The following is a 65,883-nucleotide window of genomic DNA, read 5'->3' as shown; positions in this document are numbered from 1 at the left end:
AAACAGTACCTCATAGACCCTCTCTCTCATCTAGATAGAAGGGCTTCTAAGAAACGTAAGGACCTTGTCCCATAGCAAAGTGTGGTCGAAGCAAGTCACAAGCCAGCTTTATGAGAGTTCTGTCTCAGAAAGAAGTATGGATGTGGTTTGTGGGGCATGGAATGAATCCCAGTAAAACTCATAAACACCCACAAAGTTTTTAAAAGGAGCATTTCAGCAAAAGCAAAACCTTAGACTATAAGGGGCAATGACAATTTGAAATGAAAAAATCTCTGGTCCCCAACTTGCTATGGGCAGAGAGGAGCTGAAAAGTCTACTCAGCTGCAAAAATGGACCATTTCTTATGGAAAAGGAAAATTTCTCAGGGAGCAAAGCCACACACCCAGAGAGCAGAAGCAAACACATTTGAAAAATGCATAATGAAATCATTCCCAGAGAACAGAACAATCAAAGAACTTGCCCTGTCCTTAGAGTAGGAGAATCTAACAACAGTTGCTGGGGTTGTGAATTACTATGAATCAATGACTGTTATGTGCTTTCTGTTCCTCCTCCTTTTGAACAGGAGTGTCCGCTGGAGTCATTATATCTCTGTATCATCAGATGTATAGAGTGTGAGGGGCGGGGAGTAGGCGGAACTCCCCTAGCTGGTCTTTTTAGTTCACAGGTCTCTGTGAAACTTGATTGAAAAACTACACCAGAGGAGTTTCATCCTCATAGGCCTAATTTATATGGGAGATTGTTGGAGGATGGAGGGAACAAAAAGTGCCCACCAAACTGAGAAGGTATCTTGAGTTATTTTCCTCAAATAAAGTTATGGATGATAAAATGTTTGAATCCCTGTGTATTAAAGACTAAATTTCTATAACAAAGAAACCCCAAAATGCAATAGCTCAGATAAAACTGAAGTTTATCCTCTCATGTCACAGGTCAAGGCATGTGTTCCAGGTCATTAGCAGCTGCGCTTCCACACAATCATTTATGGACAGAACATTCTCCCAACTTGTTTCTCCATCACTGAATCTGGGTAGAGGCACATCTTGCTGAGAGCATGGAGTAGGCACATATGGGTCTTAAGTTGCTGGGCTCAGGAATGGCATTTAAACATTCTGAGCACATTCTGTTAGAGACAGCTTTGTCCACATGGCCATGTATAGCTGCACTGAGGGTGGAGGGAGGGAATAGTGTCATGTCCAGGCTACAGTTATAATCCCACAGAAAAGGGGACTGAATTTTATTGGAAGGTTAGCAATCTCCACCACACTTTGTATAGTATTTCCAGAAATGTCATCAGTTGGCCCTGATGAATGATTCCTTGACTGTGTATAACATTCTTGGATTTTAGTTTCTGTCATAGTAATGCAGATGAGAAGTCCAAAGCTTGTCTAATCTTTTCACTTTGTAATTAAATGTTCTTTTTCATGCCTGGACTTGTTTCATTTAGGGTTTTCCCCACTAACACATCCTGCACTATGCTCATGTACTGGAGAGTTGCCTGTCACTTCCAACTTTTTTTTTTTGAATTTATTTTTAAATTTATTTTATTTATTTATTTTTGACTGCATTGGGTCTTCGTTGCTGCACGCGGGCTTTCTCTAGTTGCAGCGAGTGGGGGCTACTCGTCGTTGTGGTGCGTGGGCTTCTCATTGCAGTGGCTTCTCTTGTTGCAGAGCATGGGCTCTAGGTGCACAGGCTTCAGTAGTTGTGGCACACGGGCTCAGTAGTTGTGGCTCGCGGGCTCTAGAGCGCAGGCTCAATAGTTGTGGCACACGGGCTTAGTTGCCCCGCATCATGTGGGATCTTCCTGGACCAAGGCTCGAACCCTTGTCCCCTGCATTGGCAGGCGGATTCTTAACCACTGAGCCACCAGGGAAGCCCCCCAACTTTTTTTTAAACATACTTTTACTTTATCAAAGCTGAAATGTAATCATTAGTACTGAAATTCACATATTTACTATTTATTATAAATTACTCTTTTCTTTCATTTTTATACCAGGAAATCCATTTGAAACGTGGGGTGTTGGGACTTCCCTGGTGGCGCAGTGGTTAAGAATCTGCCTGCCAATGCAGGGGACACGAGTTCGAGCCCTGGTCCAGGAAGATCCCACACGCCACGGAGCAACTAAGCCGGTGCACCACAGCTACTGAGCCTGTGCTCTAGAGCCCATGTGCCACAACTACTGAGCCCGCAGGCCTAGAGCCCATGCTCTGGAAAAAGAGAAGCCACCGCAACTAGAGAAAACCCAGGCACCGCAACGAAGACCCAATGCGGCCAAAAATAAATGAATAAATAAATAAATAAATAAATAAATAAATTTTTAAAAAAAGAAACCCGGGATGTTCTTTTTTTTCAGGTATAGTTGATGTGCAATATTATGTAAGTTTCAGGTGTACAACATAGTGATTCAGGTGTACAACATAGTGATTCACAATTTTTAAAGGTTATATTCCATTTATAGTTATAATAAAATATTGGCTATATTCCCTGAATATATCCTTGTAGCTTATTTATTTTACTAATTTTTTTTTTAATTTGGCAGCACCTCATAACCAAGTACGTTATTTCTTTTTCAGTGGAAGCTTAATGATGTCATAATAAATAGGGTAAATAAAAACTAAAAAGAGCTTCACATTAGTTTTGGTCAGATTTTGTTGTTAAAAGAGTTCAGACCAGGTAATTATGCCACCAACTGAATTGTGAAAAACTTTCAATTTTTGGAGCATTTTGGATTTCAGGATTGTAAGTGAGATATTGTGGACCTTTAGATTTAGGTTTAAACTTTTCCTACTTTCTTGTGAAGTTTTTGTTTATAATGGTAAGAATCAGGGACAAAGTTTTTGTTAATATGCCCTCTACATCACCCCTTTTCTAGAAATTTGGGAACACTGACTTGGGTCTACAAGTGGCTTAAACATAATGAGAGTTTATTTCTCTGTTATGTAGAAGTTCAGAGGATGTTGGCCTGACAGATTCATAGTCATCAGAAAAGTATACAAATCATGAGTTTATTATAATATATGTATAATATAAGTAATCATGAGTTATTATAAAGTGAACATAGCCTTGTAAACACCAACCAGATCTCGATGTAAGACATTACTAGTCCCCCAGTACCCCCACTTCTAGGGAAGTGAAATTTGGAATGCCCCCCTCTGTGAGCACTAATTTTTTTTAATATCTTATTGGAGTATAATTGCTTTACAATGTTGTGTTAGTTTCTGCTGTATAACAAAGTGAATCAGCTATATGTACACATATATCCCCACATCCCCTCCCTCTTGAACCTCTCTCCCATCCTCCCTATCCCACTCCTCTAGGTCATCACAGAGCATCGAGCTGATCTCCCTGTGCTATGCAGCAGCTTCCCACTAGCCATCCATTTTCCATTTGGTAGTGTATATATGTCAGTGCTACTCTCACTTCGTCCCAGCTTCCCCTTCCCCCCCGGAGCACTAAATTTTAAACTGGGAAGATAAGTTGTCCTTCTGTAGCCAGATGAGGGAGTGGACTTGAGGGAAAAATTGAGGGGAGGGGACAGTGGTGCCAAAACAGAAGTCACATGGTTTATAGCAAGAGACCAGACCCAGATAGGAGCCTGAAGATAGAGGTAAAGGAGCCAACCTTACCTGGACAACCTTACCATGACAAAACCAACTCCAACTCCAACACAAAGCTCTGGGTTCAGGACAGAAAAGCAGGTCACTACAAGGGCTGTATTCAGAGACATCTCAAGGGAGTAATACAGTAAATGTGTACCATCCCAGGAAGTTGGCCCCTTCCCTAATCAGAAGGGGAAGAATGCATCCCTGGGATTACATGGTCTGAAGCCCTGGTTGGGCCTTGACCAAATTCTGGTCCAGAATCTGAGAAAAACACTTGCTACACCTTCTGGGTAGCCACCCTCTGACCAGTCTTGGGTTTCCCTGGCCTCCAGCAGTGTCAGCCATGCTCAATCACTGTCCTCACCTACGAACACTCTGGTCTTGCACTAAGGCTGCAGGGCCAAGACTGGTTCAGGGTTTAATCCAGAAATTTCTGTACCCTGGAGACAACAGAGATAGTCTCACTCTCTCACTGCCTCTCAGGCTCAACCTTAGGTCTCCCCCCATGACCAGGGCTGGCCCAGGTCCTCAGCTGTGCACACACCTGCACACACCAGCCTTGCAGCCTCTCTGACTCTGCCTACTCTTGCCTGGATCCTCACCCTCACCTCCCGCTCTGTCCCCACTTGCTCTACAGGCCTCAGAGTGAGGTCTCTTTCATTTCTCCCCTTTGACTTTAGGCTTCAGAGCACTCTCCTTGCAGCTGCTTCTCTGCCCTTGGCATCTTCTTTTCTGCTCCCAGGAGGAGGAAATATTCCCTTTGGGTCCTAGAGACGCTTTGTGGCATTAAGTTGTCCTTATCTGAGTCAGAAACCACTAGACTGTTATCTGACCTCTAAGAACACAACTTCTTTTCTGTAAACTGCTGGCCAGAAAGGATGGCGTAAAACTCCTTCTGGGACTTCCTCTTCTTCTAGGATTCTCTGGACATTTTTCTGTCCTCTAGATTGGGCATATCCTGTAAGTGGCTCTCACAGAATGGGTTTCTTTTTAAAAAAATTTTAATAGCTTTATTAAGATATAATTCACATACCATACAATATACCCATTTAAAGTATACAATTCAGGACTTCCCTAGCGGTCCAGTGGTTAAGAATTTGCGCTCCCACTGCAGGGGGCACAAGTTCGATCCCTGGTCGGGGAAGTAAGATCCCACATGCCACACGGCACAGCTAAATAAATAAACAAATAAATAAAAATAAAATGTACAATTCAATGGATTTTGTGTATTCACAAAATTGTGCGACCATTACTACAATCAATATCAGAACATTTTCATCACCCCAAAAAGAAACCCTGTATCTATTAGCCATCACTCCTCATTTCCTCCCAACTCCTAGGCAACTACCAGTCTACTTTATTTCTCTATAGATTTGCCTATTCTAAACATTTTTTACAAATAGAATCATACAATATGTGGTCTTTTGTGACTGGTTTCTTTCACTTAGCATGTTCTCAAGGTTCATCCACATTACAGTATGTATCAGTATTTTATTCTTATTGCCAATTAATATGGATGGATTACCATATTTTATTTATCCATTTATCATTTAATGGACTTTTGATTATAATGAATAATGCTGCTATGTACAATCAGGTACAAGTTCTTATGTGGACATAGGTTTTTATTTCTCTTGGGTATATACCTAAGAATGACATTGCTAAGTTATATGGTAGGTCTGTGTTTAACCACTTGAGATTGTTTTCCAAAGTGGTGTCCCTTTTTTGCATTCCCTCTAGCAGTGTATGAGAGTTTCATTTTCTTCTCATCCCCTAAACATTTATTATTATCTCTCTTTTTGCTGATAGCTGTCTTAGTGGGTATAGAGTTGTATTTCATTGTGGTTTTAATTTGCATTTCCCTGATGACTAATGATGTTGAGCATATTTTCATGCGCTTATTGGCCAATTGTTGATCTTCTTTGGAGAAATGTCTATTCAGATCATTTGTCCGTTTACTGGCTTGTCTTTTTGTTATTGAGATATAAAAGTTCTGTATATATTCTTATTGCAGTGCCCCTAACAGATATGTGATTTGCAAAGATTTTATCCCATTCTGTGGATTGCATTTTTACTCTCTTGATGGAATCTTTAATTTTGCTGATGTCCAATTTATTTTCTTCTGTTGCTTGTGCTTTTCAGTGTCATATCTAAGAAACCATTGCCTAATCCAATGTCACAGAGATTTATGTCTATGTCTTCTTCAAGGATTTTATAGTTTTAGCTCTTACATTTAGATCTTGATCTATTTTGAGTTAATTTTGTATATAGTGTGAGGTAGGGGGTCCAACTTCATTCTTTTGTATGTGGATACCAGTTGTCCCATCCCCATTTATTACAAAGACTATTCTTTCCCCACTGAATTATGTTGGAATCCTTGTGGAAATGAATTGACGTGAAGGTTTATTTCTGGTCTCACAATTTTTTTCCATTGACCTATATGTCAATACTTATGTCAGTACCATGTTGTTTTGATGACTACAGATTTGTCATTAGCTTAAAATACATATATTTTTCCAGGTTTTTCAATACTAAAAGAGGCCCAATAGCAGCTCTAATATTTTTGCCCAACATTTACTCTTGTGTACACCCTTGAAACCTAAATTTGGTCTCTGGTGGTTTTTTCCCACCAAAAGAATCTGGAACTCATTGCAGAACAGATGATTCTATGGGGCAGGAGAAAAATCAGTATGGCTTTGGAACATTCTGTTGTGTCAAGAAAGAGCGTTTCAAGGATGTCAGGGGCAGAGCTAAAAGGCCAAAGCTTAAAGATGTGCTCATTGACCAACTTGCAATTATTTTATTTTATTTTAAATTATTTACTTTTCAGTTTGTGTCTCTTAATTCCCTACCCCTATCTTGTCTCTCCCCCATTCCCTCTCCCCACTGGTAGCCACTAGTTTGTTGTCTATATCTGAGTCTGTTTTTGTTTTCTTGTATTCATTTGTTTGTTTTATTTTTCAGATTCCACATGTGAGTGATAACACACAGTATTTGTCTGTCTTTCTTTGACTTATTTCACTAAGCATCATATCCTCTAGGTCTATCTATGTCATTACAAATGGTAGAATTCCATTCTTTTTTTCATCATCAGTGATGACATATGGTCCTAGGCTTTTCTTTGTTGAGGATTTTCTTATTATTACTGATTCAATTTCCCTACTGGTTAGGTTTTTTTGTTTTTGTTTTTGTTTTTGTTTTTGTTTTGCCATGCCACACAGCTTATGGGATCTTAGTCCCCCCACCAGTGATCGAACCTGAGCCCCAGCAGTGAAAGCGCTGAGTCCTAACCACGGACCACTAGGGAATTCCCAAGAATTTCATTCTTTTTTATGGCTGAGTAATAATCCATTGTATATATATACCACATTTTCTTTATCCATTCATCTGTTGATGGACACTTAGGTAGCCTCCATATCTTGGCAATTGTAAATAAAGCTGCTATAGACATTGAGGTGCATGTATGTTTTCGAATTAGTGTTTTCGTTTTCTTCATATATATAACCAAAGGATTGGAATTGCTGGATCATATAGTAGTTCCATTTTTAGTTGAGGAACCTCCACACTGTTTTCCATAGTGGGTGCACCAATTTACATTCCCACCAACAGTGTGCTAGGGTTCCCTGTTCTTCACATCCTCACCAATATCTTGTTATTTGTAGACTTTTTGATGATAGTCATTCTGACAGGTGTGAGGTAATATCTCATTGTAGTTTTGATTTGCATTTCTCTGACTGTTAGCAATGTTGAGTATCTTTTCATGTGCCTTTTGGCCATCTGATATATATTTTCCAGAAAAATGTCTATTCAGGTCTTCTGCCTATTTTTTAATCAGGTTGTTGATTTGTTTGTTTGGTTTTTTTTGATACTGAGTTGTATGAGCTGTTTGTATATTTTCAATATTAACCCCTATCGGTCATATAATTTGCAAATATTTTCTCGCATTCAGTATGTTGTCTTCTCACTGTTGATGGATTCCTTTGCTGTGCAAAAGTTTTTAAGTTTAATTTGGTCCCATTTGTTCATTTTTGCTCTTGTTTCTTTTGCCTTAGGAGACATCCAAAAAATATTGCTATGATTTATGCCTATGTTTTCTTCTGACCAACTTGTAATAATTTGATTGTAAAACATCATAATTTGGGTTAATTGGAATAAGTCAAATCTATAAAGGTTATGCATCCATACTAAGACTGAAAAGAGAAAAATAGCTTTAATACAATAAAAGGATGAATACAATATGATACATTTAATAATGAGTTATATGTGTATCTGCAAGTAGAGGTGTGAATGCACATGTATTTTTTCTTCTGTAAAGGGTATGTTGATTTAAATATATCTACATATAATTTACTTATGTTTATGTTCTATGTATGTATGTGTGTGTGTGTATATATATATATATGCAAGCAAGTAAAAATGAACCAAAAATTTATGAATAAGCCAAAGCACCTTTAAAAAGTACCAAGTAGGGGACATCCCTGGTGGCACAGTGGATAAAACTCCACGGTCCCAATGCAGGGGGCCCTGGTTCGATCCCTGGTCAGGGGGACATGCATGCTGCAACTAAGAGTTTGCATGCCACAACTAAGGAGCCCACCTGCTGCAACTAAGGAGCCAGCAAGCCACAACTAAGGAGCCCACCTGCCACAACTAAGACCCAGCGCAACCAAATAAATAAATTTTTTTTTTAATAAAAAAAATTAAAAGTACCAAGTATAGGAAGGAGCCATCAGCACTAGTGATTTCATAAAATTATCATGACCAGATAAAAGACAGTCCAGCAGTTACTCAGCACCAGATTAACAGTAAGCAAGTAAAAATAGAGTTCAACAGATATTCTAAAGGTGAGAAAAGTGAATCAAACTTTCAACTCTCAGGTGATAAAACAACTAAATGGCCCTACTACTTATAATAAAATACTGGTTAGAAATACCTAAGTTTTCAAGCAGAATGATGTTATGTAATGGCAGGATGATTGATTAGGGACTATTGATCACGCAAAACTTAGAGCTTACAAAATTTCCAGTATAGACACTAAGCTTCGAAAATTAAAAACCATAAGGATGACAGAGAGTTATGTCTTATGATATTTTTTAAAATTTTATTACTTAAAAAAAGGGTTTTAAATTAGTCTAAGTTACGTTGAACAGCAAAACTAGGTCTTAAATCCCAACTAAGAAAGAATTAGTTGATATCGCAGATCCCAGAACCTCAACTGGTCTAAAATTGCATTTATTTTTCTATTGAATTTGGTAATATTTCTGAAATCCCAGAAATATTTAAAATAATATTACTAAAACCTTAAGAAGATAACGAAGTATAGGTATAATATAGGTATAAACTTAAGAGGTATAAAAACAGTGCAAAAATAATGCAGTAATATTTAACCTACGGCACTGAATAGGTTAAATATAAGTGTAGTCAATTGTGTAATCTTTGCATTTGTACATGCTTTGCTGATTTTTAAGGCATATGAGATAGTCAAAAGTATCAGCCAGGGACTTCCCTGGTGGCGCAGTGGTTAAGAATCCGCCTGCCAATGCAGGGGACATGGGTTCGAGCCCTGGTCCGGGAAGATCCCACATGCCATGGAGCAACTAAGCCTGTGCACCACAACTACTGAGCCTGCACTCTAGAGCCCGCAAGTCACAACTACTGAGCCTGCGTGCCACAACTACTGAAGCCCGCATGCCTAGAGCCCATGCTCTGCAACAAGAGAAGCCACGGCAATGAGAAGCTCACGCACCACAACGAAGAGTAGCCCCCGGTCGCTGCAACTAGATAAAGACCGCGCGCAGCAAGAAAGACCCAACGCAGCCAAAAATTAATTAATTAATTAATTTTTTAAAAAAGTATCAGCCATATTAAATTTGTAACTGCAGTTTAAATTGTTTAAGGAAGTTAAAGTAATCAAACGTGTATTCCATGTTCAATGCTCAAGAAAAAAATGATTTCAACATATTGTTTATTAGAAATACGACTTTAGTAAATTGGGTGTTAAGCAACAAACAAGTAGCTGTGAGTATTCTTCCCCAGGCACAAAAGTCCCCTGGATGTAAAAGAATCCATCAAAAATACTGAATCATAAGTTACAAAGTAGATAATATGCTTTTACTACTCCTTAGGAAGAAGGGAATGTAATAAATAGGGGACTGGAATAAAGGGTTGGTTGAAAGAATCAGGGAAACTGTGGCACATACACTTTCTGAGAAGAAGGACAGACAACCAAACAGATAATTAGTCTACAGTGTGTTGAGTATTACAGAAGAGATACTCTGGGTGCACAAGGAAAGAGAAGTTAACTCAACCTGTGCACCCTTTACATACCAGACATAATAGAATATTATGCAATTGACCAGATGTTTGTAACCAAAATCATGGAAACCTCACATCCAATGGCCACAATCTGAATCCTTCGACCACCTAAATTTGCTCCACCTCTGAAATAATATATTAAGATATCCCACTTTCTGACTACAGCCTTCTATCTTTTCTATTTTCTCACTCAATTTCTCTCTCTAAAGCTATACTTCTATCTTATGAAGACATCTGGTTCCTTAATCAGTCTATTTTCATCCTATTAACCTTCCACTGTCTTCTCTTCCTTTTAGATTTTTGTACTAGTCACTTGCCAATATGCTCACCTTTCTCCTATGGCCCTTCTGTTGTACCTACCTGGAAAAAACAACCCTGAATCAACTTCTCCCTGCCTACACCTGGGCTGCTTACTACTGTTGGTAAAAAATCATACAGCCTACCAGGCTGGCACGAATATACATTCAAGTTCCTCAACCTCAGCTGTGCTAATGGTATTGTCCAGAAATCTTCCCATGCCTTTTTTGTCAGTTCTCTCTTTCATTCTTCAGAATGACTATTCAGAGTTTCTCCCTTCTCTTCAAATCTCTGACCCTTTCATCTCACTCATGGCAGATGACCTGACCTCTTAGTTCACAGAGAAAATACCATAGAAGCCATTAAATAAGAACTTCTTCAGTTCCTGGCACCAAACTCACAAGGTTTTCTGCAATTATACCAACCATTCTTTCTTTCCCCCAATTACAAAGCAGGGAGTGTCTTACCAGCTACCACTTTATCTTCTTTGTCATAACAACACACCTCTTGGAAGAGCTGATTATACTCACTGTTTTCATTTCTTCATATCACACCCACTCTTCAATCCACTGCTATGATACCATATTCACTGCTTTGTGATACCATATTCTCGTACGCCTTGGTCATTTCTTTTTAATCTCTTTCCTATGTTCCCATATCTGTACTAATTTTTAAATTATCAGTGCTCCTCAAGGTCTCTCTCTTTGGTCTTCTTTTCACCTCATTGTACCCACAATAAGTGTACGCTCATCACCCACTTCTGTGGCTATAATCATCAACTCTGTGATGACCCAATGCTATAACTCTTTCCCAGATATTTCTTCTGAACTGTTCCAGCTGCCTATTAAATATTTTCCTTTGGGTATTCCATAGGACCTGAAACTCAACAAATCTAAAATTGCACCCATTATTTGCCCCAGTGCCCCACCCCCTCAACTACTTCTCCTTCTCCTGTGTTCCCTATTCCATGGAATGATACCACCATCCACCAGGTTTTCTTTCCACCCCCCACCCACCGCCCCCCCGCAACTGGCAGTGGAAGTGCGAAGTCCTAACCACTGGACTGCCAGGGAATGCCCCACCAGGTTTTCTGATCATCATGCTTAACTCCTTCATCTCATACTAATCCACAGTGATTCTTCTCTTAAACATCTCTTTAATAGGTCCTTTTTTCTCCATCCTCACTTCTACTCCCAGGTCAGACCACCATCATCTCTGATTTGAATTACTACAGCAGTCTCTGAATTGGTCTTCAGAAGTGGTCTCTGTACCTACAGCTATTCTGCCCTTCCTACCCTTACCCCCAACAGCAGCAGCCAAAGCAATTTTTCTAAAGTGTAAATCTGATCAAGTAACTTCCTTGATTAAAATTCTTTTGTCTTCCCACTACCCTTCCCACTCCCTAACCTAGTTTATAAGGCCCAACATGATGTGACCCCCATCTACTTCCAGCCTCAATTCTAGCTACTCCTTCCACTTTGTATAATAGGCTTCAGTAATACTGAATTTATTTCAATTCCTCAAATGCTTCAAGCTCTTTCTTGCCTCAGCCTTTGAACAGGCTGTTCCTATAATATTCTTCCCCCTTCTCTTTGCCTGGCTAAGTCCTACTCAGACTTCTTATATCAACTTTTATGTTATTTTCTCCTGGAAGCCTTCCTTGACCTCCAAGCCTGAGCTAGACGGGAACTTTTATGGGCCTCCAGCATCCCACACTTCCACTCTCATAGGGTCATGTTGGTAATACCTATTTACATGTCAAAATCCCCCACTAGACCAGCTCCATGAAGTTAGGAATTTGTGTATCTTGGTGCTTTTTTTATTTTTATTTTTATTTTTTATTTTTTATTTTTTTGCAGATTACATTTCATTCATTATGCTTAATTGTTTACAGCAATCCTGGGTCAGGTACTTTTTTTTTTTTTTAATTTATTTTTGGCTGTGTTGGGTTTTCGTTTCTGTGCGAGGGCTTTCTCTAGTTGCGGCAAGCGGGGGCCACTCTTCATTGCGGTGCGCAGGCCTCTCACTATCGCGGCCTCTCTCGTTGCGGAGCACAGGCTCCAGACGCGCAGGCTCAGTAGTTGTGGCTCACAGGCCTAGTTGGTCCGCGGCATGTGGGATCTTCCCAGACCAGGGCTCGAACCTGTGTCCCCTGCATTGGCAGGCAGATTCTCAACCACTGCGCCACCAGGGAAGCCCTTGGTGCTTTTTTTAATCCCCACCATCTAGTATAGTGCCTGTCACATAAACAACACTCAACAGATATCTGTTAATTAATAATAATAATTACTGATATTTATTCAGCACTTACTTTTGGGCAGATATTATGCTTTACATACATTGTCCCATTTGACCTTCTCAGCAACCCCATAAAGTATTATTGCCATTTCCATTTTACACATGAGGAAACTGAGGCTCACACAGGTTAATGCCCAAGGTCATTCAACTAGTAGTGAGAGAGCCAGAATTTACACATGGGCTGTCTGACTCCAAAGATAGTATTGCTATATGCTGATCTTTAAAATGGGAAGATGAGCTAGCAGGAAAAGAATACTATTATTTCAGATATTACCAACTAGGTTGGCCCAGATTAAGTGACTCCAAGAGGTCCATGGAGGTCATGATGGAAACACTGGGGAACAGTGCCAAATGCCAGGCCCCTGTAAGATTTAATATCAGCTGAAAAAAAAATAAGCCAATTTCAAGGTGAATTTATATAGTATTTGGTCATTTGGATTCATAGGCCAGAGGCAGTGACAATGAGAAATAGAAACAAAGACATCCTGAGGCAGAAATGATACATTCACCGATCCATTCATTAAACAAACATTTATCGAGTGACTCCCTGTCCACTATTGTGTTAAGTGCTAGGAGATGAGATGTAAGAGGCAAAGACATCCAGTTTCAGAAACAGAGAAAGTGCATGTGAGGCAGAGATGCAGAGCAAGACTCACACAAAGAGTTTCGTCTGAGTTTGTTTGTGTGATAACCAGCAAATAAAATCCAAAATATATTTCAAATAATTGTCCTGAGACACATAATTAAGGTGCTTTAAAAAAATTTTTTTTTTAGCATAAAGAACTTTGAGGAGGGAGAACGGCTCTTCAAGGAGACAAACAGAATTGACACATTCTTACTCTCGCTGTGGCACATTGTTCCACTTATTGCCAGTTAGCTACGAACTCACAAGCTGGTGAAATCTCACACTACTGTTTTGCATCGTTCTTTGACTCTTGATTTTCTTTCCCAACAAATTTATGAGGATTTTTTTCCCCATTATAAAAGTGATACAAGGTTATGGTTGGGGTGGTGGGGGAGATAAATAAATAAATAAATATTTTAAGTTGTAAGGGAAAAAGAAATCTACCCTCAGTCTCATTGTCTCAAAGACAACAATTCTTTACATTTAGCATATTTTCCCTTATCTTCTTTCCGTGAGTTATTTTTGAAAATGTATTTGAAATCATGCTACTTATGCTGTCCTCCATTCCAACTGTCCTCACTGTGTGGTAGCCATGTGCTTCAAATAGGACTGATACTACCACTCAATTCCAAGGGTTGTCCCTGATTGGTATAATTCAGTAACAGTATCCTAGACTCCTTACCACACTAATTGGTTCAAAATCAGCACAAGATCCCAGATAGGCCAGCTGGTTGTGAATGAGAAAGTATACTCCATGGTAATGAGCTTGCTACCATGAAGGAGGCCAGCTTGAAAATAAAGTCAATCAAAGAGGGCAGAGCTATCAGCCTGGTGCTTTGTGACCACATAGAGGGGTGGGATAGGGAGGGTAGGAGGGAGACACAAGAGGGAGGGGATATGGGGATACATGTATATGTATAGTTGATTCACTTTGTTACACAGCAGAAACTAACACAACAATGTAAAGCAATTATACTTCAGTAAAGATGTTTAAAAATTTTTTTTAAAGGCAGATCTTCATTATGTAATACACCTGAAACTAACATACGTAACTGAACTATATTTCAACTAAAAAAAAAAAAGAGGGTAGAGCTGAGAGAATTACAGAAAAATACAACCTAGTCCAGACAAGTATTGAGTTTATCCTCTTTCTATACTGTTCAATTTTATAACTCAATGCATTCCCTTTATTGTTTAAACCTGTTAAAGTTGAGTTATATAATACTTGCAAACAAGCACGCTAAATGGATATACTACCCAAATGGGATAATCAAATGAAGCAATTTTAGCACTAGCCTTTAAAAGAATAAATGAAGCCTATTTTGGGGGGGGGCATAGAATACAAAGAATAAAGTTGTGGTATTAATTCCCATTCTTTCTGAACTCCTACTCTTGGGCCAAAAGCAGGATACTCTTAATATCTAGGTGTCTTCCTAAGGGTATGAATGTCATTGATTATGGATGAGATCCTGAGGGCTTTTCTTGGACTATGGCTTGACTCCTACTGGGCTTCTCTCTTTAGATACTTATTTAAAAGAGGTAAGTCAAGGAAACAAGTTGGGTTCCCATGCTTCATCCAAAAGTAACAGGTATGAATTTTAGGGCATATGCATGTATGGAGGAAATAACTTACTTATTTTCTCATAATCAGCTTAAATCTAAATCTGAGACCTCATGCTTCTACACTGGCAGAAAATTTAATCTCAGTCATTATTGGTGTTCCCAAGAAGAATGCCACCAGAGGTATGTATAGGTCCCATGGTGGGTCTTACTCGCCACCAAAGCACAATGGAATCTCTGCAGCTATTAGCTCAGTAGTCCAGACTGGTTACATCAGAGATGACCATTGCCCCAGTCTGCAGGTTCTCATCAGGACCAGTGGCTTGATCATGAGTATCTTCGGCAAGGATGTAACTCCTTATTCTCAGGGTCCAGCACTCTCCCCATAATGCAGTTGAAGAACATGTTGCAGGTCCCCTAAAATCACAGAACTATAGACCTTCATCCTCTTCCTGTACTTCTGAAATCTTTTCTTCCTTGGTTTCCTCTAAGGCACATCTCTGCCTCCTGTCTCCCCAAACAACTCTCTCTCTCTCTCTCTCTCCCTCCCTCCCTGGATACTTTCATACTCTTTTCAGTCAGATTGAATTTTTACAAAACACGAGACCAGCTCTTGACTTCCAACAGCTTCTGCTTTTGGTCCTCCTAAAATCCCTGAGATAATGATGCAAGGCAGGAAAAGTGTACAACAAATAACACAAATTAATATCTCAAAAATTAGATAACTGTCCCATGAACAAGCAGTTTGCACACCCGATGGAAGTCCTCACCCAGAACCAGGATTCAATTTTTTTTATAGTGTTTTTTTTTCTTTTTCCTCAGTCCTGTTATCAGAAGCAGGGGTATGCACTCACTGCTCCAGTTCTCTTAAAGTTGCTACACAAAAGGTAAGGCTTATCTCGTGGATATTTTTTACTCGTAAGAGTCATTCATTAGAAACAGGAGCCTATGCATCTTATAGCCTCAACTGCTTTATCTTGCTGAGTGAGACAAACTTTATGAACCTAGAAAGTAAAACACATTTATTGTTAGGAATTGCTCATGAGTACATTTATTAAAAGACAAGATTTTGTGGACTTCCCTGGTGGCACAGTGGTTAAGAATCTGCCTGCCAATGCAGGGGACAGGGGTCCCATCCCTGGTCTGGGAGGATCCCACATGCCACGGAACAACTAAGCCTGTGCACCACAACTACTGAGCCTGCGCTCTAGAGCCCGCAAGCCACGACTACTGAAGCCCGTACTCCATAACTACTGAAGCCTATGCGCCTAGAGCCCGTTCTTCGCAACAAGAGAAGCCACCACAACGAGAAGCCCGCAAGTAGCCCCTGCTCTCCGCAACTAGAGAAAGCCCATGCGCAGCAAAGAAGACCCAACGCAGCCAAAAATAAATAAATAAATAAATTTATTTTAAAAAATACAGGACTTTGTGCTGCAAGTGACAGAAAACCAAGTCAACATAGGTTAAGTACAAAAGAAAACCTAATGGCTCACATAATTTTAAAGTTCAAGAGTTGGACATCTGGGACATCCCTGGTGGCGCAGTGGTTAAGAATCCGCCTGCCAACGCAAGGGACAGGGGTTCGAGCCCTGGTCCGGAAGACCCCACATGCCTCGGAGCAACTTAGCCCGTGCGCACAACTACTGACCCTGCACTCTAGAGCCCCCCAAGCCACAACTACTGAAGCCCGTGCGCCCCAACAAAGAGAAGCCACCACAATGAGAAGCCTGCTCGCTGCAGCTAGAGATATACTGTGCGCAGCAACGAAGACGCAACACAGCCAAAAGCACAGTAAATTTAAAAATTTATTTTAAAAAATAAAAAAAGAAATGTCCAAATCTGGCTGCCACCTATAATAGATAGGGCTTCAGGGCTAAACTCCTAGTCCCTAGTCAGGGATCTAAACAGCCCCCTCACCCACCCCCAAGGTTGCCTTTTCCTATTGACGGAAAAGTGGCCCAGCGCCTGGGTGGGTGGGGCGGATGCACTGCGCATGCTCGGCCGCAGAGCACGACGGGGAAGGGGTGGGACCTGCGCGACCGTTTCCCGTTGAAGTTCTTTTGAGAAACGTAGCGCGGCGACCGTCGGTGAGAGAAATTAGTAAGCCTCCTTAAGCGCTTGTAGTGTCGGTCTTTATTTCTGTGCTTTACCAGAGACGGGCGGAGAGTTTGGCCAGTCGGAGGAAGGATGAAGTGTTTGGGAGGGTCGGGGTTCTAGGGACTCAGCCCTGCGTGCGGATGCCGCCATGTGGGGGCCGGGAATTCAGCGTCAGGCCCCTGGATAATGTTTGTCGTCTCCTTTAACCTAGTCCGCAGAGAGTCGGGGCGTTTCGCGCCCCCCCCTCCCCAGCTTCCTGCGTTTCTCGCCGCCAACTCTGCTCCTGCGCCGTAACTGCGTTCAGCCTTCGGTCTTTCTCCATGGCCTCCGTTTCTAAAACATTATTTTGATCACACCTGTGGCTCTCCCTCGTTAAGCAGTGATTTTTTTTCAAACTGAAAAAAAAATCATGGAACTCTTTTTGCAAATAGAGTTGTACATGGCATCTTAAATAAAAGATATTTTTTAATTATTATAAATGACTCGTCATGAAATGGGATTTGAAATTTTGATTAGATGAAGGTGCAATCTTTGTCATTTTATGTTAGTATTTAGCTTTTGTGTACAAGATTGAATTGAAAGTATCTTGGTTGCATGGACTAATGTTTACAAACGGTGACTTTTTTAACTTTCTCAGGTTGCAATCTCATACTTTTCAATTAAACTGACTGGAAAGTAGGTAAGTGGAGAATTTTCTCTTTAAGAGTTGAATCACTGATAATATCTGACCATAGCTTATATTCCTCATCACAAATATATAAGACAAGAAGCCCCCGAAATTTATAACAAGAACTACATTTAGTCCTAACACTTTGCGCATTTAACTCTTAGGTTGAGGCAAGAGTATTAGTTAAAGGAGTAGATGCCCTTGCTAAAACAGTAAATTCACTTCTAGGATTTTCTGTGAGTGGACATATACAGTTCAGAACCCAAAAAGTATAGGTTCAAAGCTGTAAACTTCCTCATCAATGACACAGCTACAAGGCATTGAATTATATTCACCCTGATGGCAGGAAAAGCTATTTTCTGAAGGTCTCTGTTAATCTAGCACAAATTAATGCTTTGGAGGTCACGACAATACTTCACATTTGGTATGTAACACACTTAAGTGTATCTCATAATTTTATTAGTTTTTTTAAGTAAATTTTTACTTAAAAGAAATATGAAGTGTTTGCTGAACCCCAAAAGCTACTGATGTACAAGACTTAAGTTCAAGGTCTTTGGTATTTAAGGACTTTCCGGATATGAACCACATCTGCTTTTCCAACTTCATTTCCTTCCACTAGCACTCTTGCATTTTATCTTCATCAATAACTCCACTTCTTATAGTTCCCATATGTTTGTGTTTTTCCACATACTGTCCCTATATCTGGAATATCCCCCGTCATTGCTTCATAGACACCTACTTGAAAACCTAGCTCAAATTTAACCTTCTAAGACTTCTTTGACCATCTTCTCTTACCTCATTTCTGCTTTGTACCTCATATATGCTTACATTGTGCTAGGCAGAGTGTTATGAGAGTCTGCACATGGTAATTATCTCTATAACCCCAGTACCTATACACTTCATCAGTAGTGGCTCCCCATTGCCTACAGAACTAAAAATGGACATTTTAGTTTGGTTTGAGAAGCATTTAGCCTTCTGCCTCCAGTCTTCCTATCATTCCAGTAAAAGAGCTTGCAGAACTCAACGAATAATACAAATCTTTGGAAAGTGTAATGCGTAAAGAAGTAGCTGTAATGCAAAGAAATAAAGAGTATACCTGCTTCTGGACTCCTACATTACTCATTTTATTTTTGCTTGTGTCCATACCATACCATCTTAACTACTGTAGCTTTTTAGTGAGTCCTCAAATTTTTTTCTTTTTTGAGATTGTAGTGCCTATTCGAGGTCGTGTATACATTTTATGTACATTATGATCATGCAGGTTCAACAAAAACTGCTGGGATTTTGATCTGTAGCTCAGTTTGGGGAAAACTGACTTAATATTGAGTCAGTTGCTGTCTGTCTCCATTTATTTAGATCTTACTGTATTTCTCTCAGCATTGTTTTGTTTTCAGTCTAGAGATCTTGACGTATTTCATTAGATTTATTCCAATATTTGATGTTTTATGACACTATAGAAAATAGTTATTCTAAATTTTTAAATTTCTAATTGTTCTACTACAAAGAAATATAATTGATTTTTTTTTAATATTGACCTTGCTAAATTTACTTAATAATTTCAATAGTTATTTGGAAATCCTTTTGGATTTTCTATGTACACAACATGTCATCTATAAGTAATGACGATTTTAGATTTTTTTTCTTATATTATTAACCTGGCTAGAAACTCTAGTACAATGGTGACGAGAAGTGATGAGAGAGGAAATTTTAAAATATTGACCTTGAATTAACCTATGATCCTGCTAAATTCACTTATTCTAGTAGTTTTTATTGGGGTTGGGGAGAGGAAGAGGAGATTCCTTAGAGATTACTGTATACACAATCATGCTGTCTACAAATAAAGACAATTTGTTTAGTTTTTCCTTTCCAGTCTTTATGCCTAATTTCCATTGAGTATTTCACTTGAGCTTAAAGAATTCCCTTTAGCATTTCTACAGTGTAGTTTTGCTAGTGATAAATTCTCACCGTTTTCATTTATCTGAAAATGCCCTTATTTCACTTTTATTTTTGAAGGATGTTTTTACTGACTATAGAATTTTAGATAGTTTTTTTTTTCCCCCCAGCATTTTAAAGTTATTCCATTGGCCTCTGGTCTTCATTGTTTCTGACAAGACAGCCTTCATTCTTATTTTTGTTACCCTGTATGTTAATGTCCTTTTTTTCTAGCTGCCTTTAAGATTTTCTTTTTATCTTTGGTTTTCACCAGTGTGACTATGATGTGCAGAGTTGTCTTTTCCTTGTGTTTATCTTGTTTTTATTCACAGAACTTCTTGAATTTGTGTGGTTTGAAATTTTTGTTCATTTTGGGGAAATTGTCCAGCCAGTATTTCTTTAAATGTTGCTCCTGTTTCATTGCCTGTTTTCTCTTATTCTCAGGCTCAGTTTACATGTGTGTCAGACCATTTTGCTATTTCCCACGTGTTGCTTACATTATTTGTATTTTTATCCTTTTATGTATCAGTCTGACTACTTTCTACTAACCTGTCTTCTAGTTCACTAATTTGATATTAAATTCATCTGTTGAATTCTTAATTTCCCTATTTTACTTTCCAATTCTCAAATTCCCATGATTTTTTTAAAAATTGAATTCCAGGATTCTGCTGAACTTTTCCATCTTTTTCTGTATTTTCTTAAACACATCAAAGTTCTTGCCTGCTAACATCAATATGAGTCACACTGTGGGTCTGTTTCTGTTGTCTTTTTTCCCCTTGGTTTTTAGTTTTGTTTTGTTTGATTAAATTATTTATTTGGTTACACTTGGTCTTAGTTGTGGCAGGCGGGCTCCCTAGTTGCAGCATGCAAACTCTTAGTTGCAGCATGTGAACTCTTAGTTGTGACATGCATGTGTGATCTAGTTCCCTGACCAGGGATTGAACCCGGGCCCCCTGCATTAGGAGCACGGAGTCTTAACCACTGTGCCACCAGGGAAGTCCCTTCAGTTTTGTTTGTTGGGGGGTTGAGGGGAGTTTGCTCATACATTTTTATTCTGGACATTGTGGGTGAAAATTTTGAGAGACTCCTCTAGGGAGGACTGCAGTTCATTTAGGCGTGCAGATAGTACTAGCAGATTACATTGATCCTGTTGAGGGATTCTGTTAGGCATTAGTACGGGCTGATCTATTTAGGTTTGCCCTTTCTTCTAGGAAGTAGTCTTTTCTCCTGGGTTGTGGCCCTTACTCTTAGGGCTTGGCCTCCTGGAGTCTCAACTGAAAGTCCACATCTTTACCAAGTCCCCTCTTCCTTAGCTGGGCTTAAATTTCAACTGTTCTTAGCTTTGCAAAGCTACTGTAATCTCTTTTAGCCTCCCAACTGCTGTTTTCTGCTAGGTTTTTTGGAGTCTTGTTCTGTAGATGTGCAGTTTAGGGGTTAGCTAATAAGTGGAGGAGGGGAATATTTGTGTGCAAATTTGGGGGCTTATTTCTCTGAGGTTCTTTCCTCCCAGATTGTGCCTCTTGAGTTCCAACTACTTAGGCACCCAGAACTCCTATCTCCTTAGCTCACTATGCTGCTGTTCTCTGCTTGGGCATTTTCCTTTATCCTGGAAGGTGCCCTCAGAGGTAAAGCCTGTTAATTTTATAATTGTTTCCAGTGGAAGAATTTAGCATACTAAAAGCTATTCTGTTATGCCTAGATTTATCTTATCTAGATATATCTTATTTTTAATTCTTGCCAATTTGATAAAATCTGGAGCTGAGTTGGTTTAGAAGCTGAGTAGAATTTGAATAGGCAGAAATGACTTTGCAAGTAGAACAGTAAGAGCACAAGTATAGTGGGGAGGGAAATTCTCTCTTTCTTAGATAGACAATTGATTAATTTTTCATCGACAGGTTTATGTGTGCAATATTGTACTAATTTTCCAGGAGGAAAGTGTATACATTCCGTCTGGAGGTCTATCTGTGTGTCTAGAAGTAACTCCTAATAGCTTGCAATTTCTTTGCAGTCTCAAGGGTTTTTGTTTGTTTGTTTTATTGAAGTATAGTTGATTTACAATATGGTGTTAGTTTCAGGTGTACAGAGTGATTCAGTTATATATATATTTCTTTAGATTATTTTCCATTATAGGTTATTACAAGATATTGAAAATATATATATATATTTACTGTGCTATACAGTAAATCCTTGTTGCTTATCTATTTTATGTATAGAGGTTTGTATTTGTTAATCCCATACTCCTAATTTATCCCTCCCCCTCCCCTTTCCTTTTGGTAACTAAGTTTGTTTTCTGTGTCTGTTTGTTTCTATTTTGTGTATAGACTTATTTGTATTATTTTTTAGATTCCACATATAAGTGATATTATATAATATTTGTCTTTGTCTGAGTGACTTACTTCACTTGGTATGATATTCTCTAGGTCCATCCTTGTTGCTGCAAATGGCAATGTTTCATTCTTTTTTATGGCCTAATAATATTCCATTGTATATATATACCAATCTGCTTAACCCAGGCATCTGTTAATGGGCACTTGGGTTGTTTCTATATCTTGGCTATTGTACATAGTGCTGCTATGAACATTGGGGTGCATGTATGTTTTTGAATCAGAGTTTTTATCTTTTCGTGATATATGCCTGGAAGTGGAATTGCTGGATCATATGGTAGCTCTATTTTTAGCGGTTTTTTAAAATTTATTTATTTATTTATTTTATTTATTTTTGGCTGTGTTGGGTCTTTGTTGCTGTGCGCCGGCTTTCTCTACTGGCAGCAAGTGGGGGCTACTTTTCGTTGGGTGCACAGGCTTCTCGTTGTGGTGGCTTCTCTTGTTGAGGAGCACGGGCTCTAGGCGCACAAGCTTCAGTAGTTGTGGCTCACAGGCTCAGTAGTTCTGGCTCGTGGGCTCTAGAGTGCAGACTCAGTAGTTGTGGTGCATGGGCTTAGTTGCTCCACGGCATGTGGGATCTTCCCGGACCATGCCTTGAACCTGTGTCCCCTGCATTGGCAGGCGGATTCTTAACCACTGCGCCACCAGGGAAGCCCTATTTTTAGTTTTTTAAGGAACTTCCATACTGTTCTCCATAGTGCCTGCACCAATTTACATTCCCACTGAAGTGTAGGAGAGTTCCCTTTTCTCCACACCGTCTCCTGCATTTATTATTTGTAGACTTTTTGATGATAGCCATTCTGACTGGTGTGAGGTGATACCTCATTGTAGTTTTGATTTACATTTCTCTAATAATGTTGAGCATCTTTTCATATGCCTGTTGGCTATCTGTATGTCTTCTTTGGAGAAATGTCTATTTAGGGCTTCTGCCCATTCTTTGATTGGGTTGTTTGGGGTTTTTGATATTGAGTTGTATGACCTGTTTTTATATGTTGGAAATTAAGGCCTTGTCGGTCACATCATTTGCAAATATTTTCTCCCATTCTGTAGTTTGTCTTTTTGTTTTGTTGATTGTTTCCTCTGCTGTGCCAAAGCTTTTAAGTTTGATGAGGTCCCGTTTATTTTTGCTTTTATTTGTTTTGCCTTGGGAGACTGATCTAAGAAAATACTGTTATGATTTATGTCAGAAAATGTTTTGCCTTTGTTCCTTTCTAGGAGTTTTATGGTGTCTTATCTTATATTTAGGTATTTAAACCATTTTGAGTTTATTTTTGTATGCGGTGTGAGGGAGTGTTCTAATTTCATTGATTTACATGTAACTGTCCAGCTTTCCCAACACCAGTTGCTGAAAAGACTGTCTTTTCTCCATTGTATTTTCTTGCCTCCTTTGTCATAAATTAATTGACCATAGGTGTGTGGGTTTATTTCTGGGCTCTCTATTATGTTCCATTGATCTGTATGTCTGTTTTTGTGCCAATACCATGCTGTTTTGATAACTATAGATTTGTAGTATAGTCTGAAATCTGGAGGCATTATGCCTCTGGCTTTGTTCTTTGTCTTTTATGGTTCCCTATAAATTTTAGGATTATTTGTTCTACTTCTGTGAAAAGTGTCATGGGTGTTTTGATAGGGATTACATTAAATCTGTAGATTGCTTTAGGTAGTATGGCCATTTTAACAATATTAATTCTTCCAATCTAAGAGTATGGAATATCTTTCCATTTCTTTGAATCATGTTCAGTTTCTTTTATCAATGTTATATCATTTTCAGTGTATTGGTCTTTTACTTCCTAGTATAAATTTATTCCTTAAGGTTTTGTGGGAGTTTCTGACATGATTTTGAATGAGATTTTTTTTTTTAACTTTCTCTTTCTGATACTCATGTTTTCCTTTAAAAACATGTGAGTTTTGTTTTCTGCTCCATGATATATCCCTCTTTGGTTTAAATTAAAATGTTTTAAATTACTTATTACCAAGTAGTACTAACTAGCAGAAAGATGTTTATCCTATGATGACTAGTAGTCTGCAACATATATAGTTTAGCCCCAGTTTGGGAAGATGGGTGGGACTATGTTAAAAAGAGGTCTCTAGGACTTATTTTACTCCTTTGTTCATTGTATTGAAAAAGGAAGTAATGAATTTGTTATTCGTATATGTCTTTTGCTCTTTTTGGTTTTTTAGTAGCTAAAGAAATGTTATATACCATTTTCCTCTACCTCAGAAGTACATATATTTTTTTAATATTTAATTGCTCTGCCTTTTTAAATACTTTATTTATTTATTTATTTATTTGGCTGTGCCAAGTGTTAGTTGCAGCACGCAGGATCTTCATTGCCGGGTGCAGGATCTTCATTGTGGCCTGCGGGATCTTTTAGTTGTGGCATGTGGGATGTTTAGTTGCAGCATGTGAACTCTTAGTTGCAGCATGTGAACTCTTAGTTGTGGCATGTGGGATCTAGTTCCCTGACCAGGGATCCAACCCGGCCCCCTGCATTGGGAGTGCAGAGTCTTAGCCACTGGACCACCAGGGAAGTCCCAGAAATATATTTTAGATTAATTACACTTTCAGGGTACTTTCTATTCTTTGCCTGTGTGATGACTGACATGTATGAAGGGATTCCTAGATGTTTTATTTTTAATTGATCTTTAGACTTACATAGCATATTTACTTTCAGGTGAAGGGAATCTACAGTCTAGTAGTTAATTTCCAGTGAGTTTTGCTTTGCTGGTTGTATGTAACGCTCAAATGGGTTGAGCAGAGACTATATGAGCTTTTATTGCACTTCACAGTCAGGCCTTATTTAATTTTCTGCCTTGGGATAGGAGTATCAACTACAAATTAGCACTTGCCGTTGGCACTTGCCAACTACCTTTACAAGGATTAAATCATGTGCTGCTGAAGCTGCTGACTTTCAACACCCCCTGAAAGGAGTTCAGGGTGGAGAGCAGAAATGAGGCACTCTGTGCTCTGGGAAAAACTGACAGAACAGGTCTTCAGATAGTTAGATATTTTCAGGAGCAGATTTTATGAGCCCAATTCTTGTTATCTCCTCATATCTAGAAAAGCACTAAAATCCTTCACGGTGATGACTGCTCCTCATGACTAGCAGAAATGTACTCCCCCTTCACCAAAGTCACATATATACTGACCTTCCCCCCTACCTCTTTGGAGCAGTTTCTCAGAGCTATCTGAAATGCTGTCTCCCTGGGCTATAGTCCTCATTTTGCCCCAAATAAAACTTAACTTGCAACTCTTATGTTGTGCATTTTTTAAGTCGACAGGAGCTTTCAGTAAGAGCTGAGTTAAAGATCAGTGAGTTGAGTGGCCGAGTCCCAACCTCAAAAATAAAAGACAATTACAGAACTTCGGGGTTTTCAACGTACTAACTCAGAATAAAACCACAGACCTGGAGTTACTCCAGTAAGAACTTTAACTTAACCGTATCTGTTTTACTTATCTCCTACCCTCCATAATCATTAGTTGTAAAGCCCTTTTTTTTAAAAAAGTATCCTTTTCTCTTGGAGGTGATTTAAGAGGAATCCAGGAGACTTGTCCTCTGCAGCCAAGTTAGGATTGCAGGAAGGGAAAGAGTTCCAAAGGATTTAGAATTGGAGGTGGCCGCTACAAGAAAAATGGAAAATAGACCTCAGTTAAGGAAAAAGAAGAACACAAGGAACCAGTCTGTCCTTGGGAAAAGAGGCCTTGGGGCTGAACAATTGTTACCTGAAAACTGGGTTTGCCTCTTGGTGGCATCAAGCCAGTAGACACAACCAAGCCAAAGATCTGGAGAAGGAAGGATTGATTTATTATTACTTGCAGCAAATAAGGAGAACACTGGGGATCTTTACCAAAGCAGTATCTCCCCAACAGCAAAATTGGGGAAGTTTTAAGCTAAGGGTACATGCCTGTTCATGAAGGGACTTGAGCAGAGGAGAATTCAGCATAGAATTGGGGGAAAGGTCGACAGAGTCTAAGCTTTAGTTGATTTAAGTCTGGAGGCTCAGCATCATCTTTCCATCCTCCACCTGGGTGGGAGCCTTAGTTCCTGTAGAACTGAAAGATATATTGTTATTCCCTTGAGGAACCAGGACCCTTGCCCCAAGGCTGCACTATTGTTTCTTGACTGCTCCTCCCTTGTTTCTGCATTCCCTCAAGATCATTAATTACTGAGACCTGTTCAAGGGTAAGCATTGAAGCCAGGCTTAGATCACAAAATGGCTTAGGCCAAAATGGGTTCTCTTATGTCAGGAAAGCCATTCCTGGTTCTCTTTCTCCAGGGACCCCCTGAGCTATCTGCTTACACAATCAAAGGCTCCTGTAGTTCCTCAAAAGTTATAAAATGGAATTCTTTTTTAAGCTTGAATGCACAGCAGTCTTTTGTATTGATTTTGGATTTTAGCTATTGTTTTGGGGTTTTTTTTACAGTTTTTTTTTTGTTTGGCTGCATTGGGTCTTCATTGCGCGCGGGCTTTCTCTAGTTGCGACGGGGTCTACTCTTCGTTGCGGTGCGTGGGCTTCTCATTGCGGTGGCTTCTCTTTGTTGCGGAGCACGGGTTCTAGGCGCACGCGTTTCGGTAGTTGTGGCTAGCGGGCTCTAGAGCGCAGGCTCAGTAGTTGTGGCGCACGGGCTTAGTTGCTCTGCAGCATGTGGGGTCTTCCCGGACCAGGGCTCGAACCCATGTCCCCTGCATTGGCAGGCAGATTCTTAACCACTGCACCACCAGGGAAGTCCTTAGCTGTTGTTTTAAAAAAAAAAAAATTCAACCCAGTAAATTTGAACATCTAACTGACTTTATTCATGAATCTGGCAGTATCCCATCTAGTAAGTAGCAGGGCACTCAAGGAACTGTACAAGATGGAACGTTTTTATAGGCAGAAAGAGGGCAGGACAAGAAAGCTAAAAGAGTGGACTAGTTTAGACAGGGTCACCTTCCCTTAGGGGAAAGCAGGGGGTCTTGGGCAGATTACCTCACTAGCTGACCAGGAAATTAAACTGATTGGCTTAAAATTCCACTTCTTGGAGAGACTGAAACTACAGTTCTGTTAGGTATTATCAATAAGTCTTGGCGGGGCTTAGCACAGTTAAGGCCAGCTTGGGCTTGTTGTTTCTTCTTAACACTATTTACCAAAAAGGAATCCTTGAAGAGGGGGTGGGGGAGGCATTAAGTATAATGGGAAAATAGCTTCAAGACATAATTAGAAGGTATATTTGATCTAATTTGGTGATTAGATGTGGGGACTTTGGGAGAAGAGGCATTTAGGACTATCCCTAGATTTCTGGCTTGGGAAATTGAGTATATACCATAGTGCCATTTCCCAAGAAAGGGAACATGTGTAAAGCAGGTTTATGTGGATAATATAAGAATATGATTTTAAATCTCCTGGATTTGAGGGACCTGTAGAACATACAAGTGGAGATATTTAATAGGCAATTGGGTATATGGGCTAGAGTTCAGGTATGTAGGGGAAAAATAGCCTATAGATGATAGTTGAATCCCAGGTTGTGCCCATAGAGCAAACAAGAAGAGTCCTGAGGAATTGTGCTTTGGAGGAACACAGATATTCAGAAGCAGGTGAAATAAATGATTGAGAAGAAGACTGGCAAAGAGGTAGGAGGAGAAATAGGTCTTGGAGTCTTAAGAGTCAAGGAAGGAGAGGGACTTCCCTGGTGGTCCATTGGTAAAGAATCTGCCTTCCAATGCAGGAGACGTGGGTTGGATCCCTGGTTGGGGAACTAAGATCCCACATGCTGCGGGGCAACTAAGCTCATGCACCACAAGTACTGAGCTCGCGTGCCTCAAGGAGAGAGCCCGCGTGCCACAAACTACAGAGCCCATGTGCTCTGGAGCCTGTGCGCCACAACAAAGAGCCCACACCGCAACGAAAGATCCTGCAGCCTCAACGAAGACCCCCGCATGCCACAACTAAGGCCTGACGCAGTCAAACAAATAAAGAAAATAAATCCTTCGCCTTTAAAAAAAAAAAAAAAAGTCAAGGAAGGAGAGAATTTCAAAGACAAGTGAAGGAATAGTCAGAGGGAGGGCAGTAGCTTTAGAAATTTTTGAATGTATTTAAATGATTCTATGAGAGAAACCAATAAGGAGGGGAAGAGGAGACCTGAGGGAATAGAAATAGAGACTAGTCTCTATGCAAGAAAAAAGCATAAAGGTTTATCTACTGGAGCAGTGTAGAAAGCAAAGCTATATTGGGGAGTAATGGATGAGGGAAGGAAGCTAGTGTTGTGAAATAACGTTTTGTGCTTCCAGAAAATTACTATATTTGAAGGGGCTAACGTTTAAAAATCAGATTCTTAAGACTTCCCTGGTGGTGCAGTGGTTAAGAATCCACCTGCCAATGCAGGGGACACAGGTTCAATCCCTGGTCCAGAAAGATACCACATGCTGCAGAGCAACTAAGCCCGTGCGCCACAACTACTGAGCCTGCTCTCTAGAGCCCTCAAGCCACAACTACTGAGCCCGCGCACCACAACTACTGAAGCCCACACGCCTAGAGCCCGTGATGCGCAACAAGAGAAGCCACCGCAACGAGAAGCCCGCGCACCACAACAAAGAGTAGCCCCCGCTTGCCACAACTAGAGAGAAAGCCTGCGTGCAGCAACAAAGACCCAACGCAGCCAAAATAAATAAATAAATAAAATAAAAATCAGACTCTTTATCAGTTCGTATTTTATTTTAGGAATCTGGATACTGTTCTCCAAGAAAAAACCCATTAGTTTGGAACTGGAGGATTTCTTTGCATCAGATAGTAAGATGAAAGAATCAACAACAGATGGTGAATGTGACAAGGCAGTGGCACCACAACTGAAGAGGCTAGATGAAATTAAGGCAGAACCTGACAATGCTCAGGTAAATATTTTACCTTATTTTCTATTTTCTAGAGTAACATTTAATTATAAATTTTAGGTATGCAGGTGCTGGTTTATCAGTTGAAAATCTTAATTCCTTCCCCAAAGCAGTTGACCAAGTAATAACAGGGTGTGCAGTGAGTGCTGTAGTGAGCATATGCAAGAATATGAGAGAAGGTTGGACTGTTTGGAAGTGGTTTTGGGGGTTGATAAAAGGATTGCTGGGCTTCCCTGGTGGCGCAGTGGTTGAGAATCTGCCTGCCAATGCAGGGGACACGGGTTCAAGCCCTGGTCTGGGAAGATCCCACATGCCGCGGAGCAACTAGGCCCGTGAGCCACAATTACTGAGCCTGCGCGTCTGGAGCCTGTGCTCCGCAACAAGAGAGGCCGCGATAGTGAAAGGCCCGCGCACCGCAATGAAGAGTGACCCCCACTTGCAGCAACTAGAGAAAGCCCTCGCACAGAAACGAAGACCCAACACAGCCATAAATAAATAAATAAATAAATAAAATTAAAAAAAAAAAGAAATTCCCAAATATTAAGTTCAAAGGAATATAAGCTCACAATAAAAACTCAAAAAACATCCAAGAAAATATGGTTATATAAGCAGGAAAAAAAAAAAAAAGGATTGCTTAGGGTATTATGGGCCTAACTGAGGTTAGCACATTTTTGTTTTCATTTTTCTTAACTTGAAACAATATAAATAACTAGTTATATGTTTTTATGCTGCTGTCTCTATTAAGTAGTAGAATTATTTAGTACATTTTAAATTCTTAGAATTTTTCTTTATTATTTGTTTATCCAAATTAGTTTCATATTTATCCTTAAACCTTTTTAGACTTGTCAAATGCTAAAGAACCTATAAAGGAAAAACTGAATCAAGCTGTGAGTGTTTTGTAAGTAGGGCCAAATTTCCTTAGAATGTTTATATATGAACCAGCTGAAATTTATAGGGAAATGAAAAGTAATTTCATTTTTAATTAATTTCTAGTATTCTGTTTAGAAATAGCTAAAGTAAATCAGTACCAAGTAAGGGTATGACTCCCATTGAGTTGGTGACAATGGGAATATTGTCCATCTAGGAAGTACCCGTTGCTCCTTCAGCCCGTGGACATTCAAAGACATAGATCAAGTTTAGGTAGATTGCCTGCTGCTCTGAAAAAAATCCTCCTTCGTAAGACTCATTCAGCCTAACCTAACAATTTTTGTGTTTAAGGACTTTATGAAGACAATTAGCTATAAGTGATCAGAACAAGACGGGAAAATAGGTATCATTACTGAGTATGTCTACTCTCTTTTTGTAGTAGCTAGTGAGGGACTGTGTTAACAAAAATTTATAAAGTCATATCTAGGTACAGTAGAAAATATTGTAGTAATTGATGGGTGTTATCAGCCAAAGGTCACCAAAAGGGTAGTGCTTACTTATGTACCATGGTTCAATTCAATTATGCAATTCACAGAACAGACTTGAGCATAATATATCATTTTCTATTGATTGACTGGTTGTTTTCATTATTTTTCAACTCTTTTTTAGGAGTATTGTCAAGCCCAACAGCCCAGAACTCAGGAGAATGACCTGAAAATAAACACTACGTTTTCAGACAATGGTAATAGAATTACTTAAGTTAATCATATTTATTCTGACCAATGTGGTAGCCAGTTTAATTCTGCTTTTTTAGAATGCCTTTGAATAGTGCATTGATTGTTCTGGGTTTCAAGTCCAGGAGAAGTAACCTCTATAAGATAATGGAAGAATGCATACTTAATTTTATGTAAATACTAATTTTTTTCCTTCCTGTTTTGTGTTTATAGCTTCTCAGATGACTACAGGCATTCAGCTTTCTCTGGCATCATCTGGCATGAATAAGATGCTTCCCTCAGTTTCAACCACAGCTATTCAGGTTTCCTGTTCTGGCTGTAAAAAAATTCTTCAAAAGGGGCAAACTGCTTATCAGAGGAAAGGGTCTACTCAGCTTTTCTGCTCCACACCGTGCATCACTGAATACATTTCATCTCTCAATTCACCAGCTCTTCCGAAGAGAACTTGTTCAAACTGCTCAAAGTATATAATTTTAAATTATGGCCCCTTTTACTTCCCTACATAGATCTTGATCAGAATCTTGGTTGTGATTTTCTGCGTGGTTTTTTTTTTGGTTTTTTTTTTCTGAAGAAGTAATCACCTTGGTTTAGGTAAAAGAAGCTACTTCTGCTTTTAGTTCCTCTAATAGATTCTTCAGAAATAGTTTTTTTTTATCAAGAGATTTCCAGAAATTAAAATGATAAGAGCTGTGTTTCTCTTCACCTTTAAATAATGACTTCTGAAACTTATTTTCCTATTCTTTTCATTTGAAATTCTCTGTAAGTGGGGTTATTGCATGCCCATTATATTTTACCATTTAACTGTATAGTGAGCAACCTACTAAAAATTTAATCATATAACAGTTATTTTTTTGACCTTCCAAGGTGTAAAGTTATATAGTGTTTCTCTTGTAATGGCAAGTGAAGTAGTTTAATTCTTTTGAAAAATTGAATAGCCTTAGGTAAACATAGATGTATGTATGTAATCTTTTTACGTTTTCTGTGAACTATTATTGGGGTCTTTTTTGCTAACTTTTTTACATACGTAAAGCAATTTAGATGAGAAGAAAGGAAGTAGTAGTGATTTCATAATGTCCAGAACTTTGAACGCTACACTAAGATGTCTAAAGGATCAGTGCTTTGAGGGTCCCATAGTATTATAATTCTGGTTTGTTAGTACTCATTAAATGCTAGTGTTAAGTTTTAAATGTCTTTGTTTCAGAACAAGAAAATGCATAGGCTACCAATTTTGCCAGTAAATATAAATTCCTTTCAAATAATATCTTGTTGTGGAATCAGATTGCCACAATTTGAATCTTGCTTCCTCAATTTACATTTTGCTACTCTGTGTGATCCCTGAGCAACTATATCAGCATCATCATTTGGGAGCTTGTTAGAAATGCAGAATCTCAGGTGTCACCCAGGCCTATTGAATCAGAACTACATTTATCCCCAAATGATTCATATACGTGCTAAAGTTCGAAAAGCATTGAGAACTTCTTTTTTAGTATTCCCATCTATTTTGTTAAATGTACGTAAGAATTTTGATCATTAAATAATATATTTAAGTGATCAGAACAATATTTGCATGTAATAAGAACCCAGTAAATGTTGGCTATCGCTATTATTCTCTTAACAAACTCACATACCCTTTATATTGGTTGCTTCAGCTCCTCATTTGGCTGCTGCTTCAGGAGTTAACCCTTGCTTCAAGTCTTCCTCCCCAGAACTCTACTTACCTTTCTTTTGTGCTTTGTAAACCCTTTAACACTATACTTTGTCCTTTTTCTTTTTCGCTGTGGGCTGTATGGCACTCTCTTCAGCATGCTTTCTTTCTCTGCAGAATCATAAAACTGGAAGGGACCTTAGAGATCATCCAGTCCAAATATTTTCTTTTGGTTTTGAGGAAACTGAGGCTCTGAGAAGTTAAAGTATCATGTTGCTGTGTTTGGAGTTTACCCATTATACATCTTCAGCGGAGCTCCCAGACAGATTGAAAAGGCTGAAGCAGGAAAGATTTAGTGTGTAAGTTGTTCTCTAAGGCAAAGAAATCCAATATGAACAAAACATGAAATAAGTTTTACTTCCTTTGGAATAAAAATGTTTTGATAGAAAATACTATTTTATAGGTTGGTGGAAAGGTGGTACAGTGATGCATAGGCTGCGAGAGGCTGTCCGTTGTTCAGAGTAACCTTTACTGTTTTCAGAACTTTTTACTGTACATTCATTAGCCTCTTGTATTAGTTATGTAGTTCTCAAGATTTTAGCTAATTATCAGTTGAGGTTTTTGATGAGGTTTTTTTTTAATAGCAGTGATTTAAAATCTGTTCTGAGTCGCTATAGGGTTTTTTTTAATTGAAGTATAGTTGATTTACAATGTTGTGCTAGAGTCAATGTAGTTTTTATTCTGTTTCATGAACCAGATGAAAGATAACTTTGAAAATGACATTTTAAATCATGTTAGAAAGATAAGACTGTTCTTTTGAGAGCTATGTATTAAAGTGTATTTCTGTAATTCTGTATCCCAATTGAAGCTAACCAGAGATCCTGAAAGAAATTAGTGGAGTTTAAAATAGGCCCATGCACTAATGATGTAACACTTATTTGTAGGAAAGTTGTTCAGACCTATGCTCAGCCTTTGGTTAAGCTAATTTTAGGCACTTTTAACAAAATTCATTTTTGATTTTTTTTTTTTTTAAATAAGGCCTTAGTAGATTAGAAGCTAGCAATCTAATATGCTAATAGCAGTAAAAGCCAATAAGCATTTTCAGACTTCAGTGCTTCTGCCAGTGCTATTTCTTCTGCCTTCCTTCCCATCTGGCTAATTTCTTGCTATCTTAAAGGTCTGCCTCAAATATCTGTACCCTTTGTCTATTCCCATACCATTCCTTCCTCTTATTCCCCCCAGCCACCCAGATACTTGTTCCATGGTCTGTGTTTCCATAGTGTTCATAACTCCCAAAACATTGATTGTAAAATTAATGTTATTAAAGAATTGATAATGCTACAGTTAGACTATGAACCTCTTGACATTAGGGACCAGATTATACTCATTTTTATGTCCCCAAGGCCTAAACACTGTTTGGCACACAGTGAATCCTAGAAAAAATTTTGTCACAACTCAGATACTGCATGTAGAGCTACATCTTAAGCCAGTAAAATGACTGGTGTTGTGATAATGAAAATTAACCTGTAATTTTGGTGCTGTTTAAGGAGGCAGAAAGATTATAGTACAGATAGTCCCTAACTTACAATTGTTCTACATAATGATTTTTCGACTTTACAGTGGTGCTAAAGCGATACACATTCAGTAGAAACCTACTTCGAATTTTGAATTTTGATCTTTTCCTGGGCTAGTATGATAGTATGCAGTATGATATTCTCATGATGCCGGGCAGCGGCAGTGAGCCCCAGCTCCCAGTCAGCCACGTGATCACACGGGTAAACAACCCATACACTTAAATCATTCTGTACAACCATTCTGTTTTTCATGTTCAGTACCATATTCAATAAACCACATGATATGTTCATCACTTTATTATAAAATAGGCTTTGTGTTAGATGATTTTACCCAAATGTAAGCTAAGGTAAGTGTTCTGAGCACCTTTAAGGTAGACTAGGCTAAGCTATGGTGTTCTATAGGTTAGGTGTATTAAATGCATTTTTGACTTATGATACTTTCAATTTAAGATGGGTTTATCTGGACATAACCCCATTGTAAGTCAAGGAAGATTTGTACACTAAAAATTTGTAAATATTGAGGTATTAAAATAGTGTTGATTTCAGGAGTATTTCGTCTGGAAAACTATTATCCTGAAAGATTGATATTCTGAGGGATCTAGGTAGACAGATATCTTGGTATTTCCTGTAGTAGCAGTTCTCAAATTTTCTGGTTTCTGGACCCCTGTACAATCTTGAAAGTTTTTGAAGACCCAAAGAGCTTTAGTTTATGTAGCTTACATCTACCTATACATATGTTGTGTTAGAAATTAAAACTGAGGAATTTTTAACTATTAACTCATTTAAAAGTAATAAACTCTGCATGTTGACATAAATTTTGTATTTTTGAATAATAGCCGTTTTTAAAATTTAGGAGAAATTTTAAGAAAAATTGAGTGAGCACTGTTTTATTAGTTTTGCAAATTGCTTTACTGCCTGGCCGGGTTCTCATATCTGCTTCTGCATTCACTTGGTTATAAAATGTTGTTTTGGTTGAAGTCTGAAGAAAAGCTGACCATACAAATAAGTATATGGAAAAGGGAGGAGTGTTTTAATAGCATTTCAGATAATTGTGGATGTTCTTTGATACTACAATTTTCTTAAAGGATACTACAGTTTCTTAAAGGTTAGTTGCAATGTGGAATCTGAAGCTGTATCAATGAATTTTTTGTACTGTCACGTTAAAATTTATTGGTCTATTTGTACTTTGAATGGTTCTTTTACCCACAACTGATTTTTGCTTCATGCTATCATCATTTGGAAAATATTGATTCCCTGAGGTATGCAGATCTTCTAAATGTTGTCATGTTTCATTATGCAATATTTTAAAAATCACATTTTTTTAAAAAAAAAAATCACTAATCTCACCAAGAAAGTCTACATATTAGGAAGCTATCAAGCTGGAGGTTTTCCAGAATTCTAATTTTCAGTGAGAGCTCATATTTTATCATTGGCAGTAACTACTGCCAGTTGTTTTCCTTGAGGTAACAGTCTTATTTTATTCATTTTTGAGAAAAGATCTGCCAGATACCTACTTCTGGTTAATAGTTTCCCTGATAGTCATTCTTTGAAGTAAATGGGTATTCCATGAAAAAAGTAGCTAACTCAGTTATTTGTTTCTTTGTTTATTTATGACTGCGTTGGGTCTTTGTTGCTGCGTGTGGGCTTTCTCTAGTTGTGGCGAGCAGGGGCTACTCGTGGGCTTCTCGTTGCGGTGGCTTCTCTTGTTGCGGAGCACGGGCTCTAGGCACTTGGGCTTCAGTAGCTATGGCATGTGGGTTCTAGAGCACAGGCTCAGTAGTTGTGGCGCACGGACTTAGTTGCTCCGCGGCATGTGGGATCTTCCCGGACCAGGGCTCGAACCCATGTCGCCTACATTGGCAGTCAGATTCTTAACCACTGTGCCACCAGGGAGGTCCCCTAACTCAGGTTTTAACTCTTAACATTCCTACATGAGATTTTCCTTGAAACAACCATCATACTTTGGTGTGCAGGAGAAATAATTTATGCCTATGTCCCATTTCATCTCACAGAATATTAAAAAGATGTACTGAAGGATTGAGTTTTAATAAAGTAAATAACTTACAGCAAATTCATGGTTGTGAATAGCACAAATACTGGTACCTTTTGGCGTCACTGCCTTGATTTATGCTAAATAAGGCTCTGGCAGTTTACCCACCATCGCTTTTTTTTTTTTCCTCCCAATTTATTGAGGTGAAATTCATATAACAAAAACCATTTCAGTACCGTTTAGTACATTCACAGTATTGTACAACTACCACCTCTATCTAGTTCCAAAACATTTCTATCATCCCAAAGTAAAATGCCTTATCTATTAAGGAGTTTCTCCCCATTCCCCTATCTTCACTCCCCTCAACCCCTGGCAACCACCAATCTGCATTCTATCTATGGATTTATCTATTATGAATATTTTATATAAACGGAATCACAACATGTGACCTTTTGTGTCTGGCTTCTTTCCCTTAGCATAATGTTTTCAAGATTCATTCATGTTGTGGCATGTGTATCAGTACTTCATTCTTTTTTTTTATAGCCGAATAATATACCACAGTTTGTTTATCCATTCATTTGTTGATGAACATTTAGGCTCCTGCTATCTGTTGTAACTGTTAGGAACCCTTGTGTATATGTACTTTTTTGAGTACTTTTTTTCAGTTCTTTGGGATATATACCTAGGAGTGGAATTGCAGGGGCCCAGCATTGCTTTTGCACCATCTGTTCAAATGTCAGCACAGTGAAAAAGGCAAATAACATGTTAATATTATGAAAATAGTTTTGATCCTGTGGACCTCCTGAAAGTATCTGGAGAATCCCCAGGAATTTGTAGACCAAACTTCTAAATCCTCTGTCTTGTAGATTCCAAAGTTCATCAGGTATGAATATGTGATTTCTCATCATCATTCTATAATCACTAGCGCCAACTAATACAGGCAAGGTAATCCTCAAACTGTACTATCAGATGTGTTTATAATCCTTAACGTTATAGATGAAGAAATTAACATTTAGGGAATATAAATGACTTAATCACTGTTACTTAATGTAAGTGATAGAATTAGATACCAAATTCAGGTTTTCTTATTTCAAGGCTGATGTTCCTACTATTTCACAGTTCTTCAGGTAAATGAAACAACAGGGGAGAGGGTTATTTAAGGGAGTGATTTAGCTTATGAAAAGAAATAATTATGGTAAAAGAGTTTAATGGTGCCCTTGTTATTTATTTTTAGAGACATTTTAAATCTAAAGGATGTGATCAGTATCCAGCTGGAAGATACTACCACTAGCAAAACTTTTTGCAGCCAATCTTGTCTTTCATCATATGAAGAAAAAAGAAAACCATTTGACACCATATGTACTAATAGCATTCCAGCCAAGTGCAGCATGTGTCAGAAGACTACTGTTGTAAGTTGCAATATTTCTTAACCTTGAGGGACTCTGATTATTCTGCTTAAATATCAGAGTTTTTACGAAGTCTTTTTTTTAAATCCTAGATTCAGTATGAAGTAAAATACCAGAACATGAAACGTAGTCTTTGCAGTAATGCCTGTTTTTCAAAGTTTCACTCTGCTAACAACCTCATCATGAACTGTTGTGAGAACTGTGGAGCTTACTGTTCCACTAGCTCTAGTCTGTTCCATATACTTCACATGGAAGCACAGTCTCATTACTTTAATAGTTCAAAGAGCATTACAGCACATAAGCAGGTATGAATAAAGATCTGTTGCATAAAGTGAGGACCACTCCATTTGAATTTGATTGCGTAAGACTCAAATGAAAAATGGAAGATTGAGTTCCTTCCATTAGTTGGCTTGTGAATGTTTCCACTTTAGGAAACTGGCGGTATACATTTTAGTACCATTGGGAATATTTTTCGTTGGTAAGATGATGAAGGAGATGATATAAAAGACTTCTGACAGTTGTTTTTCACATAACAATTCATGATAAATGCTGCATGGAGATTTTCCTAAAGAATCTCAGGGTGATCATCTTGCCTTGAAGAAAAGGCAATCAGAGGGAAGCTTATTTATAAGTTAGATAGCAAGCATAACAATAGTCTATTGGTCAGTAGGACTCAACCACAGAAATGTTTATTTTTAATTCCATGTATTTAATTCTTACACCTAAGCAAGGTTAAGATGAATCAAGAATGTCACATGCTTTTTTCTGAATCAGGAGTCCTATTAGACAATAAACCAATGAGAAATAATCCCCTATTTCTGATAGGAGAGCCTTGGATGGGTGGCTCTGAGAGCAGAGAAGCTGGCCCTGCTTTGCAGGACTAAGTGAGCTGAACACAATAGTGGTCTGAGCCCCTTTCATGAGGTGGACTGTCGCATGTCTTGCTCGTTCAGGTGATACTTTGAGACCCAATTGTATCCCTATAAATTCTTCCTTAAAAACAAGCAACTGAAGATGGGAGTCTTAACAAGCCACAGTTCAAATAGGTCATTTGTGAGCCACAGCTTTTCTATGACAGAATGCCCACACCATGAGAGTACCCTGCCTTGGGACCAGAAATGGGAGAATGGAGAGCATAGAACCCTTTGTCTGAAAGCAGTTAATGCCGTTCCTTCTTTTCTTTCTTTACCCCTCACACTCAATAAATAGACCACCTCCTGTTTTTAAGAGCCTGTATATGAGTACTCAGTTATTCAGCATATGTGATGGGACACGGCTTATTTGGCTATATGAGTTAAAAAGCACCACCTAACACTGTGCCCTGCTGCATTTAAGATATTGTGTGATTGTGATAATGTAGAAAATCCATATTGTTAGTGAACTGTAATCAAGAATTAGATTCCCCGGTGGTCCAGTGGTTGGGACTCTGTGCTTTTACTGACAAGGGCCCGGGTTCAATCCCTGGTCAGGGAGCTAGGATCCTGCAAGCCGCACAGCGTGGCCAAAAAAAAAAAAAATTAGTAAAGCACTCAAACCTGTGAATCCAAAAATGCAAAAATGGGGTGGCTTTTTATTTTAAAAAGTTGATTGGTATAATTGTAATTATTTTGGCCACATCTTTTTTTAAATTAATTGATTAACTTATTTATTTATTTATTTATTGCTGTGTTGGGTCTTCATTACCACGTGTGGGCTTTCTCTAGTTACGACGAGCGGGGGCTACTCACTGCACGTTGCAGTGTGCGGGCTTCTCATTGCGGTGGCTTCTCTTGTTGCGGAGCATGGGCTCTAGGCACGTGGGCTTCAGTAGTTGTGGCACACGGGCTCAGTAGTTGTGGCGTGTGGGCTTAGTTGTTCTGCGGCATGTGGGATCTTCCCAGACCAGGGCTCGAACTGTGTCCCCTGCGTTGGCAGGCGGATTCTTAACCACTGCACCACCAGGGAAGCCCCAAAAATTCTTAAAAGTATAAATTTCTGGGTCAACATACAGGGATACTTTAAATATTGTTAGATATTAATGTTTTGTGAATCTTCTCAACCACTGTGCCACCAGGGAAGTCCCTGGCCACATCTTACTAGAGTACATTAGTTAAGTATTAGCTTTCCCACATGAGTAATAAATTAGTTATAAATTATACCACTATTGTTGGTTAATGTAAATATTGGTGAGTTATATTTCATAAAATATGAAAATTCCTACTAATAAGGGACAAAAATAGTAATTTTCAAAATTACACTCTGCTTTTTGTTTCATTGCTCCTTTGCCAATATCCCATTCTTTCACAGAAAAAGAAAATCTGTGTAAGATATTTTCATTTGTCTTTGCACTTTGTACCCCTAAAAGCAGTTCCATTTCATCATTGTCGTTAGTGTTAACTTAGTATTAAGTCCAGGAATGATGGCTCCTGTTTCACCAGAAAGAGTAGGTGGTGAACCTCCCCATTTTCTATCCTTTTCCTTTGCAACCTTACTGCTTACAGAATGCACTATGTTCTGTACCTCTTACTGCTTGTATGCTGCTTTCTTACAACATGCTTGAATTTTCACCATGAAGTTAGGCTAGAAAAACAGTGTTTCCCACAGTATCTTGTAATGTGTGTTAGGCATCCTTTTCTGGCTCCTCCTTAGCACCAGTAAAAGGCTTTCCTTAGTTGATGCCCAAGTTGGCATTAAAGACCTGTAATTATAAGACTTTTGTTCATTTGTCCATTTTGTTTAGTTGCCTGGGATGATGAACATCTTTTATGACCACTTTCTTCATTGCTTGCATATGTATTGTTATAGCTATTAATATACCTGACAAATAATACAAATAGTTATCTAATAGATTAATCAGTTTCCTTCATTTTAGTCATTGCAATCTATAAGTGCCTTTTTTCTGGTTTTTAAGAAAGTGCAAAAATATGACTTCATTGTTATTATAATATTTCAACTAAGCAATGGTTGTGGGCATGTCATATACCAGGAATATGAATATTATTTTACTCTCTAACAGAAACCAGCCAAAACACTTACATCTGTTCTTTGCAAATCATTGAAACCCTCAGACGAAATGATTGAGACTACCAATGACTCGGGGAAGACAGAGCTTTTCTGCTCTGTTCATTGTTTCTCTGCTTACAGTAAAGCTAAGATGGAATCTTCTACAGGTACTATTTTTTTTTTTTTTTTTTTTTGCTTGGATGTAATCTTTTTTTTTTTTTTTAAACATCTTTATTGAAGTATAATTGCTTTACAATGGTGTGTTAGCTTCTGCTTTATAACAAAGTGAATCAGTTATACATATACATATGTTCCCATATCTCTTCCCTCTTGCATCTCCCTCCCTCCCACCCTCCCTATCCCACCCCTCTAGGTGGTCACAAAGCACCGAGCTGATCTCCCTGTGCTATGCGGCTGCTTCCCACTAGCTATCTATTTTACATTTGGTAGTGTATATATGTCCAACAGGTACTATTTTTTTAGCAGTTACCAGAGATTTAGTAACTGTTGAAGAATATTACTGCTTTCCTTTAATTTATAACCTTGATTCATTTCTAAATTAAACTGACTTAAAAGTCAAAACAATCTAAAACTTGTTTCAAAGAACGGTTTCCAGTATTTTTGCATAAAAGGAAGGCTATTTCGTCACCGGAGATTTAATATTTATTTGTAAAGATTGTCATATTAGAATATAGAATCTTCTAGTTAGCCCTGCTTTGTAAAAACAAGGCTATTAGTTACATTTTTCACATGGAGTAGAGCTAGTCGGAAATACTTTGATGTTCACTAATAGAAAGGGACAGAGAATCCAGAGCCAACTGTGTATCAAAGAGCCTCATATAGGACCAGTGGTGCTAATTTCATAGACGGTGGAATGAATGATTCCCCTGGGGCTTGTGCATCATGCAGACTGGCTTATTATACAAATCTCCTTAATACTAGCTTAGACACCAACTCAGCTCCATTCATATTGAGTTTATGAATCCTGGAATGGTTAGAAATGATACCCATTAGGAGATTCTATAGCAATGTTCTTCATGGGTAATTTCACAGTAAAGATTTGCTTGACAGTTCAAGCAAATAGTATGAAAGGACTGATAAACTGCATGCAAAGGTAAAAGATATAAAATGATGGGAAATGTAAATTATCTGTTTAATGTTGATATTAATCTTATCCTAAAGAACCTGGATATTCCTAAGCCCTAATAAAAATTACTCCAGTACCCACTAATACTTAAAGCAATTATTGATAGATATTTGCGTTATTCGTTGAAACACTTGTAATTAAACAGTGCTTTCTGATTGATTGATTCTGCCTGGTTTATAAGATATCTTTTAATTTTTATCAGTAAATGTTTCCATGGTGCATGATGCTTCAACAGATCTCCTTTCTCCGAAGAAAGATACAACTCCAGTTATAAGCAATATAGTGTCATTGGCAGATACTCATGAAGCCCTGCCCGTCATGAACTCTGATGAATTACAAGGTAAAAATTGATGTGAAGTTGTTTGACATATACACTGTTTTGCCATACTTGATTAGAATATAGAATCTGTCTTTATTCTAAGTTTTCTTTTGGTTGCCTAATATGAAATAAGCAATTATATAGTTAATGATGCTATTTTATAGATTATGGTATAAGATCTAGAATTTATGCTTTATTTTAACAGGTACAGTTTCTTCAGTAACAGCAAATGTCGTTGAGGATGTAAGTTTTATTCTTAATTGTTTTTGCTACTGTCTTTTCTTTTTTAAGCTTTCTTTTTTTAAACATATTGTGCATGTGTGTATTTGAGCATATTCTTTCCTGATTTGATCATAGAGCTCAAAAATGTAGAGCAATAAACACCTTTTGTTATTCACGTTCAGTTTCCCAAATCTCAAGTTTGACTTGAAATTATTAATAAGAATACTAAGTTATAAATAATTGTTAATGTTTCCCCCTAGTGGAGCTCATACTGTAACTCACCCATTGATTTTTTTGTTATTAGAATGGATATGTTCAATATTTTAATTGATTATTTGAAAACTGTTCAAAGAAATGTTACTTTGTCATTTTCTCCCAAGATTTCTAAGACTTCACCCAGTGAATCAAGTAATGGTGTTGCTAATAGTAATGTGGAACAGCCAAGCCTTTCACCATCTTCATCAGTACTCAGTCAGCATACAACTGGCTCCAGTATAGAAGTACAAAAAGATCATGTGTCAAACCAAGATGCTACAAACAGTATGAAATCCATGAAAATAAGCGATGGACTACGTCACCCAAAATTTACATCCAAAGTACAAAAAGTTAAAGGTAAATCACGAAGTATTAAAAAATCTTGGTGTTCAAATTTTCAGCAATTAGAAAACAGTATTAAAAAGGATGTGATATTCTGTTATTCGTGTCAGTTGTTCTGCCAAAAAAAATTTAGCTATGGAGGAGAGTCATTTGCAGCCCAAGGGATTTCCAATTGGAAAAAAACTCTGGAAAAATTCAGAAAGCATGAAAAAAGTGAAATGCATTCAAAGTCATTGCAGTTTTGGAGGGAATACCAGTTTTGTGATGAAGCCGTTAATGACAGTTTATCTAATCATTCAAAACAGATTGAGGGAAATAAAAAGTACCTAAAGCTTATAATTGAAAATATTTTATTTCTTGGAAAGCAATGTTTACTCTTAAGAGGAAATGACCAGTCTGTTTCATCTGTGAATAAAGGTAATTTTTTAGAATTGTTAGAAATCCGAGCAAAAGATAAAGGAGAAGAAATATTTCGACTTACGAATTCACAAGTTGACTTCTACAATAGTACACAAATTCAAAATGATATTATTGAAATAATAAAGACTGAAATGTTACAAGATATTGTAAATGAGATCAATGTCTCCTCAGCTTTTTCAATAATATGTGAAGAAACAACTGATAGTGCCACTAAGGGACAATTCTCAATTTGTGTAAGATACCCACAGAAAACATCAAAGGCTATATTAATTAAAGAAAGATTTTTGGGTTTCATAGATGTTGAAGAGATGACTGGGACCAACTTACACAGGAGTATTAAAACTTACCTGCAGCAAATTGGAGTTGATTTGGATAAAATACGAGGCCAGGCCTATGATAGCACCAGTAATTGGAGGGGAAAATTTAATAAAATTGCAGCAGAATTCAAGAAGGAAGAGCCAAGAGCTTTATACCTGCATTGTTACGCACATTTTTTGGATTTAGCAGTGATTAGGTTTTGCAAAGAAGTAAAAGAGCTCCGAAGTGCTCTAAATACTCTCAGTTCTTTGTTCAGCACTATTCATGGGGAAATGTCTGTAAATTTTCAAAACATTTATAAGCTAAGTCAAAACAAAACATGCAAGAAACATACATCACAATCATGTTGGACAGTGCATGATCGTACGTTACTATCTGTGATTGAGGGTCTTCCAGAGGTTATTGAAACACTGGAAGTTCTATCAAGCCATTCTTCAAACACAAGTTTAGCTGATGAATTGAGTGATTTGTTGGCATTGGTTTCCAAATTTGAGTTTATCTTTTGTTTGAAATTTCTTTATCGAGTACTAAGTGTTACAGGAATTCTTTCCAAAGAGCTTCAAAGTGAAACCATAGACATTTTTTCTTTGTCTTCAAAAATAGAAGCAATTTTGGAATGTTTATCATCTGAAAGAAATGATATTTATTTCAAAACTATCTGGGATGGAGCAGAGGAAGTATGTCAAAAAATAACCTGTAAAGGTTTTGAAGTTGAAAGGCCTTCATTTCAGAAAAGAAGAAAAATTCAGAAAACAATAGATCCTAGCAATTCAGACAGTATGTTTTTTCCTACCTCAACAGAAGAACAATATAAAATTAATATTTATTACCAAGGCTTGGATACTATATTACAAAATTTAAAATTGTGTTTTTCAGAGTTTGATTATTGTAAAATGAAGCAGATTTCAGAACTGTTACTTAAATGGAATGAACCGTTAAATGAAGCAACAGCTAAAGATGTCCAAGAATTTTATAAACTTGATGCAGACATCATCCCAGAACTTAGATTTTATCGGCAATATGCAAAGCTCAACTTTGTCCTAGATTATGATTGCATCAGCTTCAGCAATCTTGGCCATTTGTTTATTCAGCATGGTCTTCCCAATAATATTCCTTGCATATCAATGCTATTATATATTGCTTTGTCTTGGCCAGTTACTTCAGCAAGTGTTGAAAATTCATTTTCTACACTGTCTCGTCTTAAAACATATTTATGTCATACCAGGGGACAAAAAAAGCTTAGTGGCTTAGCCCTAATGGCTGTTGAGCAGGAATTGGTAAATAAACTGATGGAACCTGAAAGACTCAGTGGAACTGTGGAAAAGTTTATCCTACAGGTGAAAGAAATATAATACTTGCTAACTTGAATTTACCTGAAAGAATTTTGTATTTCTGTTGGATATCAGTTTTTATTTCAAATTTTTGTCTTTTAAGAAAAAAAGTTTTTTCATCCGAACATGTGACATTCACTTGGTTCAGAATTCATGACACAGGATGATATACAGTGAAAAGTCTCCTTCCCTTTTTTAGTACCCAGTTTCCCCTCCCAGAAGTATTATCTGTTTTTAAAATATCCTTCTGGAGATACTTAATCATAAATGTACTGTGCAGTGCACATTGTTCTTCAGCTTGCCGTTTTCAGTTAACATGATTTTTTGAGATTGTCCCATATCAGTACATAGAGTTTCTTGATTCTTTTTTTAATAACTGCGTAAGATTTAATTGTATGGATGTACCATAATATATTGGAGCAGTCCCTACTGACAAACATTTTCTTTCCAGTCTCTTACTATTGCAAATAATGCTGCATTTAATAACCTTGTACATAGGTCATGTTGCACATTAGTGAGTTGTTGTGAGATAAAATTTTAAACTGAAGTTATTAGGTCAGAAGATTTGTACATTTTTATTTTTCATAGATATTGGCAAATTGCTTTCTATAAGGATTGTATCATTTTATACTCCCACCAACAATGTGTGAGAGTTCCTATTTCCTCGAATCTTTATAAAGTATTAACAAACATTTTGATCTTTGCCAGTCTGTTAGTTGAATAATGATATGTTAATCTCCGTGGAGATTAAATCTCAATAGAATTTTTTATTTTCACTTAAGAATAAGGTTGCATATCTGCTTGAGCCATTTGTATTTCCTTTTCTGTGAAATCTCATATATTAAACATTAAAACTCTAAATATTGCTGTGGTTTTGGTTGACTTAGCTGGATGACACAATAGGAATTCCTAATCTACTTTATGAAAATATGACTATTTTTCAAATAATTCTGAAAGAAAGAACTCTTTCTATCGTAACACTTTAGAAAAGTTTAGATAACAAGGGAAATGTGTTCCTCAAAGATTTGAAAGAATTTAGTGGTAGATATATCTGAGGCTGCTTTTCTTTTATAACTTGTAATTTTTCTAGAAAGAACATCTATTTCATTGAGTCCTTCTTTCAAATGAATTCGCTTAGAGTTGTAGAAAGTATTCTCTTAATTTCTTCTATATACCTATACTTGCTTTCTTCATTGATCTTCTATACACATTTTCCTTCTTGATTAGGCCAAAACTAGTGATTTATTTTATTTAGTTGTTTTCCATACACATTCTTAGGTTTATTTATCAATCCTACTCTTCTTTTTAATTATGGTTGATTTTTAACATATAAAAATAAAAGAACATAACAATTAACATTTAGTCCTATTAAATCCTAACATTTTGCCATGCTCCAGATTTTTATTTCAGAAATAAAATATTATAGATTGGGTTAAAGCTCCCTTGCAAATCTTTTCCTGATAATATTTCTGTTTTTCCCCAGAGGCAGTGATTATTTGGTGTGCATCATTCCATGCATATATAATTTTATACTTAATACATAGCCTTGTTGCACATGATTGTAAACTTTATATAAAACTTTAAGTTGCATTGTGCTTATCTTTCTGCAATTTGCTTTCTTTCACTCAGTGTTGTTTGAGATTTATATGTGGATTTCTAGCTCATTTATTCTAGTTGCTGAATACCATTCCATTATATGAGTATACAGGTTCATGCTTTATTTATTTATTTATTTATTTTGTGTGTGTGCTGAAATTTTTTTTTTTAACATCTTTATTGGAGTATAATTGCGTTACAATGGTGTGTTTCTTTTGTATAACAAAGTAAATCAGCTATACATATACATATATCCCCATATCTCCTCCCTCTTGCGTCTCCTTCCCACCCTCTCTATCCCACCCCTCTAGGGTGGACATCCTTTATTTAAATGGATATTTTATATGTCTGATTTTGCGTTTTTATAATACTCCAGTGATCTTTTTTTTTATGTGGTATGCACATTCAACAAATATTTATTGAGCAAGTACAATATACCAGATGCTATTCTAGCTGCTGGAGATCCAGCAGAGAATAAAATAAGGCCTTGACTCCAATGAAACTTGGCTTTCTAATGTGGAAATCCAAGAAAGATATTAGAAGAGGTTGCTTACCAACTCTTCATGTAGATAAATAGATGATAATACAGAAAAGTATTTGTATGCTTCATAGGATAAAAGATGAGGCTTTGAGAGCTGTGGCTACCTGAGGCTTTACCCTACTGGCCCACAGGTTGGGAAGGTCTGTTCTAAGTTACTTACTTAGAGGTGGACTTGATGGGCCAAGGCTATGTGCATCTTCCACTTTAATTAGACTTCTCGGTTATACCGTTTTTCTACTCCCACCCACAATATCTGTGTCTGTTGTTCCACATGCTTGCCAACATTTAATATTGTCATTTTACTCTTTTTTAAAAATTCATTGATTTCTACTTTAATAGAGGGCAGTTAATCTTTAGTATTCAATGCTTATTTGCATACATTTTCATTCTTTTCTGTCTGGTAATGAAAGTGCTTAACACTATGAACTTTCCTCAGAATTGACATTTGCCTACCATGTGTTCTTCTCATTTTCATTATTTTCTAGCTATTTGCATTTGTGATTTCTATCTTACTGTGGAAGCAAGAGTTAATTTCAAGAGGTTGGGTGTTTTTTTTCCCTTTTTTTTTTTTTTTACTTTTTTAATAGTCTACTATAAAGCCAGTAAAATAAGAGCTAGACCTGAAAAAGAAAAAAATGAGAACTACAGTAATTAAAACAGCTTTCCTGGGAATTCCCTGGTGGTCCAGTGGTTAGCATTCAGCGCTTCCACTGCTGGGGGCCTGGGTTCAATCCCTGGTCAGGGAACTAAGATCCTGCAAGTGTGGCCGGAAAAAAAAAAAAAGCTTTCTTTGTTGAATACCTACTATGTAACCTAGTACTTTTCTCAGTGCTTTATGTTATTTCACTTCTCACAACCTATTATTTTATGGAAGAAACTAAGACACAGAGGTTAAAGGTCACATAATTAGTAAACAGTGAATCTAGGATTTGTACCCAGGCAGTGTGACTCCAAAGCTCATGCTTCTAATCACTGTGCTCTACTACCTTTTATATAAACTGTTATCACAGATATTCCTAAATAAAAAATTAACTACCAGAAGTACATTGAAGAATAGAAGATGACAGAAATAGCAGTGTATTTTTTTGATCTCCCAAATCCCTTCATAAAAGCAAAAACCCATGCATGGCATCTATAGCAAGTCTTGGTGACAAGGTATCCCCGCAATCCCAAAATAAAATTAGTGACAAACTCAAAAGCAACTGTAAAACCTGAGTAGTGCCATTTATCTGTATGGAAGGTCATGGATGAAAATCAGTGGGACGTCTGATGGCCTTGAGAATAGATCTCCCAAATCAACAGGTTTCCACTGGAAAGCATGGCCGGCCAATTTGAAAACTGCAGCCAAAAAGTGAAGGTTCCTGGAGATGCCAATTTGCAGGTGAGTTTAAGGGGACTGTGCTAAATTCCAAATTTGTTGGAGTAGTCTAGGTCCTTATGAGCTCTTGAAACTAACAAATGTAAGCTTCATTCCAAAACAAAACCCTTTCAAGGAGAAACTGCTGGCTGTATACACCAAATTCTGCAGGACAGGGGCGATAGGGTCAAAGGAAAGAATGTATAGTGTGAAGTGAGGGAGAGAAGCAAAGGAAGCAGATCTCAGAACTAGGTCATTTATTTTAGTCACTTTGTGAAAATAATAGTATTTCGTGAACCTTGAAGACGGAAAAGTTAATTCTGTCTCCTCAAAAGTACAGGTAAATATTTCACTTAAAACTTAGCAACAGAAAAGAATTGTGAAATATGATACAAAATTATAAGAATATGGAACAGAGTAAATCCTTACAAAAACCTGTTTCAAACCAAGCTAAAAGAAATGATAAAAGCTATAAAAGAACTATAAACAAGAATTAGAAAAACTCAGATGAGTGGATAAAAGAAAGGTTTAAAAAGATAAATGACAAGAATTCAGGAAAGCATTAGAAGTTAAAAGAAAAGTCACCGTAAAAGTGAAAACTAATCTAGAAGGAACTCAAAAGTGAATAAACACAATTGATAATCCCTAAGAGAAATAGAGGGTGGAAATGGGAAGAAGGAAAATGTTTTAAATCAAGAGAAGAGTGATATCACATACTGAAAACCTGATATCCATATAGAGTCTGCGAAGAAATCCAAAGCAATGGAAAAGAGCAAATACTAAAAACTATGTGCCAGTTATGCTATTATCTATGCACCCACCCCTCTATACTTTGTGGTGATGAAGCTGGAATGCTGCACATTTCTGCTTTAGCTGGATTTATGTTAGCCTCTGCCAATAGGGGTCACTAGAGGGAGACTGCAAGTCTGAAGGAAAGGATTTGTTCCATCCTGTCTACTTTCTGTGAGCTTTATGTCTGCTTGTGGTTCTTGTGAGCATTATGCCAGCAATGCTGTTTTCATCCAGCACTCCCTTCCCTAGCAGCAGCTGAATCTGGTTGCGGTTTCTATTACACTTGCAGAAGTCCTATTGTCATGCCTCCTCCTGTCAGACACCCGGAGCCCCTCTTCAGGGATCTAGGTCTTAGGCCCAAACTCAGAGACCAGCACCAGCATCATCCCTCCTCAGAGGTGTAACTTCCAGCTCCATGAGACCCCTCTAAATTTAAATTCCTATCTCCTTTCTTTGTTCTCTCATCTCAGGATATTAGCTGCTACCTCCATGACATCTTGATGTTCTCTTTATCCTTTCAGTAGCTTAGTTAACTTTATACTTAATATGTTTTTACATTCTCTCTGTTCAGATAAGTAGTATGGCTTCTGCTTCCTGACTGAACGCTGGCCGATACACTGAATTCAAGAGAACTTGCCTGAAATTAGAAAGACTTTATGTATTGAAAAGACACACTGTGCACCTAGGAACACTGACCCAGAATGGTTAGTACTGAGTAATGGCCTAAAAAAAGAATGAAAAAAATTTATAAAGGGTTTTTTGAAGAAAAAGTCCTTTGAGAGTCCATGCCAAAAAAAAAAGCACGTATAGGGAAGGTAAATCCAATTATTTTCACACTTTTCCATAATGACACTCTATGCCAAAAGACAATGAAGTAATATGAACTTACTCAGGATTTTATATCCAACCAAATGGACTTTCAAGCATAAAAGTCACAGGCTATCATCAATATGCAAATTCATGGAACATTGTTTCCATGACCCCTACCTGAGGAATGTATTAGAATAAGGTTCAGGTAACCAGATTGACTGAGAGGCATTGACATAAAGCATGGTAAAGTTTTGCAAGTATTAAATGAATAAAATTAAAATATTACCTTGTTTAATTAATGCATCTAGGCAGTGATCATCAGTGGCTGCTAACATCACTAATACAGCCAGACACTGTGTACTTCCTAATGGACATATTCACCAGCTGAGATATGCATCCTTCTCAGAGGTCTGAATTTCAGTTCAATGGGACTATTCTTCCAGGCTTCTAAGTATTAATAATTCCAACTTCTCTTTTTTCTCCCAGTCCTAGCAGCTTCCTACAGTTGCTGCTGCTGTAATACCTTAGTGCTCTAGCCTTTCTAGTTCTGTAGTTCAAATAACATGTGGCTCCAGTCTCCTTACTGGACTTTGACTGATATAGCACTACCTATGAAGTAATCTTCCCAAATAATTTGATCTTGAATCTTATCAAGATCCTAGATCTAGCTGCTTGTTTACTGGAAATACAGGGGGTCAGAGGAACATATTAAACATCAATGGGATTAACCAGCAAAATCCAAATCCTAGGAGACTGCACAGGATAAACAAAAAACTTTAACAAAAACTTACAAGGAAAAAATAAGATGGCAGAGCATCCTATAGATTAAAGGAGAAGTAGGAGTCATGTCAGTGAATTGCAGTGTGTAAACCATGTTTAGATCTTTAAGCAACTGTGAACAATGGATATTTGTAATGACATTGTGGTTATGTGTTTTTTAAAAGTCACTTAGGGACTTCCCTCGTGGTGCAGTGGTTAAGAATCTGCCTGCCGATGCAGGGGACACAGGTTCGAGCCCTGGTCCGGGAAGATCCCACATGCCACGGAGCAACTAAGCCCACGCGCCACAACTAATGAGCCTGCGTTCTAGAGCCTGCGTGCCACAGCTACTGAAGTCCGCGTGCCTAGAGCCCATGCTCTGCACCAAAGAGAAACCACTGCAATGAGAAGCCCACACACCGCAACGAAGAGTAGCCCCCTCGCCACAACTAGAGAAAGCCCGGGTGCAGCAATGAAGACCCAACGCAGCCAATAAATAAATAAAAAATCACTTTTAGACAAAAATACTTCAGGCATTAGTGGATGAAATTACATGAAATTTGGGGCTTCAAGATAATAACTGGAGAGGGGGAGTACGTGAGGGTCAGGATGAAACAAGATTGGCCATGATTTCATAGTTGTTGAATCTAGGTGATAGGTACATAGGGATTCATTGTATTGTTACTCAGCTTTTTTTTTGGCTGCAGTGGGTCTTCATTGCTGCGCACGGGCTTTCTCTAATTGTGGTGAGCGGGGGCTACTCTTCATTGCGGTGAGCGGGCTTCTCCTTGCAGTGGCTTCTTTTGTTACGGAGCATGGGGTTTTGGTGCACGGGCTTCAGTAGTTGTGGCTCACGGGCTCTAGAGCACAGGCTCAGTAGTTGTGGCGCACAGGCTTAGTTGCTCCGCGGTACTTGGGATCTTCCCGGACCAAGGCTCGAACCCGTGTCCCCTGCATTGGCAGGCGGATTCTTAACCACTGCACCACCAGGGAAGTCCCTGTTACTCAGCTTTTACATGTGAAGTTTTCTATTATAAAAATTTTTTTAAATGATGAACTATTACCCGTTGCAGTTCATGTCAAGAATGTAAAGGTGTTTCAATATTAGGAAATTTATTTATGAAATGCAACAAAATATATGAAATTAAGAAAATGATATCAGTATATACAATAAAAGCATTGATAAAGCTTTAACTTTTGTGCCTGATTTTTAAAACCTTGATAAAATTAGAATAAAAGGTTTTTTCTGTTAACAATAAAATGTTGGTAATATGTTTATTAATGTGTATGTATAGACCTAGCCAATAGTATGTATAACATCATGCTTAAAGGTGAAATATTAGGAGCACTACCACAAAAGTGTCAGAAACAAGCCATAGATACTATCAACCATCTTACATAACACTTTTAAATTAAGATATTTTTAGATAATTGTAGGTTTACATAACGTAGCAAGAAATAATACAGAAAGATCTCATATATCGTTCACCCAGTTTCCCCCTATGGCAACATCTTGCATAACTATAATACAGTATCACGACAGGAATTTAAACATTGATACAATCCACTGATCTTATTCAGATTCACCAGTTTTACATGTACTCATGTGTACTTGTATTTACTTTTATGCAGTTTTATCATGTATGGATTTATGTAATCACCACTATAGTCAAGATACAAAACAATTCCATCAACACAGTGATCCCTTGTGATACTTTTATAAGTACACCAACCTTCCTCTCTCCCTTCTATCCTTAACCATTGGCAACTACTAATCTATACTCCATCTCTATAATTTTGTCTTTTCAAGAATGAATGGAATCATACAGCATATAGTCTTTTGGGACTGCTTTTTTCACTCAGCATAATACCCTTAAAATCTACCCAACTTGTTAACGTGTCTCACTAGTCCACTCCTGTTTGTCCCTGAGTAATGTTATTGATGTACTTGTTTAACAGTTCACGCTTTGAAGGACATTTGGATTGTTTCCAGTTTTAGGCTATTACAAATAAAGCTGCTATGAACATTTGTATACATGATTTTTGTGTAAACATAAATTTTCATTTTTCTAGTCTAAATGCCCAAGAGTACCATTGCTGGATTGAATGGTAATTACATGTTTAGTTTTCTATAAAACAAAAAAACAAAAAAACCTGCCAAACTATTTTCCATAGTGGCTGTACCATTTTACATTCCACCAGCAATGTATGAGCGATCCAGATTCTCTGCATCCCTTGCAACATTTGATGTTGTCACTACTTTTTATTTTAGCCATTTTGATAGGTGTGTAGTTATATCCCACTGGAGATTAGATAGATAGATAGATAGATATAGATATATATACCCCCATTAATTTGCATTTCTCTTAAGGTAATGATGTTGGGAATATTTCCATGTGGTTATTTGCCATCCTCTTTGGTGGAGGAGTTGGCCTCAGCTAGAAATATGGACAGTTCATCCATTATAACAGAAGAAAAGGAATATGTAGGTACAGGGACTTCCCTGGTGGTCCAGTGGGTAAGACTCTGCACTCCTAATGCAGGGGGCTGGGGTTCGATCCCTGGTCAGGGAACTGGATCCCACATGCATGCCGCAACTAAGAGTCCTCATGCTGCAACTATGAGCCCAGATGCCACAACTAAAGATCCTGCATGCCGCAATGAAGATCCCGCATGATGCAACTGAGACCCAGCACAGCCAAAATAAATAAGTAAATAATTTTTTTTCAAAAAAGGAATATGTAGGTACAGATGTAGGTAGGTGGGGAGATATGACTGTAGAAGCTTGTGAAAGTTCTGAGTGTTTCTGTTTTCTCAATGAGAAAAGGTCATCTTCTGAAAATGAAGATGAAAGAAGAGGCATTGGAGCTTTGAAGAAAGAGGATATGGCATGAAACAGAATTTAATAAATTAAAGCTGAAAATCATGTGATTGCTGGGCAGCAAAAAGGGATCCCTAGAGATCAGTAAGCAGACTTTAAAGACAGTCAATGTATATGGATTAGACAGAATTGGATTTTATCATGATTTTGATTTTTGCCAGATGAGTTCAATTAAGCAAAAGTAAGGCAGAGGAGTTAGAATGTATGCAATGCCAAATTAAACTTATCAGTATTAAGTATCTACCATTTTATTGAGTGCTTACCATCTACTAGGAACATTAAAAAGTAGCAAAGTATTGAAAGTAAACTTATCTCATCCATTCTTATATCTAGGAAATGGTGTTAACTCTTCATTCTGCTCCCTCTTTAGGCAGGCCAAATCTTCTAGGGAGATGGCAAGGGCAATAAGCACGCTGAAAAATGTTTCTAGATTACTACAATCCCAGGCCAGCTCACATGGGACAGTGGTAGAGTGAGCCTCCCTTGAGCCTCCTTGCCCCTTTTCTTTAGTTCAAGGTTTTCTTCATGCAGTGATATCTACAAAATAGCAAACAGTCAAAACAAGGTGGGTATACAATTACGTGCTTTATTAATTACAATGACATTACTTGAGTCCTCAGGAGAAGCAGCACAGCTCCAGTACCCTGAAAGTTCTCCAACACGCATGTTTAAATTTATATATGCATACAAAACCAAAAGCCCTCTCTTCTTGTTCTCTTGTTTGACTCCACCTGAGTTTCCACCAGTATGTCTCTTGATAGAAGTCTATACCAGCTCCGTGGACTACCCACTTTCATGCCCCAAAGAGACCTTTGCTTTTACACCCATCTTGTTTTATTACCTTTATTAGTATCTGTTCAGTTCTTCCTTAATACTAGTTATAATGTTAGTTGGTTTTCCTCCAAATATGTGGAAGCTATATTTTGCTTTTTAATCAAAAGTATGCCCCCCCAAATATATATATATGTGTGTGTGTGTGTATAATCTATTGCTTCTGTTTCTCTGAAGAACCCTAAGATGTATATACTTATTCCACTAAAGAAAATGAGTCCATAGAAAACCAAAGATAATCTTTTCTTTAGAAAAAAAAAAAACTACTTGAACTCATATAAAGCAATGAAATTTAAAATATGACATCTATGTAGGAATGGATAGTTCACTGGGCCAGATATATAAAGAAATCTAGTATATGATGAAGACAGCTGAACTAATGAAGGCAATTTTGATTATCAAGTGACCAAAGCAATTCAAACTAGCTTAAGCAAACAGATTACTTAAGTGAATTGTGAAGTTGAATTCAGGTAGAACTGGAAGCCATGCAAATGATGTCACCACAGCTCTTTCTTTTTATCATTAAGCTTTGCTCTTCTATATTGGTTTCATTTTCAAAGAGTTCTCTCTGAGGTAGAAAAAGATGACCAAAGCAAAGCCTGGCCTTTTGCCTTTCTCCATGGTGCCCATTACTTAGCCAATAAGGCTGATAGTCCCAGAGGAATATGAACTCAGGAAAAGATTAGATGCTGAGGAGCATAAACTATTGAAGAAATGCAATAAATTGACTAAACTACAGAACAAGAAGATATAAAGAAATAATCCAGAACAAAAATTTTAAATATACATAATGAATAGCCTCAAAAAGATAAGGGTTAATATTGAAAACATGAAGCAAGAATAAGAGTTATAGAGGGAAACTAAATGCTGGTATAAAAGAATAACTGAAATAAAGAACATATTCCAATAAAAATTTTAAAAAGAAAGAACAGAAAAGATAAGGTGAAGAAAACGAGAATATACGAAAAAAGGAGGGGCTTCCCTGGTGGCGCAGTGGTTGAGAATCTGCCTGCCAATGCAGGGGACACGGGTTCGAGCCCTGGTCTGGGAAGATCCCACATGCTGCGGAGCAACTGGGCCCGTGAGCCACAACTACTGAGCCTGCACGTCTGGAGCCTGTGCTCTGCAACAAGAGAGGCCGCGACAGTGAGAGGCCCGCGCACTGCGATGAAGAGTGGCCCCCGCTTGCAGCAACTAGAGAAAGCCCTCGCACAGAAACTAAGACCCAACACAGCCAAAAATAAATTAATTAAATAAATAAATAAATAAATAAAAATTAAAAAAAAAAAGAAAAGGAGAAAAGAATCTAAACGTTTAACTACAAAAAAATCAACACAAAAGAAGACAGTAATGGGAATTCCCTGGCAGTCCAGTGGTTAAGACTTGGTGCTTTCACTCCGGTGGGCCCAGGTTCAATCCCACAAGCCAGCCATGTGGCGAGGCAGAAAAAAAAAGACAGTAATTCAGGAAATGAGGGATGAAAAAGCTATAAGACATACAGAAAACAAATAACAAAATGACAGAAGTAGGTCCCTCCTTATCAGTAACTACTTTAAATATAAATAGTTTAAACTCTCCAATCAAAAGATGGATTGACAGAATGAATTTTAAAAACTATGATCCAACAAACAAGGACAGCACTACTGTATAATAAAGGAAACTCTACTCAATATCTTGTAATAACCTATAATGGAAGAAAATGTAAAACAAGCATATATACATATATATATATAACTGAATCACTTTGCTGTACACCTGAAACTAACACAGCATTGTAAATCAACTATATTTCAATAAAAAAATTTTTTTAATGATCCAGACTCAGAGATATAGAGAACAGGCATGTGGTTGCCAAGGGGGAGAGGGGTAGGGAAAGGAAGGATTGGGAGCTTGGGATTAACAGATGCAAACTATTATATATAAGATGGATAAACAACAAGGTCCTACCGTATAGTACAGGGAACTATATTCAATATCCTGTGATAAACCATAATGGAAAAGAATATGAAAAAGCGTATATATGTAAAACTGAGTCACTTTGCTGTACAACAGAAATTGACACAACATTGTAAATTGACTATACTTTAATAAAAATTTTAAAAATAATAAAAATAAAAATAAACATGATCCAACTATATGCTGTCTATGAAAGACTCACTTTATTTTATTTTTATTTTTTATTTTTTTTAATTTTTGGTTGTGTTGGGTCTTTGTTGCTGTCCACGGGATTTCTCTGGTTACGGCGAGCGGGGGCCACTCTTCGTTGTGGTGCAAGGGCTTCCGATTGCAGTGGCTTCTCCTGTTGGGAGCACGGGCTCTAGGCGCATGGGCCTCAGTAGCTGTGGCATGTGGGCTCAGTAGTTGTGGTACACGGGCTTAGTTACACCGCGGCATGTGGGATCTTCCTGGGCCAGGGCTCGAACACGTGTCCCCTGCATTGGAAGGCAGATTCTTAACCACTGCGCCACCAGGGAAGCCCAAGACTCACTTTAGATCCAAAGAGACAAAAAGGCTGAAGTGGAAGAATGGAAAGAGATATTCCACAGAAATAGTAACCAAAAGAGAACAAGTGATTATATATTATCAGACAAAATAGACTTTAATTTTTTTTTAAAAGGTTACAAGAGACAAGGACATTATACATTAATAAAAAGGTCAAATATAGGTGACTTCCCTAGCAGTGCAGGGGTTAAGACTCCACACTTCCATTGCAGGGGGCACAGGTTCCATCCCTGGCCAGGGAAATAAGATCCAACATGCTGCACAGCACGGCCAAAAAAAAAAAAAAGGTCAAATATAGCAAGAAGTTAACAATTATAAAAATTATGCATATTATAATAGATTATCAAACTATATGAAGCAAAAAATTGGCAGAATTAAAGGGAGGAGTAGACAGTTCTATAATAATAGTTGGAGAGAGAAACTGGCAGCCCGGAAACCCAGGCATGGAGACATCCTGCCAGGAGAAAGGGGTTCATTATGGCGGATGACCTAAAACAATTCCTGTCTAAAAAATTACCAAGTGTTGAGGGGCTCCATGCTGTTGTTGTGTCAGATAGAGTGCCTGTCATTAAAGTGGCCAATGATAATGCTCCAGAGCATGCTCTGAGACCTGGTTATCTACTTTTGCCCTTGCAACACACCATGGGAGAAAACTCGGACTTTCAAAAAATAAAATTATCATCTGTTACTATTGGGTTGGCCAAAATTTCGTTCAGGTTTTTCCATAACATCTTACAGAAAAATCCGAACTAACTTTTTGGCCAATCCAATGTAACACCTACCAGGCAGCTCAATTCAATCATCTACCTTTGGTGGTGAGTTTCATAGCCAGCAGCAACGCCAATATAGGACTAATTGTCAGGCTAGAAAAAGAACTTGCTCCATTATTTGAAGAACTGAGACAAGTTGTGGAGGTTTCTTAATCTGACAGTGGTTTCAATGTATATCTTATCTTCATTATATCAGACACAATATCAATCCAGCAATCTGTAGACCACAAGAATACTTGTATCCATGTACTCAAGAAAGGGCCCCTTTTTCCACCCTACACTAAAGAAAGAGCCTATAGATAGAATTCATGGACAGATTGATATCTTTTCTTGTGTAGGGTCTTTTCTTATTTAGTGAGATCTGGGGATACCACAGAAGTAGTTCAATCTATCACAGCTCCCAGGGAGTTAGTCCAGTCACCAAATATGTATGAGATTCTATTCAGTGGGTCAGAATCAAAATGATAATTTGGGGACTTCCCTGGCAGTCCAGTGGTTAAGAGTCTGCTCTTCCAATGCAGGGGGTGCAGATTCTATCCCTGGTTGGGGAACTAAGATCCCACATGCCTCAGGGTGCAGCCAAAAAATTTAAAAATGATACTTTGATCCACGTGAACCATGAAGTGTTCCCTATTGTACAATACACCAGGCCTGCAGAATGAAGCAGACTCTTTTTCTTATTGTGAATAATGAAGACATATTTTTCTTCATATTATTTTCTTTGTGTTGAATGTGAGGAAGATAAAATGGCTTAGTAAAAGTAATAAAATCAGTACAAACCTAACTTTCTTTGTATATATTATTTTGCAGTATAGGTGAGTATTACTAATTGATTTGATTCTTCTCAGAGGGTGCTACTCTTTAATGGAAATGAGAATGATAGCTAATAGTTTTTTCTTCCACTCTGCTTTCTATAACCAATCAGTATTTTTTTAATGTTTTTGTATTCTTTATAAAATTTAGATGTGATTCATTATTGAATTGTTTCCAATGTCGGTATGTATGTAAACATGATAGTATAGCCCTTTTTTTCATACATGAATATAAATCAAATAGTATTTTTGAAAGTACAGTTTGAGCACTATATAGGTTTTTCCCCTCAGATTGTTTTCAAAAGTTTAAAGACTATAATTAACTTAATTTCCTTTTCAACCACATGAATGAGTAGTGAATGTTTCTTGTCAGGTTTGGAGACTGTATTTCCTAGCATAAACTGTCAATTGGAAAATAAACCTCATCCATGAGCTTAAAAATAATAATAATAATAATAGTTGGAGACTTCAATACCCTACTCACAATAATGGATAGAACAACCACAAAGAAGATAATAAGGAAATAGAAGACTTGAACAACACAATAAATCAACTAGAGCTAACAGACATAAACAGAACATTTTATGCCACAATAAAATATACATTCTTCTCAAGTTCAGGTGGGACACTCTCCAGGACAGACCATGTGTTAGGCCACAAAATTAAGTCTCAGTGGATCTAAGAAGATAGATATCTTCTCTGACCACCATGGGATGAAGTTAGAAATCAGTAACAGAAGGAAACCTGGAAAATACACAAAGCTACAGTAATCAAAACGTGTGGTATTAGCATAAAGACAAACATATAAAACAATGAAATTGAATAGGGAGTCCAGAAATAAACTCTCACTTATATGGAAAAATGATTTGCAGCAAGAGTTTGAAGACCATTCAACGGGGAAAAGACAGTAGTTTCAATAAATGGTGCTAAGAAAACTGGATATCTACGTGTAAAATAATGAAGTTGGACTCTTACCTAGCACCAACAAAAAAAATTATAACAAAATGGGGGGAACTTCCCTAGTGGCGCAGTGGTTAAGAATCCGCCTGCCAGTGCAGGGGACACAGGTTCGATACCTATTCCAGGAAGATCCCACATGCAGCAGAGAAACTAAGCCTGTGTGCCACAACTACAGAGCCTGTGCACCACAACTACTGAAGCCCGTGCACTCTAGGGCCTGAGTGTTGCAACTACTAAGCCTGCATGCTGAAACTACTGAAGCCCGCATGCCTAGAGCCCATGTTCTGTAACAAGAGAAGCCACCACAATGAGAAGCCCAAGCACCGCAATGAAAAGTAGCCCCCGCTCGCCACAACTAGAGAAAGCCCACGCCCAGCAACAAAGGTCCAACACAGCCAATAAATAAATAAATAAATAAATAAATAAATTAAAATGAAAAAAAAAATGGGGACTTCCCTGGTGGTCCAGTGGGTAAGACTCCGCACTCCCAATGCATGGGGCACAGGTTCGATCCCTGGTTGGGGAACTAGATCCCACATGCATGCTGCAACTAAGAGTCCACATGCTGCAACTAAAGGTCTCACATGCTGCAACTAAACATGCCACAACGAAGATCCCACATGCCACAACTAAGACCCAGTGCAGCCTAAATAAATAAATAAGTATTAAAAAAATGAAAATGAATCCATGACCTAAATGTAAGACTTAAAACTTTAGAACTCTTAGAAGAAAACATTGGGCACAACTTTAAGACACTGGATTTGGCGATAATTTCTTGGATATGACACCAAATGTACAGGTTAAAAAAAAAAAGAAATAGGCAAATTGGACTTCACAAAAATTTTTAAATCTTGTGTATCAAAAGACATTATCAACAGAATAAAATAGCAATAAAGAGTGGAGAAAATATTTGCAATTCATATATCTGATAAAAGATTAATATTCAGAATATAGAGAACTCCTAAAACTCAACAACAACAACAAAAAACAACCAAATTTTAAAATGAGCAAAGGTCTTGAATAGACATTTCTTTAAGAAGGTACACAAATGGCCCATAAGCACATGTAAAGATGCTCAATATCACTAATCATTAAGGAAATGCACACCAAAACTACAATGAGGGCTTCCTTGGTGGCACAGTGGTTAAGAATCCTCCTGCCAATGCAGGGGACACAGGTTCAAGCCCTGGTCCGGGAAGGTTCCCACATGCCATGGAGCAACTAAGCTCGTGTGCCACAACTACTGAGCCTGTGTGCCACAACTACTGAAGCCCGTGGGCCTAGAGCCCGTGCTCCGCAACAAGAGAAGCCACCGCAATGAGAAGCCCACGTGCGTACCGCAACGAAGAGTAGCCCCCGCTTGCCGCAACTAGAGAAAGCCTGCGTGCAGCAACGAAGACCCAACGCAACCAAAAATAAATAAATTAAATAAATTTAAAAACAAAACAAAAAACTACAATGAGAGGGAATTCCCTGGGGGTCCAGTGCTTAGGACTCTGCGCTTTCACTGCCGAGAGCCCAGCTTCAATCCCTGGTCAGGGAACTAAGATCCTGCAAGCCGTGCAGCGTGGCCAGAAACAAAAACAAAAACCTACAATGAGTCTAGCTTATACCTATTAGGATGGCTACTTTAAACAAACAGAAAGTGACAAATGTTGGCAAAGATGTGGAGAAACTGAAACCTTTGTGCACTGTTGGTGGGAAGGTAAAATTGTACAGCCGTTATGAAAAACAGTATGACAGTTCCTCAAAAAGTTAAAAATAGAATTTCCATATGGTGCAGCAGTTCCACTTCTGGGTCGATATTCAAAAGAATTGAAAGCAGGACCTTGAGGAAATTCCCTGGCAGTCCAGTGGTTAGGACTCGGTGCTTTCACTGCCAAGGGCCCAGTTTCAGTCCCTGATTGGAGAACTAAGATCCCACAAGCCGTGAGGCACAGCCAAAAAGATAAAAAAACAAACAAAAAATACAACAAAAAAAGCTCTACAAATAACAAATGCTGGAGAGGATGTGGAGAAAAGGGAACCCTCCTATACTGTTGGTGGGAATGTAAGTTGGTACAGCCACTATGGAAAACAGTAGGGTGGTTCCTCAGAAAACTAATAATAGAACTACCATATGATCCAGCAATACCACTTCTGGGCATATATCCAGAAAAAACTCTAATCCAAAAAGATACATGCACCCCAATGTTCATAGCAGCACTGTTCATAATAGCCAAGACGTGGAAACAGCATAAATGTCCATTGACAGATGAATGGGTAAAGAAGATGTGGTACATATATACAATGGAATATTACTCAGCCATAAAAAAGAACAAAATAATGCCATTTGCAGCAACATGGATGAAACTACAGATTATCATACTAAGTGAAGTAAGTCAGAAAGAGAAAGACAAATATCATATGATATCACTTATATGTAGCACCTAAAATATGACACAAATGAACCTATTTATGAAACGGAAACAGACTCACAGACGTAGAGAACAGACTTGTGGTTGCCAAGGGGGAGGGGGTTGGGGGAGGGATGTAGTGGGAGGTTGGGGTTAGCAGATGTAAGCTATTATATATGGAATGGATAAACAACAAGGTCCTACTGTATAGCACAGAGAACTATATTCAGTATCCTATGATAAACCATATGGAAAAGAATATTTTTTAAAAAAGAATATATATATGTATATGCATAACTGAATCACTTTGCTGTACAGCAGAAATTAACACATTTTAAATCAACTATACTTCAATTAAAAAATGAAAGATAAAAAAAGCTGGCATAGCTACATTAATATCCTAAAAATAGGGTTTATGATAAAAAACATGAATAAAGATAGAGGAGGTTACTACATAATGATAATTTCAGTGCATGAGAAACATAGAACAATTCTAAACTTATATGTTCCAAATTACATAGCCTTAAAATATTTGAAGAAAAAATACATACATTAACTGGAAAAGATTAACAAATTCACCATTATACTCAGAGAAGTAAACCCACCTATCTCAATTATGACAGGAAGAACAGACAAAAAAGTAAAGCTTAGAAAATTTAAAGAATACGATTAGCAGGTTTGATTTATAGATATAAATAGAAGGGACTTCCCTGGTGGTCCAGTGGTTAAGAATCCGCCTTCCAATGCAGGGGACATGGGTTCGATCCCTGGTCGGGGAACTAAGACCCCACATGCCACAGGGCAACTAAGCCTGCGCACCACAACTACTGAGCCTGTGCACCCTGGAGCCTGCGTGCTCTGGAATCAGTGCGCCATGACTAGAGAAGCCCACGCACCGCAACAAAGAGCCTGCACGCTGCAATGAAAGACCCCGCATGCCGCAACTAAGACCTGACGCAGCCAAATAAATAAAAATAAATATAAATAAATATAAAATCACACACAAAAAAGATATAAATAGAATGCTGCACCCCAAATTTAGGGAGTATAAATTCTTCTCAAGTACACATGGAACATTTACGAAAATTGATCACCAGGCCACAAATCAAGTCTCAACAAATTTCAAAGAATTTGTATCATACAGGCAATATTCCTTAACCACAATGCAATTGATTTACAACTCAAAGACAAAACAATTATTTTTTTAAAGTGTACATTTTTAGGTTGCCTTTTTTTTTTTTTCCACACCACGTGGCCTGTGGGATCTTAGTTCCTCGACCAGGGATTGAACCCAAGCCTTCAGCAGTGAAAGCACGGAATCCTAACCACTGGACCGCCAGGGAATTCCTAAAGTGTTATGTTTTTAAAAATTTAAACATGCATCTAAGACTTCAGCTTTTATTATTTGTGAATTAGTAAATTTGGACCATCACTTTAGCTGCAGACAACTAAAAAGTCTACATATAGTGGTTTTGTTAAATCTTCCTGAAAGTATCCAATTTCTAAAGAATATCAGGCCAAAACCAGAGAAGCTGAGCTTAACATTGGACACCATTCATAACCCAGAGGACAAACACTAATCAAAAAGAAGCTAAGAATCATTTTTTGACAGCTTTCCAAGCCGAGGACAGAAGTTGGAGTCCAGAGCCTACCAAGAGTGAGGAAACTTAATAAACCCTCTAACCTTATAGCTGGAATCCCACAGGGATGTAGTCTAAGAGTAAAGGTGTACTACAAGTAAACCAGAACTTGAATATCCTGATGCCAAGCATCATGTCAAGACTGAAAGTGGATTAAGGGGAATTAATATCCTGAAGCCCAGCTTTTTAGTACCCCTAGGTGCCTAGCAAAAGTAAACAAAAATCCTTCTTGAGAAAGCTTTTCTAGGACAGAAATTATTTTTACAAGTAATTTTTCAAATACAATTTTCAACATACAAGCATAACTAGACTTGTGATGATACAGGACATCACGAATGAGAACAGGCACAAACAACAGAAATTTTTAAAAGATCCACAGAAACCCCAGAGAGTCAGATTGCCAGACACATACTGCAAAACAACTATGAGTACTATGACCATGGAGACAAAATTGAATTTTAAAATTTCAGCTACATGAAAAGTGACATCGAATTTTGTAAAATACCCACTAGAAATGCTAGACCAGAAAACTACCATAAGTAAAATTAAGAACCTGATAAATGAATAACAGCAGCTTACATAAGTCCTAGCAAAAGCTAGTATATGAAAAGGTAGATCAGAAGAAACTGTGCTGAATAAAGCACAAAAAAAAAGAGATAAAAATTCAGGGGAAAGACAACCACAGAATGGGAGAAAATATTTGCAAACCGTATCTAATAAGGGTTAGTACTCTGAATATATAAAGACCTCTTACAGGGACTGCCCTGGTGGCCCAGTGGTTAAGAATCCGCCTGCCAATGCAGGGGACACAGGTTCCATCCCTGGTCCGGGAAGATCCCACATGCCCTGGAGCAACTAAGCCCGTGCGCCACAACTACTGAGCCTGTGCTGTAGAGCCCGTGAGCCACAACTACTGAAGTCCACGCGTCTAGACCCCGTGCTCTACAACAAGAGAAGCCACCGCAATGAGAAGCCCGCGCACCGCAGCAAAGAGTAGCCCCCCCTTGATGCAACTAGAGAAAGCCCGCGTGCAGCAACGAAGACCCAACGCAGCCAAAAATAAATAAATTAATTAATTAATTATTTTTAAAAAGACCTCTTACAAGTCAACAACAAAAGACAACCCAACTTAAAAATGCGCAAAGGATTTGAGTAGACATTTTTCCAAAGAAGGCACACAAATGGCTAATAACCACAGAGAGAGACTGCAGCAGAATTAATATCTGAAGAGAGAATTGCTAAGAATTTTTTTTTAATGAAGAAGGACATTAATTCAGGGATTCAAGAAATCAAACATTCCAAACGGGATTAATAAAAAGAAATCTACACCTAAATGCATCGTAGTGAAACTGCAGAAAATGAAACATGCCGAAAAAAATATAAGTTGGGAGTGGGAAGAGTTTACCTTAGAAGGAGCAATAGTTAAACTGACTCCTGGTGTTGCAATAAGAACAATAGGAGCTAGATGATCTTCAAAGAGTTGGAAGAAAATAACTGACAACCTAGGAGTCTGTATCCAGTGAAAAATACCCTTCAAAAATGAGGATGACATCCAGGACTTCCCTGGTGGTCCAGTGGTTAAGACTCTACCCTCCCAGTGCAGGGGGCGCCGGTTCTATCCCCCGTCAGGGAAATGAGATCCCACATGCCACAAGGTGCGGTCAAAAAAAAAAAATGAGGATGACATAAAGATAAAGACTATTCATGGATTCTATATTTGCCAATTCACCTACTTGCTAAAATTTACTTGTGATTCAAAAATCAACACTCGGGCTCTTTCAAGGTCCTTTGTAGACATGCGGACATGTGAGACACACACATTCCCAGCTGAAGTCAAACAAGTGGACCTTCAGCCTTCTTGTTTCAGCTCTCATACAGAGATGACCAGAGGATGGAGATGGTTGGGAACAGTACAGTTTAGTCCAAGAAGCTCTATTTCTGGGGCCAGTTGGATGGGGTTTGAATCCCAAGTCTGGTGCCTGTTAGTGGGGCAACCTCAAGCAAGTCATTTAACACTTCTCTTTTGTGAAAGAAAGAAAATGGAATCTACCAGGATGAGTTGCTTTTAGGATTTAAGATTATAATCTATGTGAGCTCTGTGTGTGTGTGTGTGTGTGTGTGTGTGTGTGTCCATTGGTTTTGTTTTTTGTTTTGTTCAATATGGGTCATGTATTCCTCCTTTTTGCATGTCTAGTAATCATCAGTTTAATGGTAGAAATTGTGAATTTTACCTTGTTGAGTACTGGATATTTTTGTATTTTTATAAACCTCCTTGAGCTTTGTTCTGTTATTCAGTTAAGTTACTTGAAAATAGTTTGATCCTTTTTTTTCTTGCTTTCATAATTTGTTTGGCAGCTCTGAAGCAGTGCTCAGTCTAGGGCTAATTAGACTGAGGCAAAACCTTCCCAAGTATTCTCCCAATGTCTGGTGAATTATGAGTTTTTCTAGTCTGGCTGGTAAGATCATGCACTATTCCCAGCCCTGTGTGAGTGCCAAGCACTGTTCTATAATCCATTTTAATGGCTTGTTTGTTTTTTAATTTTTATTTTATATTGGAGTATAGTTGATTTACAATGTTGTGTTAGTTTCAGGGGTACAGCAAAGTGATTCAGTGTTATATATATACATTTATCTATTCTTTTTCAGATTCTAATTTTTTTTTTTTTTTGCCTGACTGTGTGGCTTGTGGGATCTTGGCTCCCCGACCAGGGATCGCACGTGGGACCTCTGCAGTGAGAGTGTGGAGCCCTAACCACTGACTGCCAGGGAATTCCCCCTAATTTTTTTTTTTTATCTTGGCCTCAGGAAGGTTCTTCACGCACATGCACTGATTTGTACTCTGCTGAATATTTGAGGGAGATTCTCTACAAATGTCCAGTTTCCAGTATGACATGTAAAGAGCTTAGAAGTCATCACTCCTGCCTTTACAACAAGAAAAAGCTGAACAAACTGAAAATCAACAGCTCTTCTTACATCTATCAGATAGTTGAAGTCACGGGCAAATTGCTGCCCCCCAAACTGGAGAGACCGATAGGCAGATACAGA

General features: G+C 38.0%; 1 protein-coding gene, 1 non-coding gene and 1 pseudogene across 7 annotated transcripts; all 3 read left to right on the top strand.

Moving 5' to 3' along the window:
• The first annotated feature begins 16,709 nt into the window (after positions 1-16,709).
• Positions 16,710-44,489, top strand: ZMYM1 (zinc finger MYM-type containing 1). Of its 6 annotated transcripts, XM_061186810.1 has the most exons (11): positions 16,741-16,795; positions 17,430-17,471; positions 28,473-28,642; positions 30,176-30,248; positions 30,454-30,703; positions 36,684-36,858; positions 36,948-37,160; positions 39,851-40,004; positions 41,187-41,324; positions 41,509-41,546; positions 41,906-44,489. In XM_061186810.1, the coding sequence occupies exons 3-11, from the start codon at positions 28,547-28,549 to the stop codon at positions 44,210-44,212; spliced, it is 3,444 nt and encodes a 1,147-aa protein (XP_061042793.1). In that variant the 5' UTR covers positions 16,741-16,795; positions 17,430-17,471; positions 28,473-28,546; the 3' UTR covers positions 44,213-44,489. The 6 variants fall into 6 exon arrangements, with proteins under 6 accessions (XP_061042792.1, XP_061042793.1, XP_061042795.1 ...); XM_061186809.1 differs by lacking the exon at positions 17,430-17,471 and having other exon boundaries at positions 16,710-16,782; XM_061186812.1 differs by lacking the exon at positions 28,473-28,642.
• An 8,057-nt stretch (positions 44,490-52,546) lies between these two features.
• On the top strand, positions 52,547-52,619 carry TRNAR-CCU (transfer RNA arginine (anticodon CCU)). Its single transcript has one exon. It is a non-coding gene; the product is annotated as a tRNA-Arg (tRNA).
• Positions 52,620-56,737: 4,118 nt separating this feature from the next.
• On the top strand, positions 56,738-57,183 carry LOC133088754 (ragulator complex protein LAMTOR3-like; annotated as a pseudogene).
• Positions 57,184-65,883: the final 8,700 nt, after the last annotated feature.

Source organism: Eubalaena glacialis, chromosome 3, assembly GCF_028564815.1.
Source record: "Eubalaena glacialis isolate mEubGla1 chromosome 3, mEubGla1.1.hap2.+ XY, whole genome shotgun sequence".
NCBI classification, from domain to species: domain Eukaryota; kingdom Metazoa; phylum Chordata; class Mammalia; order Artiodactyla; family Balaenidae; genus Eubalaena; species Eubalaena glacialis.
The sequence above is the reverse complement of the archived record's forward strand: the minus strand, read 5'-3'. Positions and strand labels throughout refer to the sequence as shown.

Excerpts from the sequence above, each read along its gene's own strand:
- ZMYM1 (XM_061186809.1), top strand. The coding sequence starts at position 28,547 with ATGAAAGAATCAACAACAGATGGTGAATGTGACAAGGCAGTGGCACCA. Across the intron at positions 30,704-36,683 it reads ACTTGTTCAAACTGCTCAAA|AGACATTTTAAATCTAAAGG; the intron begins GTATATAATTTT and ends ATTTATTTTTAG. Across the intron at positions 41,547-41,905 it reads CAGCAAATGTCGTTGAGGAT|ATTTCTAAGACTTCACCCAG; the intron begins GTAAGTTTTATT and ends TTTTCTCCCAAG.